This window comes from Amblyomma americanum, chromosome 11, assembly GCF_052857255.1.
Source record: "Amblyomma americanum isolate KBUSLIRL-KWMA chromosome 11, ASM5285725v1, whole genome shotgun sequence".
Lineage (NCBI taxonomy): Eukaryota > Metazoa > Arthropoda > Arachnida > Ixodida > Ixodidae > Amblyomma > Amblyomma americanum.
In genome coordinates, this window is record NC_135507.1 from 91,147,778 (window position 1) to 91,219,678 (window position 71,901).

The window sequence follows — 71,901 nt, forward strand, 5'->3', positions numbered from 1 at the left end:
TTTAAAGAGTATTTTTTAAGAAAATCAGTCCCGAATTTGGCGAAGATGGATGCTTTTCTTTGAGTGAGACTAACTTAAGCGTAAAGGCCCTCGAGATAAAAATACTTGAGATAACTCAGTAAACACAAACACTTATTAGCTTGCAATCAACAAACGTTTGTTCAAATAAATTTCGTCTGACGCGAGTAAACAAATTTTTAAAGTTCACAACTAGTGGTCAACACTACTGAAATGCGCTTTTCACTGCATTACAGTTGCGATGCACCGACCCATGAAAAACTGATGGACGCTTTATAATTCCTCTTTTGCATGGGTATTTCGCTATTGCTTCCTCTATGACGACCGCTATTAGCGCCATTTTTCATATATTAATTTGGCGTTCTCTTTTTGACTTCCCTGCATTTCTCTTTTGAGCAGGGCTGCCAAGTGAAGACTAATACGCATATGATCACTGATGAGGCTGTATTTGCACTCCTCGTCTACTTCCATTAATGCGAGCTCGCTGCGACATCTGCGACATTAAGCAGTCAATGGTCGTTTGCCTTTTACGCGATCCCCACGTGATTTGTACCGCACACTTAGTTTTTCTATTTTCATTAACTGGGTTGTGTTGCTCACAAATGTCTAGCATCAACTTCCCGTTACAATCTTTGTATCCATCCAGATCCTCGACGTGGCCATTGATTTCACCAGCAGAATAATATCGGCACCTTCTCCAAACTGCTTTATATCGTCATTGAGACACTGCTCCTGCTCCTACTATTCCTAACCACGTCCTTTTACAGGCAATTGTAGCTGACACCCAGACATGCTTTTTGTAAGTGTACTGTGAGGCGGTCCTTCCCTGCCCGCACGGCGACACACTGTACACGCCTCCGAGGCGTCATTATCGGACACGGGGCAATCCTCCACTGCGTCCCCCCAGCGCACTTTGTGCAGACTGCGGAGCCGGCGTCCGCGCTCGCTTGGCAGTTCCGACTTGAATGGCCGTATGTACGGTACGGCAATTCACATCGGCCGTACGCTACAGCCGACGTAGCGTATTTTTCATGAACACACGATGAACACAATGTCATAAAAAGCAGTCATAGTGGCCCTGGTATGCTCTATTAGGGCGGTGATCGCATTGTGCCTTTGTTGGACACTGCCTGGGTGGTCTTGCCGGCGAGGTGTAAGCGCACGCGGCCACCTTGCTGGTGCGGTGCAGCTTGTTGTGTTGGCGACGGTGCAGCTCGCGCACTTGGCCGGTCCTTGTTCTCTGCATATGTGTAATTTCAGTGTGTTCCCCTGTGGTGAAGTCAAGACACCTCTGCTTTGGAACGTGCGTCACATTTCTGTTGCATTGTCACTTCACTGCAGGAGCATTTTTGGGTCCTACACGTTTTTCCATTACAGGTAGCATGCTTTGAAATGTGGTGCCATGTATACAACGCTATTTCACCATAAATGCATAAAAATAATGTTATGACTGCAAAAAAAGTTGTTCTATTGAAATACACAAGTTTGTTCAGTGTAGTTCATCAGCTATATTTGCCAACTGATAGTGGGATAGTTATGATCACATTTCCTGAAACAATGGCTAAACGCTATGTCTCACCATGTTTGTAACTGTTATCTGCACCAGGCGTAAAAGCTGTTGTCTACTGAAATGCACCACAAACCTTGCTCTGAGCAATAATCACGCTCGGCCATGACTTGCGACGCCTGTGGCGCTGGGCTTGGTGCCTGCGAGTGCATAAGATGAATACTCACAGTTGTGTTATACTAGAGCGGCAACACAAGCATTGATTTCTGGTTATGCTTTCGACGCTGTGTCATGCTATATTTAATTTAGAGCAAAAAAGATTCTGTTTATGCCAGCTTCATTCCTTTTTAGACATTTTTTTCTGTGGCAGGCTTTCAGAAGAAGGTTACGGATGTACCATGGTGATATGGGAACATAGACTGTGTCATTTTATGCACGGCCAGCTTTCATGCTTGCGTCATTCTGTAATGCGTTTGCAAAGTTGCCTTTCGATTTCATCTCCTGCCTGTTAGCAGCCACCACTTTCTGTGGAAAGGTGCTGACATTTTTTATTGCATGCTGAGAAAATGTTTTTCATATTTACTCACCGGTGAAACTGCAGCTGCTGGTGGCATGACGAATACGGCCGGGGAGGTGCACCCGACGGAGCAGTCTTCTCCAACGATTCCCAGAATTCTGGCGTCAGTTGTGCTGAGGCTTCCTGGTTCGGCAGCCTCCCGCCTGTAGTTCTGCATGAAGAATATATGGTTCTCATACCTAAAGGAGAAGTGAGGTGGGAAAGTTATAAGCATTTTAATAATCCAGACTATTCCTTGAAAAAAGCTAGGACAAAATGCTTGCAGTCTAATATGCCAAATGTCCCTGCTGGATTAGACAGAGTAAGGTATTCCATATGTATAGTTTTCAACCGTGTCTCTCTTAACGGGCCTCGTGCTGAAAGCCATGTATTGTAGCACTGGTTGTTTAGAAGCCGCTAGAGGGTGTGACGAAGTTCGACGCGTCTGCACACGTGCACAGGGTAAACACAGGTGCACAGCAGTACACTGGCTTTTGCACAGGCGCTCCTAACTGGACGGACGGGCAAAATTCGCGGGCACCGACGAGCAGACACGTGTTAGTGAAAGTGTAACCGTGCCTTGCCGCTCTCCGAAAGCACAATAGCTCACCTGTATTCGTCACCGACTAGGGAGCCTGTTGTTTGCGCTCGCCTCACCCGCTGCTGCCAGAAGCGGTCCCAGACTTCCAGAGAGTTCGTTGCCGACCCCAGCCCGTTCAACTCGGCCGCGAGCTGTACCCACAGGCACTGGCGGGTTTCTGCCGGTATCGCGTTGCTGGCCCGGTGGCCCAGAACGGCATGCTGCTCCATGAAACAGAGCATGGCCTCAAGTTGTTCTGCGCTGCAGCGCGGTGTATAAACACCGCGCTGCTGACCGTCTGCAACGCTCGCACACGGAGGCTCCATGCTTGTCACCGGCGCTCCGTAGCAGACGACAGCATATATACCACGTGGGCGAGATCACGAGAATTTTTTTACACCGCCCGAAAATACAAGTTACTACAATAAAGAGCATGCTTTGTCATTTTCACACGTATTTCATCTTATGCACATTACAGGCTGCGTGACGTTTAACAAAGTTTATTTTCTTTCGTAGCATGGCCGTGCGAGGCCCCTACCTACTCTACCAAAACGAACCAACTGTTCAGCCCCCCACTACACTGCAGTAGCAACTCTGCAATAATTGAGTTGCGTTTATTTCATGGCTGACTGCGAAACGCCTCTCGTTGTTGGAAGAGCGTCATTTTTTAGCGCATCATGAAGCTTTCGAAATGATCGACACATTTTGTCGCCACAACCACTTATATACAACGGTGCGATGCTGGGCCATGAGGCGAACATCGCTTCGAGCTGCCGAGACATTACTAAAGGTGCTCTATTCGTTTTTCGATCATGGCACTTTGCAAGGCACAGTCGCCAAGGGCAAGCAAATGAGCGCCTGTCCCTGCATGTACGTGTTCTCACCGAGGCCGCCATGGTCTGTGTGCACGCACCATTTGATCCTGTTTGCTGCTGGTGCAGAGTGATAGTTGTTAAGATGGCCTCGCAGCAGAATGACTATAATGACGCTCTCAGAGCGTCGTTCTCTTTCGTACTTGGCGCCAACAGTAGCAGACGACATCGTTTGTGTTTATCGTTTTTTTAAATTTATTCTGCACATTTCGTAATCACTTGCTGTGCTTACGTGTCCTGGCACCGCCTTTATCTATACGTCAGTCGTGACTGAAGAAAAAGGAACGCCGACCAAAAGGTTGTTGTTTAAAACGAAGACGTTTCGGCTTCCATACGGAAGCCTTGATCACTGGGCGGAAATCCCAAAGCACAAAGCTTAAGTACGTCGCAGTAATCTCCCCAAGCATCTTGCGTACGTAGGCGGGAGATTGCCTGCGTTGTGGTTAAGGGTTTTGTCTGTAGTTTGGATTATCAGGGATTCCAGATATCGACGTGACAGCCACTTCTTTTCTCTTGCGATGACTGATGCTTCTTCCCAAGCTATATTGTGCGTCGCGGCTTCCACGTGTTCCGCAAGTGCATTAGATGCAATCTTTTTGTTCCTGACGTCGTTCTTGTGGTCCCTCAATCGCCTTTAGAAATTCCCGCTCTCGCCGATATAGCAGTAGTCGCAGTCTGCGCAGGGAATCTTATAGATGACGCCAGGAAACTTCTCTTTCTTTATCGTGTCTTTGGCGGCCACCAGCTCATGCCTCAGCTTGCACGCAGGAACGTGAGTGACGTGCACACCGTAAGTGCGCAGAACGCGAGCCAAAAACTCGCTCACGCCCGGCACATATGGGATAGCGGCTCGGGCTCGGCAAGGAGGAACAACTGGTTCTGATGGGCGTGACGACCGTTGAAGAACAGAATCCACGAAGTGCTTGGGGTAGCCGCATTCACTCAATTCTCGGCGCACTTGGCGTAGGTCAGCAGCCCGATCTTCTGGCCTTGGGCAGATGTTTTTGGCTCGTCGGACGAGGGAAGCCAGGACGGAGCGTTTGTGGCAAACCGGGTGGACAGAATTAAAAGGAAGATACCGGCCTGTGTGGGTTTCTTTTCTATAAACAACCTTTTGGTCGGCGTTCCTTTTTCTTCAGTCATGAATCTTATACCCGACCAGACGAGATTTCGTCAGACTTTAGATTTCATACGTCAATCGTACGTCATGAGTTGGACAAAATCGCGAATTGTCGAGAATAGGCCCCCGAGACAGCGTTGCAGAAACAAGTGGATTTCATTACATGATGACCGGTCGTTTGGGAGCGCTGACAATTAGCTGCGCTACCGTCGGTGTTTTTCTATTTCGAGGGCTTTCTGTGAGGGCAAATAAAAGCAGATTCATCAATGCTACTACGTTAAAACGCTTCATCCGGCTTTCTTTTATGCGATGGACAACTTAATGGATTCAGCAGATATTCCTAATGTTACCTAATTAGACGATACTAATAAATTATATTCGCTGAAAGAAAAAATACCGCATGTAGGACACGAAATTCTCAACACCACTCATTTATTTTAAATCCCCTAGCTTTTCGCCAGTGCCTTCTTCTCACAGCTACATACCCCGGGAACCAACGCATTTTCTTTTATTATATTATTATAATAGTATATTACTTTATTATAATATAGAAAAATTTATTTTTCTTTATTATAATTAAAGGGGGCGAGGGAGAAGGGCAGTCTCCAGCGTTGATACCCGCGCTCGGTATTTTTGTCGCTTATTAAGAGCTTCCACTGCTTCAAGATCGTCGTTTAGGTTATTAAGGTCACTGTTAAGAACTTCTGACGTTGTCCTCTGTTTGCATGCCCTTATATGTTGCCTTGTCTGCGCATCAGCAGCTTCACGTTATATATATATATATATATATATATATATATATATATATATATATATATATATATATATATATATATATATATATATATATGTATATATATATATATATATATATATATATATATATATTAAGGAAGCTAACAGTCACCGAAAACAATGTGCATAGGGGAATGTTTTCTATTTTTTTATTTCTAATGCCAATCAATTTGTTTTAAAGAAAATTACTTATAAACCAGCAGAAAAAACAACCATGCCGCCGGTGGGATCCGAACCCACGACCTCCGAATATCGCGTCCGGTGCTCTTACCAACTGAGCTACGGCGACGGCAGTCCAATCAGCTGCTCTCGTGGGTATTTATGTTTACTGGGTGTAAGCGAGCCTTGTGAGTGTTCACCAGCGCCACCCTCGACCATAGCTGTGGACGTAGCACGTCCTGTAATACCGCGAGCGTGACGTAGAACGTCATCTAACGGCGAGGGCGGAAACTGTGCGAGAGCCCTCTTATGCTACCTATGGCATCAAGACTGCCAGAACCGAGACCCTCGTTAAGCTATTAGCAGACAAGTTAAATGAAATGAGGGGCCCGTTTGACAAATTTATGAAGGGAGCTAACAGTCACCGACACCAAAGTGCATAGGGGAAGCGCGCACCTCTGCAACTTCTTCCCACCCTCACGCCCACTCCCCATATACTTCTTCTCCAGGAGACTGCACACCGGGCAACTCTCCCCAGCTACAAATCTACACACTCAGACACCACTAGCAAGCCCAGGGCGTCCACACTCATCCACCGCAGCCTCACCTATAAAACTCATCACATCACGTCTGAGACACCCTGCGTGATCACTGAACTTATACATAACACACATACACTTCCTTCAATCTTTATAGCAAATATGCCACCCCCGTCCCAGCCGATGGCCTCGTTAGAGTCACTTCTGCGAGAGCTACACCACCTAGCATGGAAACATCCTTTACTAATTGGTGGGGACTTCATACTGACTGGGGATACACAACCACGACACATCGAGGTTGCAGGCTGTGGCTGCTCCTGCAGAACCTCCAGCTCACTGTTCACAACACGTTTCAGATGCCCACGCGGATCGGCAACAGTGTCAGCATGGACACAAGTCCGGACCTGACGCTGAGCCGCTACATCCGCGGTGTTACCTGGAACGGAACTCAACACACATTGGGCAGTGATCACTACATTACACAAATCACTGCCCCGTACAAACCACCCCGTCACTCCTATACAACACATAAACTGGTTAACTGGGACGCACTTCGCGCTGCACGCACCGCCCACCCAGTCACTCCTATCACAGAGATCGACGCCTGGGTGCAATCACTCAAGCATGACGTTCACCACAACACGCAACACATTGAAACGACCACCGAAACCCCTGCCCTGGGCACACACCTAGCCCACCTCTGGGAGGCTTATCACAGCCTCCTGGAACGCTGGAAAGGCAATAAATATAACAAGACACTTAAAAAGCGGTTGGCCGCGCTGCAGACAAAAATCCAACAACACTCGGAGGAGCTCTGCCGATCCAACTGGGGACAGATATGTGACGGCATCGCCGGAAACCTGTCCAGCAAACGCTCATGGCAACTCCTTCGACACCTCATCGACACCACAAACACCAAATCTTAAACACAACACCACGTGACACGCCTCACACACCAACATATTGACGATCCCGAGGCCCTCATAAACACACTTCAGAGCACATACACCTCTCCGGGTACCCCCACACCTCACCCACCTACACAGGACCAGCCAATCCAACACTCGACACAGGCATCGCTGAGACGGAAATCAGAGCGGCCCTCCTGACTCTCCGAACCAACTCCGCACCTGGTGCAGACCAAATCACAAACTCCATGCTCCCTAATCTGGACGACCAATCGATCACCCAAATTACGCAATACTTCAACCAGTGCTGGAGGGAGGGTATCCTCCCGCAGTCCTGGCGCCACGCGAATGTAATATTCATACCCAAACCCAACAAAACACTTACACTTCAAAACCTTCGACCGATTTCACTAACCTCATGCCTCGGAAAGCTCTTCGAGCATGTTGTGTTAGCAAGACTCACAGCGCACATGGCGGACAACAATCTATACCCGCATAGCATGGTGGGATTCCGCTCCCATCTTTCCGCACAGGACGCCATGCTGCAACTCACGCATCACATTTTCGACCCGCTTCTGCCTGGTCACACCAAGGCAGTCTTAGCTTTGAATCTCTCCAAATTTTTGATCGCATCGAACATCAGGCGATCATGACTGCCCTATCTCCATTGAATGTGGGTGCGCGCACGTACGCCAACATTCAATCATTCCTCACTGACCGCACGGCTGAGATACATTTTGACCTCTCTCTTCCCCCTCCTACACGCTTCAGAGTATCGGAACCCCTCAAGGGTTCGTCCTCTCCCCCATCCTTTTTAACATCACCCTCATCCCCCTCGCCCGAAAATTGGCAACTATTCCCCACCTTAAGCACACATTATGCCGACGACATCACACTGTGGACCACCCACGGCAGTGACGACGACATAGAGAACACCTTAGAGGAAGCAGCCACCCTCACCCAAACTTATGCACAGAACATCGGACTGTCTTGTTCCCCAGAGAAGTCCGAACTGCTCCTCATCCGGCCTAAGAACCAGCGCTCCCCCCGCTCCCCCATTGCCATCGAACTGAATGAGGATCCGGTACCGGAGGTTGAGACCCTCCGCGTATTGGGCCTGCATATCAAGAACGATGGCAAAAACACCTCCACCCTCAAGCAACTCAAGCAGGTTGCAGGCGCGATATCGCATCTCATCAGCAGAGTTTCGGGCCATCACAGAGGCATGAAGGAGCGCGACCTCTGTCGCCTCATTCATGCCTTTGTCCTCAGCCGTGTGCTCTACACTACCCCATACCTAGAACTATCCAAACACGACATAAATACTTTGGATGCCTTGATCCGCAAGGCATTTAAAGTCGCACTTCATCTTCCCCTCAACACCCCCACAGACAGATTACTAGGCCTGCGCCTCAACAACACGATTGGGGAACTCGTGGAGACCCATCGACAGGCCCAATACATAAGGCTTACACAAACCTCCACAGGCCGGTATATCCTGGACTCCCTCGGAATCAAAATACCGGCCAACGACCCAACCCTCCTCCCCATTCCTCGATCCCTTCACCGAGAGCTGGTCATCAAGCCACTGCCAAAAAATATGCACCCCTCCCACAATGAGCAGCGCCGCAGAGCCCGTGCAAAGGCACTCCACCGAGTGTACTGCTCCGAGCCGGACGCCGTATGGGTGGACGCCGCGTGCACGGGTGACGAAGCAACCGCAGCCGTGGTGGACTGCTCTTCATCCGCCCTTCTCACACTACCTCTCCCCCCTGACACCACCCCAGAGGCTGCAGACGAAGCCGCCATCGCAATTGCCATCACCTGCACGGAAGCCCAGTACATTTTAACAGACTGTAAAACTGCAATTCTAAATTTTGCGCGAGGCCGAGTCCACGTCCCTGCTTTTGGCATACTGGGCTCGCCCGACTGGGCTCGCCCGATGCACCCCCACCCCGCCATGTAGAGCTTATATGGGTGCCTGCGCACTCCGGGAATCCCGGAAACGAGGCCGCCAACCTTTTAGCCCGAGGTTCTTTAAACCGGGTTCAGGTGGCCTCGGATCGGGGATTCGCGAGGGAGCGAATGCACTCGTTCAGCGAGATGACGCAGGCATACAGGGCCTCGCGCCAGCTCTACCCCCCCCCCCACCCCTCCCTTGATAACAAACACGCAACACTCTAGCGCAAACTACAGACACACACACTCCCCTCACCCCTGAGCCTAGCCCACTATCACCCCTCCTTCCCCACTCCTGCCTGCACCTTGTGCCCAGAACCATTCGCCTCTTCCCTCCACATCCTCTCCCCGTACTTGGCGGCCCTCCCCCGCGCGGCCTAGAGGACCTCAAGACCTGAGAGGACTGGGAGACCCTGCTGCGCTCGGAGGACCCGGCCGTGCAGACAATCGCCACCGGCCGGGCTGCCAGTGTTATGGACCTTAGGGACATAAACACTTGTGTGCAGTGGGGTCGTGCGTAGACCCAGGGGCGTGCCCCAACTTCCTCTCCAACAATAAAGTTTTTTTCTCTCTCTCTCTTGGACACCTGAACCGCGCCGTAAGGAAAGGGTAAAGGAGGGAGTGAAAGAAGAAAGGAAGAGAGAGGTGCCGTAGTGGAGGGCTCCGGAATAATTTCGACCACCTGGGGTTCTTTAACGTGCACTGACATCGCACAGCACACGGAAGCCTTAGCGTTTTTCCTCCATAAAAACGCAGCCGCCACGGTCGGGTTCGAACCCGGGAATTGCGGATCAGTAGTCGAGCGCCCTAACCACTGAGCCACCGCGGCGGGGCGAAGTGTTTTTGGAGTAGGTGGAGCGCTATTTTGTACGCTTTCTTTAGGATCGTGTCCGCTTGCTGCAGCTCACGTTTGATGCAAATATAGTAGGGGAGGCTATATACTATTCTGCTGACCACTAGACTTCTGACCAGCTTTAGAGTATCTCCCTCCCGCATGTCACGCCTTTTAATCGAGACTCTCGTGATCATGCGGGCCACTTTGACCATTTCAGTTTTCAGCAGGATAAAGTTGTGGGAACAGCGTTGGTTGGAGTGTGCCCACATTCCTAATATCCTGATGTGTGTTTTTGTGGTAGGGCTTGTCCCTCAAGGCAAACGTTGAGCTTTAGTTCAGCGCTAGTGGTAATATACGATTGTGCTTGCCTTTCGAGACTCTTAAGAGCTAGGACTTCACCGTTGATCAGGCGAGGCCTCTTGCCGTGACGTAGTTTTCTACGCAGGTGGCCGCTTTCTGCAGTTTTTATTCCTTTTCACTGAGCGAGCCTTTGTTCACCCACGCAGTGATATGGTCGGCGTACATGGCGTGCTGTACGCCGTCAATTTTTTTCAGCTGTTTGGCTAGCCCGATCATGGTGATATTAAAAAGATGGGCAGATTACCGATCCTTACAGAGTTCCTTTGTTTGTTGCGTGGAACTTTTTGGATCGAATTTAACGTAGCCCCGGGGATCCTCCTTCCACAGTTGGGGTCGTCCATTCCTGAGCGTCTGGGGTACAAGCAGCGCTGGCGGCGTGGAAAAGGCCGCAACTCATTTCAAGTTGTTTTCTTTTTGGTGCGCCGTCACTCAGTGTGCCTGACGTGATCGTGACGTCACTTCAGCAAACCGCCAAGGGCGCATGAACGAAACGTCATAGTGGATGGGCCGTATACTCCTTTCACGTTTCGCGTGGCATCGCTCCGCGCAACGCCGTTACAACATTAATCCCCCTTTAATTTACGCCTAACACTTTTGATTAACTGCGCATTTTCTCTCGATTCATCTCAGTATTCATTTCGGGTGTTGAAATTTGGCGCCACACTTTGGCTCCACCCACAATTCCGGAAATGTGGTCGCACACTTCCGGCGTTTTCAAATTTGGCGCCACATATGCTCTGGACTCGCCTACTTTTTGGACAATTTTGGCTCTAATTATATACCTATTCATTCGATTTCGAAAACTTTTGCTTGCTCAGCATCCTCACATTATCCCCTTTTGATCACGACCACTGCTTTGACGCTACCTCTTCTGAGTTCCCGACAAATGCTGCGCACTTGTTATTGACGTTGTCTAGATAGCCTAAATCTTTCGCCTTATTATTCATAACACGGAAGCGGTCTGCCGGCTACGCTCACGGCGCAGGGGCATGACGAAGGGCCACTCAAGAGCATCATTAGAAAAGCATTTATCAAAGTGGCCTTCGGCCTTCCGGCATACGATAACTCAGATCGACTGCTGCAGTTCGGAGTTCTTAACACGCTCGCTGAGCTAATCGAAGCCCATCAGACGGCACAAATGACCCGCTTGTCGCGCACTGTTCTGGGAAGCGTAATTGTCGACAAACTCCACATCCACCGCGCAGAAGAGGTGTGTGCAACCTCACATTTAGCAGTCGACATAACTAGTAGACTAGACATTTTCAGAAGCGCTAAAACACCGAGGACGCAGAAGGAACAGACAGGCACGAGCGCTACTTCCAACTGTTTATTTCGTAAAACTGCAAGTGCTTTAAACAGTTCTCGAACGCTTTTATGACACGGCAGTAAACTACACGTGCGAGAATACACAGTATAGCTACCGAGACTAAAAGAACCAAGGAGATAAGTGCACGATTATGTTGATACCCTGAGGAAGGCATGTTCTTTTTTTGACAATGAAATGGACGGTGAGCTTACACAAGTGCTACCCAGTGATGCTATGTACTGTGCTTCTATAATCTCTCGGGTTAGTTGATCACGACTACGTCCGATGATGTGGCACTGATTTAACAATGGAGCACAATTGCGGCACTTACTGCAGTGAATGGCTAGGTTGCTTCCGAAGGAATTTTTAACATTGTTGTAGTGCTGGCGTAGCCGGTCATTGAGACAACAGCCCGTTTGCCCAACATACTTTTTGCCACAAGATAGAGGGATGCAGTACACAACACAGTCTACACAGTCCACGTACGCTGTTTGGTGTTTGATACGACATAATTGTTTGACAGAGGAGTAGGGTTTCGTCAGCTTGCAAAGCTTGTTTAGCTTGTTAGGCGCCGTGAAAACAACTCTAACATCTGCTTTCTGCGCTACCTTTTTTAGGTTGTGTGAAACAGTGTGCACGTAAGGGAGCACAGCAACCTTTTTTCTCTCACTAGACTTATTTGCGATTTCGTCGCGACCGTTCAGGTTCCTAAGGACGCGTTCTGCTACCGAGATCTGAAGTGGAACCGGGTAACCAGCGGCGGATAACCGGTTCACTTGTGCATGAAAACTACGGGGCATGCAGTGGTGGCAAGATTTCGTCAATGCATTCCTGAAACAAAGTGCAATCACTCCTCGCTTAACCAGCTTAGAGTGGGCGGAGCGGAAAGCTAAGAGGGGTTTATTGCCGCGAGGTTCGTAGCTCCAGCAAACGTGGTTGTCGGTGAGTGAGAAGTTTATATCGAGGAAGCGGATTTCCCCGCCAGATGGTAGTTCATGGGTTAGTTTTAGTGGGCTGAGATTATTCTGGAAGGCTACTAAAGTCTGGCTAGCTTCGTGTTGAAGGGATTTCAGGTCACAGTCAATAAAAACTAAAAAATCATCCACAAATCTGAACACCTTAAAAACCTTTGACCCCTCCAGGTACCGCTGGAGGGCTCTGTCATGGTAGCTGTCATGGTAGACACATGCGACTACACTTGTGGACCTGCCTCCCATTGCTGCCGCACCGAGTCTGTGTCTTTTAGGGGGACAAATGCCACACTATTAACTCCTATAGTGGCGCCGTATCGCGGCTAAACTTTAAAACCTGGCAGTTGGCAACCTTTGAGCCATCTCGGGGCTAGATGTTTTCTCGTCTTCATTTCTCGATCTGCCTGGTGCCGTGGGAGTCCCAACAGCGTCTCACAGGTATAAGTAAACGAGACCTGTGTACGTCAACCTTTTCTCGGTGACAGTATATTATGGGAATGCGTATAGCAAACCCCCTGCGACAACTCCTGCCAGCTCCCTCGGCGGTGTAATGGGACAAGCTCTTGGCCAGTTCAAAAAAAAAACAACGCCGCTGGCCCTCATCACATGAGCTTAAGAGGTCGCTCTCGACTGGTAGCCACCCTGGACTCTCCCCAGCCCAGCTTAATCCCTTCAATTTTGTGGCAATAAAGCTGTATCGACCACAACACCTAATCCCCGCGAGGTATATAGGCGGCAAGCGCTGGCCTTTACTCCGGAAGAGCTAATCACGTGATTGGTCACATGACGCAGCTTGCGAGAGCGAGCGGTGGGAACGGCGGTGAGCGCAGCGGCGGAACGAGCTGTAGCAGTGCGACAGGTCACGTGCTATGACGTCTCACCACACGTGCGGAGAGGCAGAGGTGAATTCCATGCGTCATTTGACCTTCAGGTTTGCATTCGAGAAGTAGAGCTTTTCGCTCCAAAAAATTATCTGTGGTTCAATCCGGCTGAACCCAGTAAGACGAGGGAATGATCTGTAAAGGCAATCACACGATGGTAAGCACACGCCACATGTTTTTATACAGCGAATGGCGCGTCACGCGATTTCCTGCAGTTGCGAAAGTGCCGTCAGCTCTGCAATGCAGCGTCACGTGACTTGATAGTTCCGATGTGTAGTAGTAGTAGTAGTAGTAGAAAACATTTATTCCAAAAAGGTAGGATAGAGAGGCGAAAATACAGATTTTCGGTGGAGTCCTTATTTCAGGACCCCAATGTCCACCGCTGTTGCTCTTCCTTGGGATATCAGCTTTCGCTGCGTCGCCAAGTCAGAGCTGAGCAGGGAGACTCCCACTGTTCCTCGGAGTGATGTTTTTCTAGTTCGGGGGGCTTGGGACCGGAGCAGCCCCATGTTACATGATATGTTGTTGGAATTCCGCCACACCAGGGGCAGATGCTGTCATATCTGTCGGGGAAGATGATGTGGTACTTGTGTGATGTGGTACTTGTGTAGCTGCAGGCGAGGCATAATGTCGCGTGGCATAACGTCCGAGAGAACATTTTAAGGGGAAAGCCTTTCTTGGCTCCTTCCTGGCGTGGACGGAAGTTGTACACGAAAGGTGTAGACTGCAGTCGTCCGCACGAACTGTCAATCATAAGTTTGGAGGTAAATAAAACAAAAATGTAAAAGTTGATTAAGCAAGAGTTCTTAAGCAACGTGCATGTAATGAATTAAACCAGAAATTGAAAAATAAAAACAAAAGTAAAAGTAAGTTAAAATGAAAATATGAAGGAAAAATAGAAATAAGCTGTAAATAAATATAAAAGCATTGAAACAAAAACGATTACAGAACTCACACAATGTGAAAAATTAAGGAAGAATGAGGACAGGGAAAGGCTTCCGCATTTGCACTCTTAGGCAGATTTATTTTTTCTTGCGGGAGAGTAACTGACGCCCGAACCAACCAGCGACTACGTCCTTGTTCCCATCTCACGGGAAAATACGCATTGCTTCATTTTGTCCAAGAAAGCTATGGCGTGCTTTCTTTCGCATGCCAGGATGAAACAAGCTGTTCATGTTATTTAGCCATCTGAGACACGATAGCCATCCGCGCAGATATTAGACACCTTTGCCATACCGCGTGCCGTGCTACCGTTATCGGAGTATTGTGAGTCCGCGCGTCGTCAGTGCGCATGCGCAGATCGCATGGAGGGCACCAGATGGCGCCCTTCATACCCCGCAGAATAGGTATGAGGTGGTAAGAGGGATCTGGAAAGGGGTGATGGTCCCTAGCCTGACCTTCGGTAATGCGGTCCTGTGTATGAGGCCAGATGTTCAAGCAAGGCTGGAAATTAGGCAACGGGGAGTAGGGAGGTTAGCTTTGGGAGCACATGGCAATACACCAAATCAGGGGGTACAGGGTGATATGGGATTGGCGTCTTTCGAGAGCAGAGAGGCTAGCAGTAAGATAGCATTTGAGGAACGATTGAGAAGGATGGAGGAAAAGTGGTGGGCTAGGAAAGTTTTCAGATACCTGTATATAAAGAATGTTGACACGAAATGGAGAAAGCGAACTAGAAAATTGACAAGCAAATATCTGGACAGCAGTAAGGGGGCAAATCAGCAATTATCGGTTAAGAAAAAGGGTAAAGGAACAGAGAGAGCTTTGTGGAAAACAGGGATGCTGACGAAATCGGCACTAGAAACATACCGGACCTTTAAACAGGAAATTGTCAAAGAAAATATCTATGATAATTGTAGGGGAAGTTCTTTGTTGTTTGAGGCCAGGACTGGAGTTTTGCGGACTAAGAAGTATAGAGTCAGGTACCAGGAGATAGACACTTTGTGCATTGCGTGCGGAGAGGAGGAGGAAACGGCTGAACACTTGATACTTTTCTGTAAAGGGCTTCACCCTACAGTGGAAGGCAGCGGGGCTGACTTACCCAAGGCATTGGGGTTTAGGGATAGTGAAGGGAAAGTGGATTTTAAGAGGTTAGAAGTAACCAAGCGAAGGTTATCTGATTGGTGGCTAAAAGCAAGACAGGAGTAAAATTTCACAAGACATGGCTAGGTGGCTTGAGCCACCGCCCGATGTAAAGGGTTCAGCCGTATCCATCCATCCAGAAGTTGACAGCCGTGCGGTGCGGACGCTTGTTTCGGTGCTCTTCGGATTACGAGTGGTGACCGGGACCTGGCGGACGGACGACTGCGAGAGCGCCGTGACTACGACAAATCGATGAGTTCTTTAATATTTTGAGAGCTTAGATCTAGGCTAGTTAGGTGAAGTGCTCGCGAAAGAGCAGGTCAGGGACCTAACGGCCGGGCCTTTTCCGGCCGACAGCTATAGATTTGCAGGGCTCATTTGTGAGTTAACTGGTTTAGACAGTTAGACAGGTAGTTAGTATTCGTTTCTAGGTATTTGCTTTTGCGGTAGGCAGAATTTTATTTGAGCACGTGGTTGCAAGTGGTTTTTTTCTTTTCTTGCATTTTGTGGTCGTAATAATACAGTGCTGCTAAGATGGTCAAGCAAATGAAGGTTATATGCAAGGAGTGTGAGGCGTCAGTGAATTTGAAAGAGACGCGGTTCGAATCTGTAGAGGAGGCCGGAGGCGCGGATTTTATGTGCAAATGTTGCGTATTAAGTGCACGCCTGAACACGACTGACGAAGCGAACATCAGCCTAGCGCTACGTATGGATGCCCTAGATAAAGAGCTGCAGGTAGAGAGGGCAGATAAGCGCAAACTCCAAGAGCAGCTTAGTGAATTGTTGGACTGAAAAATGGCTGACACCGCCAAGCGAAGCCACATTTGCGGACATTCCAGCGCCAGCCACGTGGATGGGGCCTGCGCTGGCATGGAAAGCTATAAGGAATTAGGAAAGGCGGGTTCAGACAGGAACAGCTACGTACAGGTGGCAGCTAGGAAGTCTGGAGGAGATGGAGAGAAGGGGAACAAGCTAACTTCCAGGAATGAGGTCACTGTCGCAGATAACAGGTGGCATAATAATCTGGAAGTTATGATGGAGGAAGGGAATACCGAAGTGCTTATCGGTGGTGACTCAAACATGAGTATGTGCAAAAGAACTATTATGGAGCGTGTAAACGGTTATAAGCGGGTATCAGTCGGGGCATTCCCAGGCAGGAAAATGGACACAGTACTGAGAGAGACAAAAAGCTAACTTTTTTATTTTTATTTTATTTATTTAACAATACTGTTAACCCTCAAGCGAGGGTCCTTACAGGGAGGGTATGAAAACTTCGTAGAAAATAGAATTATTCACAATCACAAAATACATCAGCAGAAGACAGTACATTCGTTCAAGCATCAAATAGCACTTTCAAGCAGATGGTCATCCAGAGATCGCTCAAATTCATGCAGATCATTCTCTTCTACAACACTCATTGGCAAGTCATTCCACATTTCAATTACATGGGGGAAGAAGGAATTTCTGAAAGCTTCACTATGGGCGTAGTACGGCTGAATTATCCGACTATGATTTGTTCTAGAACTCCGTTTGCCTGGCGCTTGTATGTATGTTTCCTTTTGAATGTTTACCTGTCCTTGGAGCATCTGGAATAGTAGCTTTAGGCGATTTTTTCTCTACGTATTTCTAATGAGTCCAGGTTACAGGAAGAAAGCATATCTTTAACTGAGTCTGTCCTTCGATATCGGCAGCAAATAAAGCGTACTGCGTACCTCTGAATTCTTTCTAATTGTTTCTTTAAATAATTCTGTTTAGGACTCCATACTACTGACGCATACTCAAGGATTGGCCTCACAAAAGCTTTATATGGAATTAGTCTTACATCTCGTGTAGCATTCTCCAATTGTTTTCTCAAAAAACATAACCTCTGGTGTGCTTTAGAGCACACCTCTTCTATATGTGTGCCCCAATTTAAATTTTGTGTTATTGTCATTCCTAGATACTTAAACTGAGTTACGTTTACCAAACACTTGTCACCAATGAAATATGGGAACGAAAGAACAGATTTCTTCGTTGTAATGTGCATGTACGTTGATTTCGAATAATTTATTTCCATGTTCCATTTTTTGCACCATTCGCTTAATGCCTGTAAAGAGTTAATTCTAAGCTGGTCTTCCGTGTTTCTAACTGTGGAATAAATTAAACAGTCATCTGCGAATAGCTACAGTCGTACATTTGGTGCCATGACATTCGCGAGCATAAGAGTCGGATCCCAGCGGTTGTACGTACTCACGCGTTCATACATGTTGATCCAGTCGTCCACGTCAACGTTGTCGGTGCCAGAAGATGTCCCAGGGCCACGATGGGAAGAAAGAACGAGCGATGGCATTGCCGATTGTGATGTTTGCTGGGAGGCGTCTTGGGTCATGGTGAGCGAAGTCAGCTGGCGGCCGCTGCGGAGCTCCGTCTTCGGTAGGTGTATAGGAAAGCCGCACCTCGACCAAATATGTTGCGGGAAAGAATATATTTACAGTTATTTAGATAAACGAATGAACAGCTACGGGCGGCACTCAGAACACAGCCAGATATGAGTTCTCGTCTTCTTCCTCGTCCACTCGTTCACACACTCAATGTCGTCGTCGTCGTCTACCCGCTGCAATATAGATGGCAATGGCAGAAATTACAACCTACATAAAAAACGATAATCACCACAAATTTTCTGAGAAGCGAAGCCACCTGAACAATATTGTCTTAGTTAAAATATGGGCGCACAACAAGCCAGCTCGGCAGTACTCAGCGCACCTACGCACACATCGTCGTCCTCAACTTCCATCATGGGAGCAGCGCCTATGCCACCGACGTTGTTCGCACAATGTATGTGGCATTATCCCTCTAGGCACATCCGGCGGTAGGAACACTTGCGATGCAGTTGTGCCGGCTCTCTACAATGATAGCAGAGTGGGCGACGGCTTGTCACGAACTCCTCTGTGCTGTGGTACCTGGTCGCGCCCTAACGGCAGGCCTGAATTTCAGAACCCTCTCGCCAAGGCGCACCTTAGGCGGAGTGTGTCCCATCCTTCCCCTGGTAGGAGAGACCAGGAGGCAGTCTTCTCTTCGTTGATGGCAACCCTAGCTGCTCCCGAGGGTTACCAAATGCGCCAATTCCTTAATCCTTCCAAATCCTTCCGCCAAATTCTCTAAGGCCCTCCTGAATGGCCCAGGCACAAAGATCACGTCGTCCGCATAGGCCTGAAGCGACACACCCGCTGGCATCGGGTGCTCGAGCAGACCACGCAGCACTATCTTCCACAGGAGCGTGGTCATCGGAGACCCCTGTGGGCCAGCCTTGCAGCGGTACACCACCTCGCGGTCGAATAGAAATGACTGCGCTGCTATAGAGAGATTTCTCAGGCACCCCCATCGGTCGAGAGAAGACAGGACCAGAGGGTGCCACGCACTGTCGAACGCTCCCCTGAAATCTATCGAAATAAGTAGCGCGTGGAGGCCGTCTGCCCTGTACGCTCTAATTTTGGTTGCGAGAAGGTGAAGACCGTGGACTGCTCCGCCTTGTTTTGTAAAGCGGAATTGATTGCAATGGAGCGACCGTAGAGTAGACGCTCCAGCACTTTGCCCAGCGTAGAATTGATGACTATTGGGCGGTATGAGAGTGATGTGCCACAGGGGGTCTACCGGGCTTCGGCCTTTCCTCCAGACGGGAGGAATGACCCTGTTTCAGGACCACAGAAAAGTTGAAGATGATGAAATGGGGATGCATATCCCAGAGGGCCCGGATGACCCGCGGTGTGTGAACCTTCTAGACACGATGCCGCGCTTTGGTGTATTCGGGACACCGCCGGTTCGATTTCGCCAGGGGTGAAGGGCTGCCTACGTGAGTCATTCTTCTCATCTTGTCCTGATTGATCATCACTTCACTTAGCAGCATGCATCTCACATATGCAGCTTCATCCTTCTGTTCCCGTCGACGTCCTCACGGCCTCAACCAGTATCAAGATTGCCTTCGTGTCCAGTGTGGCAGGGAACGAAAAAAATCTTGTTGGCTTAGATATCGCCAATCGGTCGTGCCAACACTGCGGATATTGTCGAGAACCTGTCTGTCGTTTCCACTCCAACCACCCCAGATATTGTTTGAGGGTCTAGTCTAAGATGTCTCATCGGGATCCACTCTAAGTATGATACATTCTCAACGGCTTTTCCTTTTCTTTCTGTTTGCCATTTGAGCAGGTTCACACTCAGTGGTTCACGCCAACTCCACGGAGTTTTGTCATTTGGTGCTTTTGCTACTATAGTGGTAGCGATTGATATTCATCTGTTCCTTTGGTTTTGTGGCATTCTTTCATGTTTGGATTTGTCAAGTTTTATGTGATGGTAATTCGTCAGAACTGGTTTGACAAATGCTCCAGAGCCCACAGTACTGGCCATCGACTGCTGCTCAACTGGCATCATCAGAAATATGGGAAGATGGCGCCAGATGGAGTCTTGGCTGCTGTGGACCTGACGTTTTTTCGCAACTAATGACGAGGAAAGCGAACTTCCCTGCCACAAGGGCCGCCGCGTTCGGGATTGACACTTGGGAAAACAAGACCGCCGTTCTGCCAGTGAAAATGAAATACAGTGGAACACGAGGCTTGATTCCATATACACTGAGCGTCGTGACGACTGCGTATTGGACGCAGCGGGTGGGGTACACGGTAGCCTTGAAGCAAATGGGTGTGGAGGATCCATTTACAATGGAAGCATGTTGCGTGCCTAGAGTGGGGCAAGCGTTGGTTGGAGGCCTTGTAAACATGCTATTCGTTGTGATTGACATCGAGATCTACTCATCAGAAGTTGTCAACCTGGATGTCGCTGGGGCAGCAACAGTTCAGGTGATGGGGAGGGGTGAAGGGCGGGTCTTGGGGCCCTCCCAACTGAGATGTACTTTGTCAAAAACTAAACTTACACCAACATAAAGAAAGTTTGCACCCCTGTGGTGTAAGTGTATATCCTCACATGGTGCATAATGCGCTATCATATGTGCACAGGTAGTAATGCGTTTCATTCGTTGACATTCCCAGCGTTGTAGCAGAAACGCGCCACTGAAGCTATAGACCGTCGGCGTTCATTGTGTTCATATCCGTTGGCGTTGACAACGTTCTAAAGGGCGACAATTTTGAGGAAAGGAAGACGCATAACTGGCTCCTTCGGGTAGTGGATGCCTCAATCGCGCTTTCAGGTACGTGGCGGTGGCGAGAGAGAAATGTGTACTGCATGCATTAGCACTGACAACGTTGTGGCAGACACGAGGTACTGCAGCAATGGGAACTGCTACCTGCCAGGGTGGCAGGGTGGGCGCACTGCCTATCCAATGTGCGGAACACAGTCAGCGTCACAGACTCCAATCCGACTCCATGCCCGATACATCACAGCTTTCGCAAACCAGGGGCCGCAACGCGTAACTTTCAAATAGCAAAGGTCAAAAAACAAAAACGTGTCAGCCTCGTTCCTATTGGTCGGTCGTGGCCGGCGGCCATATTGCTTTTTTGATTCATGAGTGCCTGCAGATTACGTCATGGATGTGGCAGAAATGACGACGTTGCACACCTAATTATGCAGGCGCATATTGACAGTGTTTTGTGACAGGCTCGAGGTCGTCAATTTGACCGTTCCGTTTCTGACATAAAATGGCGGCGGTGTAGGCGGCCACACGACTGAGGCGGCTGTGCCTGCGCGAGCAACGGTGAAGGAGGGCGCGTGTAGACGCGTTTGACTTGCCGGATGAGCTGTTTATGTGCGTTTTCTACTGGAGAAGCAGACTGTTGAGTTGCTGTGCGACGAACTCGACGATGAACTTGGAGGTTTGCATGCGAGCGCGCTGTTGGTGCGGCGGCAGCTTCTGTGTGCGTTGCGTTTCTTTGCTACCGGCGGCTTTCAAGCTGCCGTTGGTAACGAGGCGCACGTCGGCATCACAGAGCCAAAGTGAGAAAATGCGTGTGGTGGGTGGCGCAGGCAAATTGCAAAGTTGACGCGTGGAAGGGCTGGGTTCAGTCCTCGCGAGCCCTGAGCAGAATGTGGCGGCAAAGGAGGGCCACCTTCGTAGCGGCAGTATAACCGGCGTCGTCGGGTGTGTGGATGCCTCACGCGTTGCCATCAAGGTGCCGCGAGGTAGTGCTGTCCACAGGGCAGCCTTCTGGAGCCGGAAGGAATGCTTCGCCCTAAGCACACAGATCGTGAGTAGACTTCTGCCTCTGCTTGCTCACATGTATGTGTTCGGTTGCAAGTTCGGGCCTCGAGAGTAGATGTTCGCAAGAGAATTTTTTCTGTCTGTTTGCAGATCTGCCGAAGAATAAATTTTACAGGAGTGCAAACTGCTGGGCTAGTTGGTTCATAATGCATAGAAAAGGAACCAGCGAAAATAGACGGAAGACAAGAACAAAGGAGGCACACACCACAACGCTGGACTTACAACTGATTTATTGCGATTAAGAATCGCTCATTTTAAAAGAATTTCCTGCCTGCGCACTCACCCTACAGACAACACACTTCGCGCACCACATGATGACATGCCTACTATAACGATAAAAACTTGTACTCCTTTTCAGTGATAATCACAGACGGCTCACTGACGCATTTCTGCTTATTCTTTCTGATCATGAATGCCTCCAATAGCTCACGCTCACGTTTAGATTTCCCCTCCCGATAATGCTGGCAATGTGAAACCTAGGAGAACATTTGCAGTCCTTTACATGTAAGGCTAGATTGCTGCCTGTGCCCAAAGTTGTGCGATGTTGCCTCAGGCGGTCATTCAAGCATGCTCCAGTTTGGCCTATGTAGATTTTCCCGCATGACAATGGGATTGAATACACCACGCCCACTGCGCATGTGGTGAACATAGTCTGGTGTTTCGTGTTGCAAACACCAGTTCTGCGCATGTCTGCAAAGGTTTGGGCGCACAAACCGGACAGTTTGCAAGGAGCAGAAAATGTCATAGTGACACCAAACTTCTGAGCCACTTTTTTCAGACCATGTGAAGTCTTGTGGAAGTAAGGCATGACTTCCAACTTCCTTGTTGGCACTTCTACTGGCCTGGCATCCTTTGAAGATAACTTCAGTTTTTTCCCCGAGGATTCCGCCACCGCCAGCAAAACCGAGGGAGGAAACCGAGAACATTGTAGCCGTTCAACCTGCTCCGCCAGACTTTGCTGCATCACATGAGGGCAACTCTTCTTTAAGGCATTCAAAAAACATAAGTTTGCAATGCTGCGCTTCACTAACTTAGAATGGGCCGAATCATACGGCAACAGTGCCTTCTTAGACCTGGGCGCATATTTCCAGCACACGTGTTGATTGGGTAAAAAGTCAATTCTAAATCCAGGAACCTAATGGTCTTGTCAGAAGGAATCTCATGCGTAAGAACCAAGTTCTTAGAACAAGTGCTAAAAATATTTAAAATCTGGTCTGCCACAAGGGTAAACTGGTCATTTTCGGTTAAGTTCAAAATTAATAAAAAATCGTCAACATATCTAAAAACCCTTACAACACGTGTGTCGTTTAGAGATCTTTGTAGCATCAAGTCAAATTTTGCTAAAAAAACATACTCATCTTCATGCTGTGCTATCGTAGAATTCAAGTACACGTTTAAAAGTTCGAGGAAGGATTCGAAATTGATGCCACACTTATTCTGGAAGGAAATTGTCCCAGATCTTTCAATGAATTCGCGCACAGCAATAAAAAGTTCGTCATGGGGCACCGAATAAAACAAGTCCACAATGTCCACCGAGAAGGCTGCATTAGCGTCGGGGAAACCGCGATTGAGGCACTCCACCAGGCTCCACCAGGCTGGTTTACGGCCAGCGGAGCTGAGCGGGCCAGCGTATACACCAGTGGATACGTCGCGCAAGAAAAGAGTTTTAGCACGGCGGAACCCTCAGCGGCTCTAGCGGAGCGTTCTGCTGCCCCATCTAGTGGTCAAAAGTGGAGTAAGCGTGATAGCGGAGCGCTCCGTTGCCCCGTCTAGTGGGCAAAATTGGAGTTAGCGTGATAAGAATATGAATCACACTTGCAACATTGCTTTATAATAGTGTTGATGTTAGAAAAAGTGTTGAGCACTGAAACAGTGCAGTCAAGCCGCAGCCACCAAAGAAGCTGCTTTTTTTGTTTCTCCGGGTTGTTGCTGCTTACAGCTACAGCTGCTTGCACGATGCTGAAGAGCATACTGCAGGACCCGCTGCTTCTTTCTCGACTAAAATGGTCCGAGATTGAAGATCTGCTGTGCCTAGAGGTGTTTGGTGAAACACGGCGTGACCCGCTGTCAGTTCGTGGACTTATCAACATTGATGCTATGGACAGTGGCGTCTTCAGGATGTATTTTAGTTTCGAAAAGGACGATTTACGCAAACTGCAGTCAGCTTTGCGCATTCCCGAAATGGTGGTAACTCTGCAGAAAGTGTCAGTTCCTGGGGACGAGGCTCTGTGTATAACCCTTCGACGGCTGGCTTATCCGAACCGCCTGTGCGACCTCGAGGACCTTTTCGGGCGGCACAGCTCAGCGCTATCGTCCCTGACAAACGAAGTTCTCCGGCACGTCGACGAGTGCTTCTTCCACTTGCTGGACGACTTCAATAATCACAAGTGGCTGAACCTGAACACGCTTGAGAAATTCTCGCAGGTAAGTCGCAAATACAAAATATTTCGTGTGTCGACATTTCTAACACATTTGCTCATTCTTCAGGCCATTCATGCTAAACGTGCCCCTCTGACTAATTGCTGGGCGTTCATCGACGGCACCGCACGGGCGATATGCCGGCCATCAAGAGATCAAAAACTTTATTTTAGTGGCCACAAGCGCTTCCATGCTTTGAAGTACCAATCGATAATGTGCCCTAACGGGATCATTTGCCAGTTGGATGGGTCCTATCCCGGCAGCAAACACGATGCTGGTGAGTAAATAACGAGCAGCCCCGTTACATCTTAATGTACATTTTTACTCTTTCAGGTAACTTCGGGATCAGCAAGGTCTACTCAAAGCTAGAAAAGCTTGTTCAGCCAGAGTTATTGCATTTATGGAGACCCTGCTTATCCACTGCGACCACTTCTGCTGAAGAAGCCCTATGGCGGTGTGTCCCTGACTCCGGAGCAATGCGAATTCAACAAGGCAATGAGTGGTGTGAGGCAGGCTGTGGTGTGGGGGTTTGGCAAAATTGTGGGACTGTTCGCCTTTTTCGACTTTAAAAAAACCAAAAGCTGCGCCTCCAGAACTTGCCACGCATATTTAAAGCGAGTGCACTTTTCGCGAACTGTCATACCTGCTTGTATGGTGCCCAGGTATCGCACTACTTTGGCGTTGATCCACCAGAACTTGAGACTTACCTCACCTCTCTGTAGTAACACACAGTTGCAGAAATGGTGGCTTTATTCATGACATTCATTTTAAGTATGATTTCCATTCAAAAATTCAAGCATTTCATTGCGTTGTGCATTGAACATTTTCTGTATGCTGTCAAGCAGTTTCTCATTGTCTCTTTCATGCCGGGAAACTTCCAACTGGTGCTTGCGCTCTTCGAGCTCCAATTTCCGCTCCTCTAGAGCGATGCGCCGTGTTTCATTGTCCGCTTTTTGTTTTTCAATAGCAATCTTTTCTTTTTTATTTTGAATCTCCCTCTGGCGTAGTTCGTACTCATTAGCCTCGCGCATTGTGAGCAGCTGAAGTCCTAAGTTCTGTAGTCCTCGGATTCCTGCAAAGACAGGCAGACAGGGTTAGTTCGATCTTTATTTCAAGGAAGTGCATCCACTGGAGCAAAACAGCTGCCATAGTGTTTTTCGACCAGCCATAATGAGTTGGCATGCTACAAGTGCAGCTGAGCTCAGCTTGTTTGTATGCAATGTGTATTACAATATGAACATGCATAAAATGGAAAAAAATTGTGTAGCAAGAACAGTAAAAATATTACAATTCCTGTGTTTCTGCTTGTGTGACATTTTCATTATGATTTCAGTCAACAGAGTTTCACTTCTAGTGTATCCTGTGTGCTAACTGCAGAAACCGTAATAACGACGTCATTTCTATATACGTCATTCTGCCATGCACAGTCGGGAACGAAAGTCGCCAGAATGTGTGAACGACAAACGCCAATTTCTCCCTTACTAGCCGCTACATCAAGACCACACTTGTGCAAGGCAAAGACAAACTCGCATTTTGTACTCTGGTAGCGGAATGATACGATTGCTAACATAGACGGCAGCTATGTTCATAAATTTCTATCCGAGCCGTCCAGAGATTTTTGTCACCGACTGTACACGCAGTGGAAAAATATTCCTTCATGTCTTGCCTGTAGTGACAGGCAGAAGCTGTCGCCCAGCTGAAGACTGGTGCGGCCCTCTGGCTGATCCACTTGTCTGCTGGTGGGATTGCCCTGCGGGGTCATGGTGCTGCTGCTGAAGGCCACCTGTTCAGGGCGAACCTTCTCGTCCATCTGCCTCTGGCTGCTCGGCCTCTCCATAAGCAGCAGTATCAGCAGGAGGTGGCGTATCCGGAGGATTTTGCCCAATCGTGCTTAAAAGGAGCGGAGCAGCAGGAGATTCTGGCTCTAATGTGCAAGAAAAAGGAGAGGCAAAATGATAGCAGTCATCCTGACAGCATTTTTTCCTGCGACTCGATCCCATTAAAATAAGCACACTCGTACACTCTAGCTCGCCTATTAATTCTTCCAAGCCTCAGCAGCCGAGTAATAAGTGAGCCCACTTAATAATTACAGAACCATAATTACAATTTCTTAACCCCACATGAATACAAGTTAAACACTGAGGCTAGCCGTCTTGGAAGTAGGGCTTACAAAGACTGCCCACACACCTCAATGCGTTTTTTCGGCTGTATGAACATGCATGCGACACAGACGAAGCCCTTGAAGTCCAGTGTTTCATTTGTACAAAGACATATTCCTGATTAAGACCCACAACTTTCGCGTTTTCCATGCGCTTTTAAATTTCAGCCGGCGAAAATCATAAGCCGAAACGTGCGAAACTGGACGTGCGCGTGACAAGACTTACCAGCTATCTCTCCAAGCATGCAACACTGAGAAGGCGGCGCGACAGAAGCGCTGCAGTCACCTTCCGCTGCCTGCACCAGGGTTGTGCTACCTGCCCGTGTGTCCATTACGGACCTCTTCACGGAGGTAGTGCGGTCAGTAGTTGCTTGTCGCTTCCTGCTAAGTACGCTGCCGCCACTTCGGGGAATTATCCGGGGCTCATAGTTTATAGCCCGGGCGTAATCCGACAGGTCCTGCAGAATCTGTTCCTTCTCGGAGTACTGCTCCTCAGTCCCCGACCTGAATGCACAACATGCACGTCACAAAAACAAGTGCACCAGAGCGCATGACCGTTTTTCCTGTAAAAAACAACAAAACTCACTTCTTCAGGTTTCTTGCGTCTTGTTGCCTCCAATATCCTATGAGGAGATCGATCCGGTCTTTCACACCGCGTAGTGTAAGCTCGCGGCTTATCGCTTGCTTTACATTTGCGATTACAGTCATCCACTTGATGTCATCACCAAATGGCCTCGTCGCTGCAACTTCGCGTAGCAGACAGAGGTCTTCCTGCGCGGTGTAGCACTTACGCGACTTCTTCGCTTGCATACGGGCCTGCGCCGCGGTCGGCGCAGTCGGCGATGCGTCTGTGTAGCAGGCTGCCATGTTGAATTACCCATACACGCCCGCGCGCGCTGGGAGACGCTCACGCGACGCGTACGCTCCGCTGGGAAAGGCCGCCCAGCGGACGTAAGCGCCGCTGCGTAAACCCGCTCGCTTCCTCAGCGTTGTGCGCATGCGCAGTGGCGTCCCCGCTGGCCCGCTCCGCTCCGCTGGCCGTAAACCCGCCCAACTAAAGCTCTTTCTTAGAGGTCTTCCTGCGCGGTGTAGCACTTACGTGACTTCTTCGCTTGAAAACGGGCCTGCGCCGCGGTCGGCGCAGTCGGCGATGCGTCTGTATAGCAGGCCGCCATGTTGAATTACCCATACACGCCCGCGCGCGCTGGGAGACGCTCACGCGACGCGTACGCTCCGCTGGGAAAGGCCACCCAGCGGACGTAAGCGCCGCTGAGTAAACCCGCTCGCTTCCTCAGCGTTGTGCGCATGCGCGTGGCGTCCCCGCTGGCCCGCTCCGCTCCGCTGGCCGTAAACCCGCCCAACTAAAACTCTCTGAGAGAAATGCGCATAACTGGCTCCCTGGGGCAGTGGACGCCTCAATCGCGCTTTGAAGTGGCGATGGGTAGAGAGATGTGGGCTGCATGCATCAGCGCTCACAACGTTGTGGCAGACACGCGCCACTGGAGCAATAGTACGCAGCGTTCATTCGGCGACGAACCTCCCGGTTTCCCGGGTTCGAACCCGACCGTGGTGGCTGCGTTTTTATGGAGGCAAGACGCTCAGACGCCCGTGTGCTGTGCGATGTCAGAGCACTCTAAAGATACTCAGGTGGCCGAAATTATTCCGGAGCCCTCCACTACAGCACCTCTTTCTTCTTTCACTCCCTCCTTTATGCCTTCCCTTACGGCACGGTTCAGGTGTCCGCTGATATATGAGACAGATGCTGCACCATTTCCTTTCCCCAAAAACCAACGATTAATATGGCCAATCTCTCGCGATCAACCATTAATTTAACCAAGACCTGGCAGGGTGGGCGTGTTGCCTATCCAGTGTGCGGAACTCACTAAACCTTAGAGGGCAAGCCGCGTCTACTTACCTGATACACCCCAGCTTTCGCTCTCTAACTATGCTCAACCACAACTAATTTTTTTTCTCTGTGATTTTACGTGCTCAAAACCACTTTTCCCCTTATCGTTACGTGTTCAACGATATATGAGACAGATACTGCGCCATTTCCTTCCCCCTAATACTAATTATATTATTACTCACGCCCGGGTTCGCGGGTTCGAACCGGACCTCGGTGGCTGCGTTTTTATAGAGGACAAACGCTCAGGCGCCCGTGTGCTGTGCGATGTCAGTGCACGTTAAAGATCACCAGGTGGTCGAAATTATTCCGGAGACCTCCACTACGGCACCTTTCTTCCTTTCTTCTTTCACTACCCTCTATCCGTTCCTTAACAGCGCGGTTCAGGCGTCCAACGACGATTCTTCGGCGGGCGCTCGAAGCGGGCGGACGTGTTTTTTAGCTCTCCGCTCCTTCGGACGCTGGGACCAAGGCTTCGCGGCGCTGCGGGGTCTCCCCATCGAGGCAACAGACACCGTGCACGAGCGACGGCCTGCGTTTGGCGGTGACAATGAGCAACCCAAGGCAGGCCGCTCGCGCTCACGATCACGGAGAAGAACGCCATCCATAGCAAGGTCGTCCAGCACCATTCGCCGAATGCAGGTCGAGATCGCTGATCTGCGGGACACGGTGAGGTGCCTGACGGCGGCGCTCATCACCACCTCGGAGAACCTCGGAGTCCGTCATCGGGACATTGGGCGTGTCGCCGGCGGACCCATGCGTTCGAGCCTTGAGGGACGCCATGGCGCTTGCTCACCAGACGCAGGACTCCATGGCGACTCCCTCTCCGCCATTTCTGGCCACCCCTGCGCTTTCTGCCGCCATTGCTACTCCTGGGGAACCGGCTGTGACGCCCTCTCCCCCTGATGCTGCTGCTGCGGGCTCATCGCAGACACCTGTAGCCGAGGAGAACATGTGTACACCGATGGAAAAGTCTGCGACGACCAACGGGGTCCGCGGAGGAGAGGGACACGGAAACCATCTGGGACATTGCGGTGGCCAAGTGGGAAGCTCAATGCCTCCCCCCCCCCATCGTCACTGTTCCCTCTCTCTTCACACACGAAGGAGCAGGGCCTGCCCAGCACGAACTCCATGGAGCCTACCTCCAGCCTGCTGCTGACGCTGCTGTTGTTGCTCCTGGGGCGACGGCGTCCAGAAAAAACCGGGTGCGACCTCGCCAAATCCCGCCGCACGAGGCCAGGCTGCGGCTGGGGCCTCGTCTGCTGGCAGCGAGCGTGCCCAACTCCACGGCGCGTTGCAACACTACGCCACAGGCAGCGGGAACGCTGATGATGCTGGGGCCAGCCTGGTTTCATTGGGCACCATCACTACCAAGGCGCACCGGCGTCGGAGAGATGCCCTGGAGCGAGTCGCGGCTGCCGTGGCGGTCCCGTCCAGCCTGGTGGGGACGGTGCTGTTTCGGCCGGCAAACCGGGGCACCGCCTTCACCAGAGAACAGGGCTGGGAGTTGGCCGAGGAGATCGGATCCCGTCCGGGCGGCCTCGCCGTCCGGGTAAACATGCGGCGGAATGTGGTGGCTGTGGACGCGGGGAGCAGCGATGCTCTCCTGCTAGCCACAGCCGTCATCCGCGGCGTGCCGGTCTGCGCGAAGCAGCTTCCTCCTCGGAACCAAAGCTCCGGCTTGGTCTTCAGTGTGGACGGGCGCAGGACGCCGGAGGAGCTGCTATTGGAGGCGGAGTCAACGGTGCCGATGGTATCGGCGTCTCTGTCGGGCTGCACACTCGCTCTCCGTTTTGCAGCGCCGACACCACCGGCGTTCATCACCATATTCAAGCGCAGGCTCGCGGTCCGCCCTGCCGTCGCCGGCCGCTCCAGTGTGCCAAGTGCGCCAGCCTGGGGCACGCCACTGAGGTGTGTCGTGCTCCTGCCCGATGCACGCGCTGCGGCGGGCCGCACGAGCCTGGTACCTGCGCGAGCAAGCCCCGCTGCAATAACTGCGGGGGGCGGCACGTAGCCATTGACCCAGCGTGCCCGCACTGGCAGCGAGAGCGTCACGCGGCCACTTTAATGGCCACATCCATGGCACAGATGTCCAGGCGGGTAGTCCGAGCCGTCGTCCAGGCTGAAACAGCGGCCCCAGCCCAACAACATCAGAAGGCGTCGCGTGCGTTTTCTTATATGCAGGCCGTCAGGGGAGCACCCCCAGCATCATCAACCGAAGCAACAGCCGCTCCGGCAGCGGCAGCAGTGATCCGGTTGCCCGGCGTCCCGTGCAGAGCGGCCCGAGCCTGCGGCCGCTTCTCATGGCCAGCCCCCTGACGAACGGGACGCGGAGATCGCGCGCCTAAAGCTGTCGTTCGGCGACTTAGCGCATTTTTCCCGGAGGGCAGCGATGGACATCGGGCATGCTTAGAAGCAGGGGGTACTCCCGCACAGATAAGCCAGCATGATGGCTAGCCGCCGGACTCCCTCCCGCATACCATCCATCCTGCAGTGGAACGTGCGCTCACTTGCGGCGTGGCACGCCGAAATGCGAGTTCGCCTCGCACAGGATTCGCCGGAAGTTATCGCGCTGCAGGAGACGTACGTACGTTCGCATGACGGGGAGCCACAGATGCCGCTACCTGGCTACATTGGCTACCACTCAGCCACCACGTGCGAGGAATCCACCCGTGCCGCAGTGCCTTGTTGTGACACATCTCATCGCCCCGGGAAATCAAGATGCGCGATATACGTGCGGCAGGACGTCTAGCACACATCTGGCGACGTCTGACGCCCAAGAGTACGTGGTGGTGACAGTGCGCGTCGGTGGTGTTGACAAGTCGGTGGCCAGTGTTTATGTGCGTCCAGCTGTCGCGTGGAACGCACTGTGTTTTCGTGCTGCGTCTTCGTGCTGTGCCCCGCGCCAAATCATCTGCGGTTATTTTAACGCCGACCATAGTGCGTGGAGCAGTGCGCGCCACTCCGCGCGTGGAGACGACCTGCACGACGCAGCAACGGAGCTGGGACTCACCCCCTTGAACACCGCCGAGCCCACCTTTCGGCGACGCGGAACAACCGGCTCCTGCATCGACGTTGCCTTCGCATCCAGAGGCATCGAGGCGACATGGCGCCGGTCACCATGTGTCTGGGGCTCGGTTCTTTCCTCCATCCTAATCGAACCGACTGCGTTGGAGGCTCGCCCCAAACGTGCCCACACCATTAAAAACTGGAGTGCGTTTAGGCGGGCGGTCGACGAGGCGGCGGCCACTGGAGCAGATTTCTTTTCATGTACCTACATATGCTTAGCAAGATGTATCCTACACAGTATAGGAACATGCCCGTGGTGCGGGGCAATCCGCACGCTTTACGATATAACCTGGGAGTGTAAGCGAAACTACACGTTCCACGAACACAAAGCCCCGAGTGCGGAGCAGTGGGAGAGCCTGCTCACGAGCTGCTATCTCGCCGCCCTAAGGGCAATGGGCAGCACGAAAGCGAAGCAGCGCGACTCAGTGGAGCCCTAGACTAGGGGCCCAACCCTGCTTTGAAAGACCGAACGCTAAACCCTTAATGGACCAAATAAAGTTTTTCTTTCTCTCTTTTCAAGTCTATTCCGAAGCGCTCTCGCAGCCACCCAACGAGCACAGGTAAGGGCAGGGCAGGCCACACCTGATATGAAGCTGCTAAATCTGCGCGAGAAGAGAGATCGCGCAGAGCGACGGACGCGAGGGACTGAGAGAGCCGCCGACTGGACTGTTGACAACCGCTTGAACGCGGCAGCACGCCGCCACGCCAAGCTGTACCGCCGGCAGTGGGCTTCACTATGCCAAAGGATGGAGGAAGATGTCAGCTCGCGGAGGCTGTTTGACACCCTGCGGCGTATCACCGAACAACAGGCAAACCGTCAACCGCTGGTCGCCCTCGCAATCTCCAGCGGGTTCAGCTTTGAAGAGTTAGCAGAGCGGTTCGCCGATCGGTTCGCGCCGCCCAGCCCCGAAAACGCAGCTAACATAGCTGCTCCTGGGAGCCCCAGAAGCGACGCCAGTCCCTCGCCCGTCGCCTCGGAAGGTCCATGTGATGCGCCGTTCACCGCCACGGAACTGAACAATGCGCTGCAGCGCTGCCGTCGCCGTTCGGCGCCCGGATCGGACGGGGTGACATACCAGATGCTGCGAAACCTCAATGCGCAGCAATGACAGATCCTCCTGCAGCAGATCAACCTGGTGTGGGTACGCGGGGACCTACCGGAAGATTTGTGAACCGCGGTCGTTTGTCGCATCTGAAAGGCAGGGCGCCCACCTACTTATAGCTGAGCGGATACCGGCCAGTGGCATTAACATCGGCGGCAGGTAAGCTCATGGAGCATATGGCGTTGCAGGGTCTGAACGAGCGGGCTGCGGAGGCTGATTTGTTTGACGAGCGGCAGACGGGTTTCCATGGGATGCGGTGCACGGCTGATTCTATATCGGACGATGTTACAGCGCTGGAGCATGCCAGGGCGGCAGGCCAGGTTGCGCTCCTGCTACTACTGGACGTCTCGGGCGCTTTTGACAACGTTCACCGCGCACCAATTCTCGCGGTGCTTGAGGGGGCCGGTGTGAGCGGGCGCCTTTTGCGATACGTTCATGGCTTCCTGAGCGGGAGCACCATGCGCGTAAGAGTTGGGGGTAAGCTCTCCAAGTCTCGCCCGGTGGACATGGGCGTGCCGCAGGGCTCTCTCCTATCACCTTTTCTGTTTATTGTGGCCATGTTAGTGGCGCCTGCCTCCCTTCCCACGAGCGGCCGACAACGTGTGTACATGTCCATATATGCAGACGACATAGCGCTGTGGTGCCGAGGAACACCGGGCGAGGCGTTCCGCGTGCGGGGGTGCCTTCTGGGAGCCCTGACCGCAATCGATGCCAGCTTGCGCGGCCTTGGTCTGTCGCTGAGCGCGGACAAATCGGTGGCCATGGATTGGGTTTCGCGGTCGCGTGCGCACTTTGCCCCACTGTCACTTGACGGGACTCCGATTCCTTGGTGTAAATCGGTGCGGTAATTTGGCCTGGCCATCGACTGGCGCCTTTCCTTCCGCGCCGCGGCGACCAAGGCCTGTCTGCAGATGAAGAGGATCACCGCCGCCGTGCACAAGCTCACCGCTCGAGGCCTGGGCATCTCCCAGCAAGCCGCGCTGCGGCTATACAATGCCGCAGCTTTCGGGGTGGTGCTCTATGCGCTGCCGCTCGTCACGGTTCGCAAGCCGTGCTGGAAGAAACTCGAGCTCCAGCACCGCAAGTCTCTGGGCGTGTGCCAAGGTCTGCCCAAAAACTCGCAGTGCGCCGCAACGTTGGCCGGGGCAGGCGCGTGGCCACTTGAGGTCCAAGCAGCGCGCAGGGCACTGAATCACATCGACCAGCTTCACCGCGCGCCGGACGGCGGCTCGCTGCTGCAGCGTATGCGCTCGCACCCGCGACGCTGCTCGAGTATGAGCAATTGACACAAGGCCCACCCCCTACGGCTCCTACGCGCCCTTGCCTGCTGCTTGCAAAAATTTTGTGATCTACATTACCAAGGGCAAATTGGACGATATCCCTCAGCTGTTTTCAACCGATTTGTATCTGTGCTTTTTGGAATTAATATAGTATGTCCTGAATAGAAAGTGGGGGGGGGAGCAAAAAACCAACATTGTCAGAAGCCCGGTAAACCTCGATCAAGACAGGCGCTAGGCAAGTGGAAAATGTTTTATAGAACTCGCCAGTAATGCCATCTGGCACAGGAGATTTTTGCGCCGTCAGATCATGAATGGAAGATTTAATTTCGTCGAAAGTAACGGGCCCCTCCACTACATCACACTACTCGTCAAGTCGGGGCAAGGCTTCGAATAAGTGACTGTAATATGTCACATTTGTGGACGCACGACCACAAAACAGCTTCCGATAATAGTCAAAGATCGCCTGAATAATACCAGGACCATCGCTGTATGTGCAACGACCATACTGAATTTCCAATATTTTTTAGCAAGAGCAGTCTGCCTTTCTTCACTCAGGGCGCGACGAGATGGTTGCTCATCAAGAAACCTACGGGTCCTAGGTCTTATCAAGGCCAATTTGTATCTTTCGGTATCAAAGTGCTGAAGCTTTGTTTTACGGCAGTGATATCGTCTACATAGTCGCCTGGTCTGATCTTTTCTAACTCATGTAGCTCAACCGAAGTAGGCCGAACTCTAAAAGGTGATGTCACTCCAAGAACGCGATTCTTGCTGACGCTTCAATAGCAATGTTTTTGTTTCTTGTTTAAATAAGTTTCGTTTTTGCAAAACTGAGAAATCGCCGCGTGGCCACGTGTCCTTCAAGCAAGTAGATACAGCACGTTTGAAGATTTGATCTGAGAGCAGCCAGCTATTCAGCTTCCACAGCTCCCATCGAGGTTGGAGTATGCGCCGACTGTACCTCCCTGTCTGAAGAGGCACCATGCTGTGATCACTGAAGAATATGGGGCACACCCAGTAACCAAAAGCGCGGGGTAACATGTCGGCTTAAATGTAAATACTGTCAAGGCGAGCACTAGAGGAGCACAGAAAATGAGTAAAATGAATGTTATGCCCATAACTTGCCAAAATTCCACAAGGTTGTGCTCGCTTGCCAAATCAGTAAGTAAAGCAGCACTAGTGTCATGTCGCTTACTTAACACTGCTCAGTCTTCATCCATTCAAACACGATTGAAATCACCCACCAGAATAAATTTACGATCCATGGACAAATGGTCGACTAGTGACAGGAAAAATAGCCTTCTATCACTCTGCTTTACAGAACCATAAACACTAATTGGCCACTGCACACCCGAAATTGCGAGGTCATAGTAGATAAGTCGCTCGTCATCATCTGTGCTATACGACACGGCAGTAATCTCCAGTGCGTTGGCCAGAAATAGCATGCACCCATCCTGATAAGCCTCTCGAGTGACTAACGATAACATTGAATTCTGACAAAAAAGGCTCGACAGCAGCTTGGTTTTCTGGATGGCTGCCACAGTCACACCCCATTTGTTTAAAAGATGCCATAACTCATGTTGCCTTCGACGATCACGCAAACCCCTAATGTTAAGGGTAGCGACCTGAAACGCTGTGACGCTCGCCATTTTTGGCGCTTGTCTTATTGAAGGCCATCCCCTGTACTGGGGTGGCCGGCCTGCAAATCGGCGTCCTGTAGGGCAGACATCGCCCTTCGTTCTGAGGTCACCCTTCCCAATGCCACCACATCAGGTGACTTCTGCTCATCGCCATCGACGCATACCTCATCATCTGAAGGGCGCTTCAAAGGCGCGCTGTTGTTCACCGCCTCTTCTGAGACCGCCAAGGCTTTCGCCCATGAAGCCGTGTGGATCACATCGCTCGCAACCACGCTGACAGCCGACGGGGCACCGAACACACTACAGGCTCACACTTCAAGCGACACACTGCTGTACTCCGGTGACGAAGGGGCGTCGCCGGCACAGAAGGCATATCGCACATTCACTGGCTGAATCGCCTCCACTGACTCTACAGGAGGGGTATTCTGCTCTCGTGATCGTTGGGTGACAGGTGGCTCCTGCGCTGCAAGCACAGGACTCAAAGTAGCAGACCCGGCAGACCCTGGTCTGGTGGGTTTGGTTCTGGAGACGGAGATTCCTGCTTGTCCGTAGTTTCAGGCGGACCCTCGCCGTTATTCGGTGCAGAAGCCTTTGGTCCATCTTCTGTATGGAGCTCATGACTCGGTTCACCCGACGCTTCCACAACATCCGACACATCCATAATGTGCTCTGACACCAGTTCATCCTCATGAGCCCAGTTGCCTTGGCGTAACCTGTCAGCATAACTGATAACACAGTTGTCTACTGTGTGCCCAAAGTGTCTGCACTGGGTGCATCGAAGCGTACGGCACTGACGCCGTACATGACCCACACGGTTACAACGAAGACACAGCGGAGGCCTGCCTTGGATCACAACTAAAGCTTGTGCCCCAAAAAAGTTGAGCCTGTGAGGAATTGTACTTGCTGACACTCCGTCCTTAAGCGTGAGCGAGATTTCACGGTTAGCTGGTTCCTTGTGCTCCATTCCGGGGCACCGTCACTTCTCAAGTTCGATAGTTTGTACACTTCCAAAAGGCTCCAAAGCTTCCACAATCTTCTGGTGCTCCATATAGCGCGGGAGACAAAGAAGCTTAAGCTTCACGTTTTTGTGTCCGGGTCAAATAGGATACATTTTAGACCTTTTAAGTGGAACCCTGCTTTGTCAATAAGCTTGTTTTGAGGAACTGCTCTCGCAGGTAACAATCCAAACATGGCTTATTTGGTACTGGCCAATACACAGAATCTCACGGAAGTTCACAATCTGCGCGAGCGCGTCTCGGAAGTCGGGAGCACGGCATGGGTGACCCTTGAGGTCAGCATGCACAAAGACGGTGTTGAGGATACAATTACCGGTAGGCGTTCGAAGGAGGAGAAATTTTACGGGTTCGTGGCAACTTCAGGTGTCGGGAGACCTTGACAAATTACGGCCGATGCGCTCTTTCCAGCTAGAAGCATTTCAACACACAGCCGTTCAGAACGGCTTCCTATACCTCTTTCTGCACAACGCCAGTTTAGCAATTGGATGCGGGCAAGAAGGCCATAAAAGAGTACGCTTTTGCGCGGCGCATTGACACCATACTTCACGCTTGATAAGCGCGGTGCTAGTTTCAATGTCCAGTACTTTAGAACCGATAACGTACGCGTTATATCTTAGCGGATTTTGCAAATTTATCGCACAATCTTTGATATAGCACATTTTGCAAAGCTTTTTCGGGTTCGCAGACAACAGTTCAGTAATAAAAATGAAGTAAATTTTATTCCAGAGGCTTTTAAGCTGTTTAAAGTGCTTCAACTACATCTCAATGTATGTCTCGTTTTTTCGTGTCTGCTCTTTACGCACTTAAATTTTATGGGCTGTGCTACGTGTAGTCGTGTGAGCGAACTGGTCCACTCTTAAGGGGAAAAACTTCTGCAGTTGCATTGAAGAACTTCAGTCAGTGCGCATCTATGTTTTTGAGACTCAGGTTTCTTTATTGGCTGCTGAAATGTTGCACACGGACTTCGCGCACTGCTATGAAAAGGTGTTTTTTTTTATAAACGAGATTTATTGCCTCAGGGCATCAATGGGCAAAGGTGCGATGAAGGATGCAGTAATGAATAAATAATGAAAAAAGGTTAGCTAATTTTATGAAGTTCAGTAGTGAGCGATGGTGTGGTTCCTGCGTCTAGGCAGTATAGAAAGCAGGTTTGCTCGGTGAAAGACCCGATACCTTCAGGTGCCGGCTCCTTGTACGCTTGAGAACTGGACAGTCGCACAGTAAGTGGTGAATGTCAGCTTCAGTGGCCTCGCAGTTACATACCGGACACCCAGGCCGAGGAAAGAAATCTCGGTACTGAGGCCACGTTCAAATGACGGCAGGCGTATAGGCAACCCCGACCCGGATCCTCCGTAGCGCAACCGCCTCTTTATGTGTAAGACCGCGGAGACGTTTACTGCACACCGAGGGATGAGAGTACGTGCGCGGCGCCGGAGGTGTTCTTTTCCTGATAAAAGGAGGGTAAAGTTGTCCAAACTAAGGAGGCGAGGCAATGATGAGCCTGGAATCATGAGGCGGGTCACTAATCTGTCTGGCTTTGAGAGCTCAGCAGATCGTGTGGTATCCACTCAAGGGTACCCACTCCCGTGGTACCCACTCCTGGTACCCACCCGTGGTACTTGCTCAAATCGGCACTGTTATGATGGAGACAGCAGTGGAACAGTCTTCGGCGAACAAGCAAATTGAAAGCATCATCTGCGATACCTTAGAGCTCGTGGTCCGCCTTGTCTGTCTTACGCATGGCATAGTCGATCTTGTTGCACCTTTGTCGCAGTTTTCCGTCGAAGACGGCTCGCGACGCAAGCTGTTTTTTGGCGTCGAGCTGCCGATCATCAGGCCTACCGAACAGCGTTCTACACTTCTCTTTGAAGGTGTCCCAGCCTGTTAGGTCATCCTCGTGGGTTTCGCACCACACTCGTGCCGTGCGAGTGAGGTAAAATATGACATTGGCGAGCATTAATGTAGGTTCCCACGTGTTACAGATTCTCACGCGTTCGTAGTGGCTATGCCAGTCTTCCAAATCCGTGCCGGAAAAGGTTCCGGGGTCGCGCGAAGGAGCCATTACCGCAAAATGAGCGGCAGGGGCCTCCTTGAGTCGCCGGGTTGAGCCATGATGGTAGACGGCCTGACGACCACTCCGAAGCTGCGAGGTGTGTTGAGCGGAAAGTCCGCACCTCCACCAAAGATGTTACGTGGTCCAAGGCAAGAGCGACGCCAGAACGCGCCGGGCACAGTGCACGTACAGGTCGAGAGCACAGGGTCCGCACAGAGCGCTGAGCACCCAAGCCAGGAACACGCGCGCCACCGAGACACTTCGTTCACCACCACTTCACTCACAATATCTGTTGAAATACAATTAATTTTGTATCTGGTACGCGAACACAGGCCGCGGAAGAACCAAACTTTCAGGAGAAATAACGGTTTCATGACAAGTCTTTTTTTTACCAAAAATGCATTAACATGCTTCATGTACGCTATGTCGCTCTGAAAATTGGATATTAAGATCTCTACCAGGCGACTATGTTGACTTTTCTACAGAAGCAGAAGTTGTGATATGGTGTTCCGACAAGAACAATGTCCTTCACTCTGAGCGTTATTTTCCTTGCGTTCACAGCTTCTACTGAGAGGGCAGGCTTCTTGACATGACAAGCAGAAAGCCCTGCTTGACAAAATTCCTTACCGATGACATAAGGAGCACAACGGGTTCAGGCTACATTATTAGCAGCATGCCCTGTTTTGGAGAGCTATCATCGTTCCAAAGAGCATGTGAAGTGTTTGTTTGAAGAATTCGCTTACAGAAAAAAGCAAGTTCTTGAAATTAGACATTTTTTTTTCTTTTGGAATAGCAATCTTAGCTTGCAGTCGCATATTCCAGTGGTGGCGGCCGGGGCCGTGGGTATTTTTTTCTGTTCGGCTGTGTCCAGCAGCTTGTGCAGTTTAGGAAACGTTGCTAGTTATGCATAGCACTTCGAAAATATTTCATGGTGGTGAGCAACTAATTCCTCAAAGTCGCTAGCGGCCTCTGTCGTCAGAACTGGTGACTGCATCAACTGAGCTATCTGCGCTAACGGGACGATACTTCGTACATGAAGCGAATTTTCAGGCAAGTGGTAGACCAGAATCAGAGGACGGTGTAGGATTAACACCACTGATGCACTTGCAGAGTAAAGTTTCCGCAGTTCTCTCTATCCCGAAGCAACCATAAGGTGAGTGAAGTTCTATCGAAGCATAGTGCAACGGGAGTGTGTTGGATTCCAAATCAGCATTTTTCTTCGCAGTCTTTCACGCAAGTTCTCGTTACTCTTCTTTACTCATTCTCCGCTTCATGTAAACCAGGTTATTTATTTCTTAGATCATGCTCAGACATTCTTGGCCGGTCAGTGCTGCTTACCGATCGATGAAAATTGAAATTTCATAATGCTTCATTCAATTCGCTGCGAGAAAACTAGGCCGTTTCTCTCGCTGCAGTTTTAAAAAAAGTGCTATTTATTTCGGTACAGTTTCGTTGAATAGAATGTGCATTGGATCATGCAAAGTATCTTTTGTCAAATGTAAAAATGGAAGACAGCTCAACACCAACTCTCCATTTATTTCCAACTCATTCGACAGCTTAGCGCGGCCTCCGGTGGATGTGCATCCTTTCAACTTCTGAGCCTGTGCAGTAATTTTCATTTCCGCCCTCAGAATGCACTCTCCATGTTGACTGACCAGTGCATAGTCTGCTGTGCATTCTCAGGAACTAAACACGGCAGGGCCAAACGATTCTTAAAATCCTGCTAGTGAATGGACAGCCAGTACACCTCGTGTCAAGGTCATTAGAGCGCCAAAAAATCTTTCTGAGCCTTGGTGTGTTCCAGAGATCATTCCTTCAGTACTTAGAACTTTCAGCACTGTTCTGACGTCATGAAAAAACTCCAAACGTGCAGTGTGATGCTTTAAAAGGAATGTGGAGCCAACTACTAGCAGGAATATGTTACGTTGCTTAGAGCGTGCGTGAGGTAGATTTAGAAGATATATATAGAACATGCTCAGCTTTCCTTGCCTTCCTCTCTTCATGTCAATGTGGCTTGCTAATTCAAAGCCATATTAGTACAGGTTAAGTCGAATGATGTCATGTATTTCTTCTCAGAAATTTAGTATAAACGAAATCTGCTACCGTCACAGACTTCAATCATGGAGTCATGTTTGCTTTGACGACGGTTCCTCACGTGGGTGACAATCTGGGTGTTTGACATGATTTACTAGCAGATCTTTATGCTTCAGAATGTACGCCTTTTTTTTCCTGGCCGCTGCACTTCAGTTGGATGCACGCATATGCCAATGTTCTCGTAGCAGCGCTTCCGTAGCCTATCTGTTAATGATAAGTTGTGTGAAGGGGAAATTCAGCCACTGTAAACACATTTCCTTCTTGCACAACGTCATCAATCCAACTTTTTGGACACTTGTGCAGACGCTGCACTCGTTGGGCGAGACATGGTATGGTTGCTGGCGCAAGCTGGCGTGCGTACCTGCGCCAATTTCGTGACCGACGGCCAACGCACGTCCTAAGGAAGGTTGGGAAAGGTCAAAAGACGTACTGAAGCGTTGCATAAGCGTCAGTATTTGGCGACGTTGAGCGGGCGGAAGGTCGGCAGCGATAGCGCGATCAAAGACGTCGACGGGAAGAGGATAGAGCTTGGTCGCACAACACGACAGAGCAGCAACCTCGGGACAGGCACGGTGATCAGAGAACACTTAGGCAAGAGCAGGGCTGGTTCTTCAATACGGCCGAGGCATTCATCTCGAAGGACAGGTGAAGGGCGAGCAAATGTGTTTGCAACATAATGTCACAGTCGCCATCGGAAATCGTGAGGACGGCGAAAGGAAGCATTAGACGATGATGAACGGTGGCGGCTGCACTGGATGTAAAGAGAACAGTGCTGCTGAGGGCAGAATCAGGTACGAGCGGAACGAGTGCAGAAGAGAAGGGAGGTGTGTCCGTGTCGGCAGCAACAAGAAGCTTAGCGGAGCACACACGCTGGTCGCACAACGAAACGGAAAGCGCAAGTTCAGCACGGCCACAATCAAACACAGCACAGTGGGGAGAGAGGAAGTCGTGGCCGAGGATAACATCGTGGGAGCACTCACGCAGCACAACAAACCCGATGGTCTAGGCTGCATCGTTGATACAAACGCGTACCGTGCAGGTAGCGATGGGGTGGATGCACTGCGAGCTGGCCGTATGGTGCGAAAAGTCAGAATGGCGTCGTCACCTTGCGAACTGTGCGGCGAAGGGACTCACTAATCACCTATACGGCAGCGACCGTGTCAACAAGCTCGAGAACAGGAACGCCTTCGAGAAACACCAGAACCACGTTAGCGGGAGAAATCGGAGGACTTAACGAGTTCGCAAAGGACGCAGTTCTTGCCTCCGAATTGCGGCGTTCAGTTTTCCTCTGGTGGGGGGTCCGGTCGCCGGAGCATTGGGGAAGTTGAACATAGACGAGGGGAAGGCGAGCGATGAGTCAAATACTGTGGGCGAGACAGAGACGAGCCAGGAGAACCAATTGGCAAGAGAGGCTCTTGATTATATGTATCGGTGCGCACATCATCCCCAGAACGAGGAAAACGCTGACGGCAAAGACGTGCGGCGTGGCCCGGAAGCCCACAAGCGCAGCAGATGGGCCGATTGTCGGCGGTGCGCCAAGAATTCGTAGGGTGTCGTCAGGAGCGAGGAAACGAGGCAGGCGGAGGTGGCACAGACGGTGGTCTGTGAAGCATAATAGACAGGACTGCTTTGGCATGCTGTAGGTCCGAGCAATCGTGGTGTCCGGGTGACGGCTTCAGCATAGGTGAGCGGTGCTGCCACAGGAGGAAGCGGGGGCTCGATGGCAGAACTGAAGCGATCTGCTCATGAACATGGCGGATAGTAGCCGTGTGGGAGGGCGCTAGAAAAAGCTAGCGGGCGACTTCTTCGTGGATGAAGTCTTTGACGTGCTGCATGAACAGGGATGACTCAGTAGGTGAGGGACCAAGGACCAAGTTAGCAAGACCCTTGGGAGACACTCCAGATGGTCGCGTAGAAGCGCGTTGCTTTCGTAACTCGTCAAAGCTTTGGCACAGCTGGATGACTGTACTGGTGGAGGTGGGGTTCTTCGTCAGGAGGATTTAGAAAGCGGCATCGGCGATTCCTTCAAGGCTGTGCTTAAGTTTTTCTCGGAAATCAAAGGGTTGACGCGCTAGCATAAATCAGCGATGTTGTAGTTAATGAGCTCAGGTCCGTTCAGGAGCTCTGAGTAATAAACAGGCCGCATTCAGCATCACGACAATGCTTGCTTGAGTGATGAGGATAGCATTCGGCATATCTCGTCCGTTTGCACACTAACGCACAAACATACTTTGTGGGGCACTTACAATCGAGAGACGACAAGATGAAAACCAGCGTCCTATATGGGTTTTGGTGAGCTCTGCCCCGTCGTCCTCCCGCGGTTTGCTGCAGGTGGTCGGCGGTCGGCAGTCCTTGCCGGCGCCGAAGCACACGACACGGCAGGTACAGCCCGGTCACCGTGGAGGTATCAGCCAGCAACCGGTTCGCGGTGATGTCCTCGATACCCAGAGGCCGGTACCAGCATGCAGGAGCGTATCGGTAGGCCGCCTGTCTGCCGGAAGACTAGAATCAGCAGACGCGTGCTCGTCGGTAGGCCGCCTGGACAGCGGGAGGCTGGAGTCAGTGGGCAGGGTAACGTTTTGCTGCGGGGGCTGCCAGACACCGGTCTTGGATGCCCGGCCGGTGCAGGCTAGGTAGCCTTGGGGAAACGACGAGCTCCAAAGGACGTTCCGCCACTCAGCCACCCACTGCCACGAGGTAGCCTTGGGGAAACGACGAGCTCCAAAGGACGTTCCGCCACTCAGCCACCCACTGCCACGACTGTTTCGAAGCCGTGCTCGAACGTTCGTTCGTGCACGCGCACCGGCTCGTCCCGCACGCGGCCTTACTTTTTCCTTTGTCCGCCCGAAACCTATAGTGGCACAATTCGCATCATCACAAACGTCTTCAATATAGCTCGTGAAGATTTTGACCGGGAGCTGAGCTCTCGCACGGAGACGTTGACGGAGGAGTTTCTGCACGGCAGGACGGCCGAAAACATCTCTGAAGCTTGTCTTAAATGAGGACAAGGTGGGAAGGTGGGCTTCATGGTTGCGAAGCCATACGTTGGCAACGTCCGAAAGGTAGGAGAGGACGTTACTCAATTTAACGGAATCGTCCCACAGACTGTAACTGCTGGCGCGCTCGCAGGAGCCAAGCCAGTCGTCGACGTCCTGATCGTCGGTTCCACTAAATTGAGAAGGGTCACGCTGGCGCTGCACCCCGGAGCAGAGGATCGCGATAGCGATGGGCGGTGATGGTTCGCTCGTACCTTCTGGCATGGTGGCCGGGGCGAGTACCGTTCCGCTTCGAAGCTCCAGGATGAGGACGGGGACGGCAACCGAGACACCTCCAAGTTTAAATGTGTTATTCCCAATGCAGGTCGGTGGTCGTAGATCGAAGAACGTCACGACGAGCACACTCCCAAGAGGCACTCAGGATCCCCAACCGCACTACTGCATTTCGTCGTCGTCTTCATATATATATATATATATATATATATATATATATATATATATATATATATATATATATATATATATATATATATATATATATATATATATATATATATATATATATATATTGTGAAGGAAGGCCAGGCCAACACGGCAAGACGTCTGTAGAAGGCTAGACCGAGGCGGCAAGACGGCCGTGCCAGGTGTTTATTCCAAAGGCGAACCCGGGCGCGTGCCACAGGCGCAGCCACGAGATGATGTGGCATGTACAAGAGAAAGAAGATGATCCCTGGAAGGCTCACACAATCAAGAAGATGATCCCTGGAAGACTCACGCAATCTGCCCGGGGGTTCAGAAGCGGCCATCCTGGCTTCTCCTAAGCAACCGATGGTCCGCGGCGTACAAACGGTTTCAAACGGGAAACGTGGACAATTTCAGTACCACGGTGGCGTCGATCGGTTGGGGGACAACAGGTGTAACACTGTAGTTCACGGGGGAAGTGCGATTGATGACCCTGTAGGGACCAATTAAGGTAGCGCTGGAGAAATTTGTCAGTAAGGCCAGGGATGCGCAGTGGTGTGAAAAGGACTACTTCGTCACCTGGTCGGAAAGAGACCACACGATGAGTAGAATCGTAGCGACTTTTTCGGTCCTTCTGGCAGGTTGCAGTGTTGAGGCGAGCAAGGTGACGGCATCTGGCCACACGGGATACGAACTGGGCAGGTACTGATGTGGACGTATATTCAGGCATAGAGAAGAAAGAACTGTTTAGAATTGTGGTGGGAGGACGGCCGTAAACGAGGAAGAACGGAGAGTAACCGGTAGTCTGCTGTATTACTGTATTATAGGAGAAAGTGACAAACGGTATAACAGTGTCCCAATTTCAATGATCCGGTGTGCCGTACATGGAGATCATATCGGATGGAGTCCGGTAAAACGCTCAGTTAGACCGTTGGTCTGAGGATGGTACACTCTAAAAAAAAGAGTGCGATTTTAGTCTTCTTGGGGGGTAAACTACTTGTCGCTGAGCTAACACCTTTAGGAGGGTAATGTTACGCTATTTGCTCCAGACTAAAGTATTAGTCCACGACAAACAATATAAACGTTACACTCTCTCTAGCGTAAAGTTACACTTTGAAAGGCAGTGCAAGTTATCGCTGCCGAAGACTATAGTTGCACCTTTTCAGGAAGACTATGTTTTAGACTACGACAGTATAAACGTTACGCTCTCTCCAGCGTAAAGTTACACTTTGAAAGGCAGTGCAAGTTTACGCTGCCGAAGACTATAGTTGCACCTTTTCAGGAAGACTATGTTTCAGTCTACGACAGTGTAAACGTTACACCCTCTCTAGTGTAAAGTTACGTCTTCAAAGGCAGTGTAAGTTTATGCTGCCCAAGATTATAGTTACATCTTTTCAGGAAGACTATATTTTAGTCCAAAGGGGTTAACTCCTACTCCCACAGCAGCGTAAATTTATGCCATCAATACCAGTGCAATGTTAGGCTGTCTAGGAGTATTGATACATTTTTGAGAACGAGTATGTTTTATTCCAGACAGCATAACTTACTTCCACAGCAGCATAAAGCTTTGCTGCTATGGGTTATATTTCTCTCCAGAATGCAATGGCTGGCCTTCTAATCATGCAGAGTAGTGGTGCAATGTGTACACAAGAAGCAGGCATGTATAATGTGTAGTAGTTGCGTGTTTTGATTTAGGCACAGTGCAATAACTGAACAAGATTTTTCACAACTGAAAAGAAAACATACCACATATGGGCTTTATTTTAAATAAGGTTACAGCCAAACAGCTCACAAGTCCACCTATTTCTTATCCTGGAGGACCAGACAGCAGGAGAGACCTGGGCAGCAGATAATACACACGCACTTAATACACTTAGACAACACATAAAGAGGCATAGAAGGACGAGAGATCTTGTAGTACAGTAACTTAAATGTACTGAAGTTTTTCAGTTACAAAATTCATGAAACAATCTGTGCTCAAGTGTTTACATGAAAACAAGAAAGAAATAAACCAGCGCAAAAAAAATTTAGTTCTCGCAGTTCCTTGTTTCCAGAAAAAGTAAGGCAGATAGGTCCATGTGCCACAGCATTGTGCCAAATTAAGGTTCCATCACTAAATGATATCAACCGCTACAAGTACGTGAAAACCATTTCATGCTCTGAGGCTATTAGATGTGCGAACCAAAACCTTAACTAGGGCTATATAATGTAGCAATGGCACTGTCTCGAGAAGAGCATTTTCCGATGCCTCTATGTACCATAACCTCCTTGCAATAGCTACACAGAATTTAATTTAATCATTTAAGATGACAGCTAAATGGGAGCTTCTACATTGCAAATATAATATGGTGCATGAGCATGTGTGCCATGAAAACACAAAAGTGATATGAGTTCCATCAGAGCATGCTACAGTCAGAAACAACTCAAGAACAAAGCAGCAGATGCCTCTCAAAAAAGGCCCTTCAACCAATAGCACTGACCACTTCTGATGTCATGGTTTTATGATTTAAGCCCTGGTTTATCCCGCTTCATCTGTCACCCCATGGCGATGTCACACTAGCAGGTCTAAGGAGATTAACCAGAACACTGTGAGAATCGATCGAAGCCATTGGTTAGAGGGCATTCTTTAACGAGCATTTGCCTCCTCGTTCTTGGGTTATATCCAACTAGAGGCTGCAAAAAAAAGGAGGTAGTGACGAGCCAGGTCACGATAAATCAGCATCAAATGGCAATCAGCGGCCTTCTTTTGGTGTGTTTGCCACTCTAAAGAACATGTGCATATGGCTGGGCCGCCATCAGCAGTGAAATGACTGCACAAGAGGTTTTATCCCGTCTTAGTGCTACCACGTAGCTAGTTTACTTTGATGTTGCAGTGCTGTGTTACTCCAGTTTTGTACACCACACAAAAAATCAGCATTGTGATGAATTTTTTGTAGAGCACTTTCTTGCTTAGTGAGCCCTCACTTGGAACTCCACCTCAACGAGGGTTCAGGCCTTCAGTTGATAATGCCTGAACTGACCTACTGTTCAATGTTAGTACAAAGCACGTGAGACTAAGCTATATGCAGCCGTGCGGGAGCTTTAGCAAATGTGATAGGGTGGGTGCACTCAATGAGGGCAGGCTATACAAAGCTACTGCTCTCACTTTTTATTTTTTGTAACTTTGACTTCAATATTTGTTATTCTCTGGCACTTGCAGTCAGTCGCACTTGTCACTGTAACAACCAAGGTACTATGTGTCTCCTTACAGTAATGACTTTAGAGTAACAGTGCGAAAGCTTTGGTTAACCAGAAACACAGGGCTTTTTGGGGAAAAAAATTTATGACTGGTATTATGACTGAGCAGAAATAAAATTCAAACGCAAATAACAACGTCAAGAGATAGAAGCACTGCGGGAACATTGGTCACAATCAGGAAAGCTAAGTGTGAATGAAGTCACAGTTCACCCAAAACATCATCCCTTGACTCTGTCAATGATGGGTCATTTCAAGCCAAACATCCCAGAGTTAATCTCAACCATATCCGATTTGTTCAAAAAAATTAATGTAAAATTTTTGCATTGTGTGAAATTTAAGCCAGATGGCAAAAAAATTTAATCATGAGGTGAGCGCTGTTTGAACAATTTTTTAGAAAACGTGTGAAACCGGCATCTCTCTATGATCGACCGAAAATCCAGATTTTTACAAGATACACGACAAATGTTTTAATGAGATTTGCAAAGATTCTGGCTTTTGATATGATTCAGATCTTGTATTTTTGAACGGTATAATTATTTTTTTAATTTAAATGTAAAAATTCCACTATGACACTTATAAAAATATCAACTCCTTTTTGGAAATTAAGAAAAAGCCATCATGCTTCCTTAGATGTCTATTACCCATAAGAAATGTTACAGCTTATGCAACTGAATGAGTCGAAGTGAAATAAAATGCTGAATTTGCAGAAAAGTGCGTTTGAGACCATAAAAACTCGTTCATTTCACTCTGAAGTTGTCAAAATAAAAATACTACCAGCGATGGCAAGTTTACTAGAACAATTTATTGCATTTCATTTCTGAAGTTTTAATCGAGGTGATTTTTGTTTAAAGCGAGAATAAAATTTTTGAAGTAGAGCTCGTCTGCCGTGAGCTGCGTCGTCTCTTTGCGCTTCTTCAACACAAAGCAGAGCACAGCCCTCAGAACATTGTGTACACGAACTGATAATTGTGGGAAAAGATTTTCTTTGTGCTGCCGGAGTGGCACTTGCACCAGTGAGATTGTTATTCAGTTTGTTCACGCCACAGTAAGTCACTGTTGTCAGAGACATGACTGACATAACAGGCAACGCTGCGGGTGTAGTGTGTTCGCAAAACCATTTTACTCCACCACATATCATCTGTTCTTCTCAAAGCCTCACTGAGTGTTTGAATGAAAACAAAGCGGTATAAAATGAACTGGCATCACTAAAAACAGCGATAAAAGCAGTGAGGCGCTTAGTGTTCTGTACTTCTGGATATAATTTTCACTGAGTGAGGACTACTTTTTAGGCACAGTGGTGTATATGCGATTCGCCCTATGAGATGCATATCATATCAGCACATGTCATTTTTACTTCTCGAAGTCTCGAGCCGCAGGACAAAAATGTGGCAAGAGGTAAAACGAAGGGCAGGAGGCAGTAACTCATGGTAATTGAGATTTAATGCACAAAATATGCATGGTGTCACACTGTGCTTGTATGGTGAGCTACATTTTGGGCACAGACTTGACATTTGCAAAAAGGCGTGCTAGCTTTGGCAGCGTTGCTTGCTATGCAAGAAAAAGAGTATACAGAATTCAAGGAGGAGGCGACTGCATGCCGATGCCACGGTTGCAGTATGTTTGACCACTCGAGAGCAAGGCAGCTCCACTCGATCGGACCGTGCCAGCGCCAGCATGTCTCGCGTTACCAGAAGCCATGGTGAGGACTTCTGGTAACGCGAGACACACTGGCGCTGGCATGCTTTCCATGATCTTATTTGGACATAAAAAGGACTGGTGTTACGATAGTGCCAGGTGGTCGTTCCTTCCTTGTGGCTCAAGCGAGACAGCACACTGAAAGCCATAGTTTTGCTGCTCTTGGCTGCCTTATGCCATAGCTGGTTCGTTTGAACTTCAAAAGCGAAAAAAAACTCGCATATTGCATACTACCCGCCGAATGTCATGCGATACCTGCTTTCGCTCCAGCCCTAAACATGCACAAAGTGAGTGAGGGTAAACTGAAGTGGCTAGTGGATATAAATGTGTCATGACAGGTGCTGTGTTTCTCGATGAAGCGTTAAGAGATGACGCAACTTGCAGCACGAGAGCTCGACTTTAAAAATCTTTTTCTTGCTTTGAACAAAAACCACCTCAATTAAAATTTCCGAAATGACAGCCAATAAATTGTTCTACTAAACCCGCCATTGTATTTTGACTTCGATCACCTCAAGGTGCAATAAAAAAAGTGTTTACTTATGTTCCGAAACACTTTTCTCCCACTTCAGTATTTTAATTCACTTCGACGCATTCAGTTTCATCAGCTTTAACAACTTTTATTAGTAATTGAAATCTAGGTAGGCAAGAAGGCCATTCTGAGGAAGTTGATATTTTTTAAATGTCAAAATAGTAAATTTTTAAATTTTATTTAAACTTAAAACTACTTATACCGTACAAAAATACACAATCTGAATCATATCAATAACCAGAATATGTGCAAATGTCATTACAAAATTTCTGCAGTGTTTTCTAAAAATTTGGATTTTTCATCAGTATTGAGCAGTGTCTGGTTTCACGCCTTTCAGAAATGTTCAAACTGACATCAACTCAAAAACTTTTTTTGGCAAAATTATTTTAGCTTAGATAATGCACGCTGGGACCAGCTTGAATGAATTTTCATCAACAAACTGGAGATGGTAGAGCGCAATATGTGGGGCATTTGGAGTGCAGTGCGGATTCATAAATCTCACTCCTACCCAGTCATGCTAATTAGAATCTAATTAGTGTTCTTGGTACACTCTCTGGCTCTTTCTTGGTGCATAATTGTTTGTATGGCAGCCAGAACCAATTTAGGACTGAGGTAATTGAATTTTGATATTTCGTCAACATTCTGAAGTGAATAACACTGTAGCAAAGCCTCTGCTATCCTTGCCAAAAATTAACTGTAGACACGCGCAATTGCTAGCCCGGCTGGCCATGATAACACTTGTATTTTGTTGTTTGGTCATCGCTAGTTTACAAAAGCTTCACTTTTGGTGAGAGTTGTCTCATTGTGTTTAGAATTACATAGACTTGATACAGGTAAACTTCAGTCCATTGTAAGTGTCCCTATAATGCTTAAGTGAACATTTTCACAATTACAAAGGCATAAAAAGCTGCAGAATCCAATATTCATAAACCGTGAATGACAGAACACAAACAGGTTTTAGTCTCTATGTGCAGAAATTAGTTCAAACTGCTAGGAGTTCATATCCTCCATTAGACCACAGTATTATGGGCGTACATTACAGTACCGCAAAAATTAAAAGGAATAAGTAACTGGTACTGCTACTGTGAACTTTCCATCAGCTGTTACAAGCTGGTAATGCAAGACCATGCTCTAATGCTTATTCTCCTGACACAGCGACAACAGAAACAATAGTTTTTCAGTCACTCTGACCAAAAGGAAGCAGGAGTGCTGGGTTGTCTAGTCCAATGAGCGTTCCACAGAGGCATCTTCTACAATAAATGCGCAAGCACAAGTCTTCACATACAAACATCTCAACATTGCTCATTTCAAAGCAAACTGTTGAATGTGTTAATGACATCTTACATGTTTAGAAATCTGTAAGAAAATTCTAAATGATGCACTCACTGAAGAAATTCCAGCTTCTTCAGCGTTTCAAAGCGAAAAAAAGGGCAGGGCCTGGACCAGTGGTGGCAGTGGCACTGCTTGTAGGGCAAGCAGCAAAACCAACTGCTGGCAACCTGCATTAAATAAGAGCATGATGATGTAGGTAATCCTCTGAAAAATGCATACCATCTTTTTATCACGAAAAGTGCCTTATACCATAGCGGGTTCGTTTGAACTTCAGAAGCGAAAATAAACTCGCGTATCGCATACCACTCGCCGAATGCCATGCGATACCTGCCCTCGCTCCAGCCGTAAACATGCACTACAGTGAGTGAGGGTGAGGGTAAACGAAAGTGGTTATGTGGCCATAAATGAGTCATGAGAGGTGCTGTGTTACTCGAAGCGTTAAGAGATGCACAACGTGCAGCACGAGAACTCCATTTTTAAAAATCTTTTTCTCGCTTTGAAGAAAAACCACCTCAATTAAAACTTACGAAATGAAAGCCAATAAATTGCTCTACTAAACCCGCCATCGTCTGTATTTTGTCTTGGGCCACCTCAGAGTGAAATAAGAAAAGTTTTTACTTATGTTACGAAACATGTTTCTGCAACTTCAGTATTTTAATTCACTTCTACGCATTCAGTTTCATCAGCTGTAACATTTTTTATTGGTAATAGAAATCTATGTAGCCAAGCACTCCATTCTGAGAGGAAGTTGATATTTTTTTAAAATGTCGAAATAGTAAAATTTTTCATTTTATTTAAACTTAAAACTACTTATACCGTCCAAAAATACACGATCTGTATCATCAAAAACCAGAATATGTGCAAATGTCATTAATCCATTTGAGCAGTGTTTTCTAAGAATTTAGATTTTTGATCATTATTGAGGAGTGGCTGGTTTCACACCTTTCAGAAGTCTTGAAAATGACATCACCTCACAAATTTTTTGGGGCAAAATTATTTAGCTTAGATAATGCACGCTGGGACCAGCTTGAATGATTTTTCATCAACAAACTGGAGATGGTTGAGCGCAATATGTGGGGCATTTGGAGTGGAGTGACGAATTCATAAATCTCACTTCTACCCAGTCATGGTAATTATAATCTAATTAGTGTTCTTGGTACACTCTCTGGCTCTTTCTTGGCACATTAATGTTTGTATGCCAGACAGAACCAATTTAGAACTGAGGTAATTGAAGTTTAATATTTCCTAATGCTTGATTCAAACTCGTGATCCAAATACTCGATTCAAACTCCTGACATACACACCCAAAGACTGGATGCCACCATTCTCAAGTGAATAACAGTGTAGCAAAGCCTCTGCTATCCCTGCCAAAAATTAATTGTAGACACGCGCAGTTGCTAACCCGGCTGGCCATGGTAACACTTGTATTTTTTTTTGTTTGGTCATTGCTAGTTTACAAAAGCTTCACTTTTGGTGAGAGTGGTCTCATTGTGTTTAGAATTACATCGACTTGATACACGTAAACTTCAATCCATTGTAAGTGTCCCTATATTGCTTAAGTGAACATTTTCACAATCACAAAGGCATAAAAAGCAGAAGAAAGCAATATTCATAAACTGTGACTGACAGAACACAAACAGTTTTTAGTCTCTATGTGCAGAATATTAGTTCACACTGCTATGAGTTCATATCCTCCATCAGACAACGGTATTATGGGAGTACATTACAGGACCGAAAAAAATTACAGAGAATAAGTAACTGGTACTGCTACTGCAAGCTTTCCATTAGCTGTTTCAAGCTGGCAATACAAGCCTCGGCTCTAATGCATATTCTGCTGACATAGCAACAACAGTAACAATAGTTTTTCAGTCACTCTGACCAAAGGGAAAGAATGCTGGACTGTGTAGTCCAATGAGCATTTCACAAAGGCACCTTCTACAATAAATCGGCAAGAAGTCTTCACATACAAACATCCAAACATTGCTCATTTCAAAAGCAAAGTGTTGAATGTGTTAATGACATCTAATAAGTTCTGAACTCATTAAGAAAGTTCCAAATGATGCACTCACTGAAGAAATCACAGCTTTCCCAGCTTTTCAAAGCGCAAAAAAGGGCAGGGCCTGGACCAGTGGTGGCAGTAGCACTGCTTGTAGGGAAGTGCCACTGCCCTACATAGTGCCCTCATAGCCCGAGTCACTTTGGAACATCAAGCCCCATGAAGCATAGACCATAAGGTTCAAATAAAAGAAAAATGTTTCCGCTAGTAAAACTTACCGTACAAAACAAAGAACAAACTTTTAACTTCACAAAAAAACATGGCTGATTGCAAGTGTACATGATGCCATATAAACATGAGAGGCAGTACACACGCTTTCTCAGTTCCAGGTTATGGCAACGAGTACGGTCGATGCTTAATCACTGCACTGTAAGGGTCATATATTTATAACTTTAGATGCACATCTTGTCGCTTCTGACAGCTGGGTGATTCCATGAGATCAAACTGCCTAAACGTTTCGTTTTTAATTTTCTCAATTATTTCACTTATTATGCGCACATTATACAGTACGCCAACTGTGAATTTTGCGTTGTGAAAATGCTAATATTTGAGAGAAAAAAGTTATAAACGATATCAAGGCAGAGGCAGCATTTTCACGCAGAGCTCCATTTCGCTAATTTGCCATGACGTAATTATCTAGATATGAAAGCATATGTAAAATATTTGTGCTAAATGTGCAGGTGAGAAGGAATATGTGGGTTTATTTCCGCTATTTTGAGGAAGTTGTCGCTTGCTGGAAAAAATTTCGAAAACGACACAATTCTTAAACGACGTTATTTTCATTTTTTTCTCCACAAAATATAACACGTATATTTCAAATTTGCACAATTAATAACCATTGAGGTGCTAAAAAGGTACACCAGCTTTCATTGTTACATAAAATTGGGAAGTGCAAGAAGTATTGCCGTAAATCTGGCATTTTTGAATACAGTAGTGTTTTTCAAAAATCAAAGGAAAAACAACCCATCTCTAATTTTTCTTAAAACTCATGAAACAAGCCTCTAGAAGGAAAAAAAGTGTATGAAAGAACGTGTTGCATTATTTTGTTTTCAACAATGTTATCCAAGCTCAAAATTGTAGTTTTTTTAGCATCACCCAGAGTGGCTAAATGAGGGGGACGGAAGCAGCAAACGCTCTTCGCTGCTCTAAATTTTCCCCATATCCCAAGACACACTTTTTCCATCTCGAGAGAGGATACCTAATACTTTTTGTGGATTGACACCGATCTGTAACATAAACAGATTTCAGTAGCACTGCTATCGCTGAGTGCAGGTAAACAAAAGTTCTAAATGTAATTTTCTGACTGCACAGTGCCCCTATAAGGTTGTCTTTCAATAAAAAAAGCCAACTAAACAGTAGAAATGAACGCGGAAGTAAACAGCATCATTTCAAAGTAAATGTTTTTTTTAAAAAAACATCCCAATATGTGCTTGCCAGAGGTGCTTTACAAATCCACATTCTGTACCATAGCTTTTACCATATAGGCATTTTTGAGGCTCTCTGATAAGCAAAAGCTTAAAGAAAATTGTACATAAGTTGAACGAATGCCTACTGCAGCATAGCTATCACCAATCTAGGATATACCAGCATAGACAATCCAAATAAATTAACAGCGGCTAAAAAAGAAACCAAAATGTATTTTTAAATCAAACTCGAATTAGAAAAGAAAATTACCCACAGTATGCCTGCAGTCAAACGACAAAGCGAGGGCCTGGGGACACACACAGCTTCATAGGTGCACTGTGCAGCAATAGAATTACATACAAAACTTTTCTTTAGATGCATTCCTATGGGCTGCACTCCAAGTTCTTACCTGCACCCGGCCATAACGGCACTACCGAATCCTTCTTACATCACAGATCAGTGTCTGTCCTCAAAAAGTATTAGGTATGCTCTCTCTTGATGGAAGAGGTCTGTGTTGGGATCTGGAGAAAATTTAGAGTAGCGGAGGGCGTGTTTGCAGCTTCCGTCCCTTTATTTGGGCACTCCGGCTGACGCTAAAAAAATTACAAGTTTGAGCTAGGATAACATTGTTGGAAGCAAAAAAATGCAACATGTTCTTTCATACATTTTTTTTTCACCTCCTTCTCCAGACTTGTTTCCAGAGTTTTAAGAAAAATTGAGGATGCAGTTTTTTGTTGAAAACATTTTTTAAAAACACTACTATGTTCAGAAATGCAAAATTTAGGGCAATATTTCTTGCACTTCCCTATATTATATAACAATGAAAGCCAGTACACCGTTTTAGCGCCTCAATGTTTATCTATTGTACAAATTTGAAGGAAACGTGCTTAAATTTGTGCGGAAAAAAATTCCTGAAAATAGTCTCGTTTTGAGACGTCTCGTTTTCGAAATATTTTCCAGCAAACAACTTCCTCAAAAATGCGGAAATAAGCCTGACATATTCCTTCTCACGTGTAAATTTAGCACGAGAAATATATCCACCATAGCTTTCACTTCTCGATTCTTACGTCATAACAATATTGCGAAAATGAGCTGTGCTTGAAAACGCTGCCTCTGCCACTGCGTCGTTTATAATTTTTTTCTTCTGAAATATTAGCACTTTCACAAAACGAAATTCACTGTTGGCCTACTGAATCAAGAAAACTTGAAATATGAAATATTTAGGCAGATTGATCTTGCGTGGAATCACCCAGCTTCGTCTTGATAACTGCGGGCAAGACAGGATGAGAAATATTCATTTTTGCTCGCAGCACAACAAGAACGGGGCACGAGACGAAAGACAAACACAAACAATCGCTGACTATTCACTGGCTTTTTATTGAAGAACAAAAGGCGTACATATATACATTATCCGAGAGGGAATTGAGTTATCTGACCTCCCACGTGCCTTCCAGATAACTTTTGTTGTCTTGATATGTCTTTCATTGTCTGTATATATACGCATTTCATGGTTTGGTTTTTGGGGGTTTAAGGTCCCAAAGCGACTCAAGCTATGAGAGACGCCGTAGTGAAGGCCTCCGGGAATTTCGACCACCTGGGGACCTTTAACGTGCACTCACATCGCGCAGTACACGGGCCTCTAGAATTTCGCCTCCACCGAAATTCGACCACCGCGGCCGGGATCGAACCCGCGTCTTTTGGGCCAGCGGCCGAGCGCCATAACCACTCAGCCACCGCCAGCCACCGCGGCGTCTTTATACGCATTTCGTTCAATAAAAAAAACTGTTGATAGTCAGCGCTTGTTTGTGTTTGTCTTTAGTCCCGTGTCCCGTTCTTGTTGCGCTGAGCTAAAATGATGAATACTTACCAACTCGCCCAAATTTCCGCCTTGCTGAACAGGACGAGAAAGACGGAGGCGCTCGTGTTGTCCATCTTGAGCGCTGTTTTGAAGACGAACTCACGTCAACAAGCCAAACTTCCTACGCTTGTGCATGCACTGCTTGATGACTTACATGTATCGACGCAGACAAGTTGGAAGCAACTCTCCACTCTTCTCGCGTGCTCGATCCGCCCTCGCTGGTGGCCTCACGAATTCGCACACGCCAAGTCGTTGCAACCAAAATCCGTCTTCGTAGCAAGCATCCTGAACTGAACACGTTCGCCACAGAGGGACCAGTGGAAAAAGACACGCAGACAAACGTCCGTGCAAACGCCGAATTGTGCCCAACATCCTAACGTACCGCGGCTACCGCGGCCATGCCGCCGGCAAAGATTGCCTTCGGCTTCGGCTTCCAATGCCGCCAAAATCCAGTTTCTTCGGTCACGTGACGAGAAAAATTTTTATTTCCTTCCTTTTTTTTTCTACCAGTGCCCGCAGCTGTCCGCGCGCAGGTGGCGAAAGAAAAAGAGAGGAGAAGGAAACGCGGTTCGGGCCGGCATGCCGGGTTGTTTTCAAGGCCATGTCGGCACGTCGGTGCTCGCTGCCCGCAGTCTTTGCACAGGGGTAGAAAGGTACGGCGCCAAATATGCCTGCTTATTTTGTGTGTGTGATTTAGTAAATTCCGCCAGCAACTGAGCACCGGCCCTCGGCTGCCTTAGCGTCAGATGTCGACATTTTTTTGCCACGACGGCTAGCTTTTTTAAATTGTCCCTAATTCGAGTCGTCCATATCAACGGGGGTCGTATAAACCAATCACGACTTGTTTTCTTCACATGTTTGGGCTGAATTGTATTTTTCAGGTAAACGCAGCTTTACTCAAACCACGTGGTTGACTTAACCATGCCTACGTGTTTCGAAGAGACTCAAGCAGCGCCGGTCTTGATTTTTTTTTTGGGGGGGGGGGGGTGGGGTGGGGTGTTAAGGGTCAGTGTGCGTGTGCTGTGTGTGTGCCTGAAAAAGAAAAAAAACGCTTGCAAGCCCCCTTCAAACCGAAATACTGGCACCGAGGTTGCTCCGAAAGAAAAGGTCGCACTTCCGTTGCGCAACACCCACAGGGAAGAATAGGGAGTCCGCGTTTGTTTTGCGACACAGGCGGAGGCATAGTCCCGAGAGAATGTTCAGACCGAGGCGCACGCGGCTAAGCATGTGGATGCGCCTCAAGCAGAGCTGTCAAATGGGTCCTAGCACTAAACGCCAAAGGGAGAGAAAAAGTAGCCGAAATGTAGCCAAATGTGAAAATGACATGTATCACGAAAATAGCCCAAAATAATTTTTTTAATGAGCACAACAAAATAATCACGAACAGGAGGGCTCCCATTACTGGTTCCTAGAGCTTCTAGCACTCATTTTGTATTTCCGTTTTCTTCTGAAAATCGCAGTCTCCATAATTCTCTTCATCTCGGTGCTGAAAGCGGGCCAATTCGGTCCTAGCGCCTCGCCGCTGCGATGGGCTTACCTCTTCTATTATTTAATCACTCTTCCTCCGACTCCTACCTTTCTTTGCTTCAAACTTTGCCTCTGTGCAACGGTGCGGTGCTTATGTTGTTTTTGAATAATTGAGCGACACTGGTGGCTCGGTACTACTGCTAGGAAAGCGCCGGCTCGATGTCATATGAGGAATTGCAGTGAAACAAAATTTAAGCGACAATTTTATTCGTATTGCAAAACGCATGCATACTCCCCCCACCCTCCCCCCTCCCGCCCTCGAAACACATATGTACAGAACATACAGCCGGGGACAAAAGTCTAGAGACCACGTGTGTTTGAAACGAAGCCTATACTTCTATTATTAGCCAACGGCTGGAGACCGCGCTTATTTTTTGTGGAGATGAAAGAACAAAATTTTGACATTCACCTCCACAAGTGTGGTCTCCAGCCGCCGGCTAATAGCAGAACTATTGGCTTCGTTTGAGTAACATGTGGTCTCCAGACTTTTGTCCCCGACTGAACATCCACAAAAGGAACATGGACCAGAAAACGAGAAACACAGGTAAAACGCAATTACAACAACTGCAGTTGAATTGCAGAGCCATAGGGGCCCGAGGTTCTAAAGCAAATAACGCAACGTTTATATGCACTGATCACGTGGGCGAGTGAAACTGCGTGGAAGCTAGCTAGCTTCTAAGTCCTTTCTAACTAGCTCGAGTCTAACTTAAGTTAGTTTTTCAGTTTTTTTCGCATATTAGCCTGCCATATGCTTGGATAATCTAACACGGCTTAGGCTATCTGCCACCGTTCTGTTTTGTGACAAAAGTAGCAAATAGATTTATTTGGTGTAGTTGCGATCGTTTCAGTAAATGAAGTTCGGTTCGATATCCGAATTTTATGATATATATGTGATTCGACGAAACGATGTCCAAGGTATACTTCCGGAATTTACTGGCGCCACAAAGTCACGGTCGGAACTGGCTTTTAACGCTCCACCACGAGAAAACTACCAATCTGCGCTATTAACAGCTTCAGCTTTGCACCATTAACCTACGATGTTCACAGCGTGCTCCGGCCAATAAAGATATCAGCGCCAGGGAAATGGCCTAAATATTGCCATTTTCGGACATTATACTATATAGCTGCGTAATAAAAATACGGGTAGAAAATTGCTCATCATTTTTAAGTACCATGAAATATATCATTTAAAACAGTACTACGTGGCGGTCTGGCTCATCGTTGCTGAAAAAGGTTTCCGATTTATTTTTATGTGAAATTAGTTATAGCCCAGCATATTGCAGAGAGCTGGCCAGAGCCGTCCTTGTAGGTATTGGTGAGCGCTACCAAAATACGGAAAGGGACGAACACACAACACAAGCGCTTTCTAACAACTATTTACTCTCTGAAGAAGCATGACTATATACACATATTAACGCCAAAACATACACAGAAGAGGGAAGAGCACACGACGCTGACAAGAGCGATATAAAGGAAAATATATAATAATAAAATATCAACGCTTGCCTTTACAAGAGCCGAAGTTTACTATTCCTGAGGTAGCTTAATTCAGTTCTCCCTAGCTGCATCACCGAAGGGGAGCTGACGTATTGGTTATCTGGAGCAACATGCATAGCGAAAGCTTCGATAATTTCGCGTTCCCTTGTGTTTCTGGCCCGACCTATTACCTTGGTGTTTTTTAGCATCGGGGTGCATTTGCAGTGTGCGAAATGTGTTGCCAGATTTCCGAATTTTGCTACTTGCTCACATAATCTTTCGTGCTCTCTGATCCTCTTGTTCAGGCATCTACCTGTTTGCCCTATGAAGGTTTGTTGACAGCTAAGTGGAATGCTGTAAATAACGTTTTCTTCACACTCTACATTGGTGCTGTCGTGTTTGACGTTGCACCCAGGTTTCTTTTTGTGGTCTTCATTCTCGTTTTTCTTCTTGCATATTCCAATGAGCTTATTGGGAGCTGAAAAAACGACCTCAACTCCGTACTTGTTCGCTGTCTTCCTTATTCTGTGGGAGATGTGATGAATATATTGCATCACAACGGGGCGTCCCTCATACATGGATTTCCGCAGCGGTGGCCTCGTGGTAGAGCACCCGCCTCGGCTACGGGAGGTGGTGGGTTCGACTCACGCTGTCGGCCGGTTACCCACCGCTTTCCTCAAAATGGGTACAAGCCATTCCTCGGCCTGGTGCTCGGCTTCTCAGGGTGCATGGCTTGGAAAAGAAGCTTGCGCCTTCAAGTCCCAACACTGTGTGAGGCCGAGTTCAATGCACTCCTGCGTAAAAAAAGGGCCACAAATGGGCTTCTACCGCACGATGTGGATTTAACGTTGTTGACGACGGAACTTATCGCTGATCCATCAGAGCAACTGTGAAGAAGTTTTCGGTCTGCCACAAAAGTTCCCCCCAGCAATACACGGAATAGGCCGGGGCCAGACCACTTCCCAAGAAGCAAGTCCCATAAGTTGTAGCCAGCTCGACAACTGGTGGACCCCCACACCAGAGACTGCTCTTGTACGAATTTAGGTTTGGTGATCCTCGCGCCCGAAAGCCCTCCTATCGAGCGTGGCGGGCTGGTTTACTACTGCCACCTCGTTGGTAGTGTCTGGGTCCAACCCAGGAGCTTCGGATACGCGGGGTCGCTACTCCCCGTGGGGCGCTTCCGTGCTGCGCATCCCTGCCAGACACCGAAGCGCCCTCGACTTCGGGTAATCTCTTCGTGCCGCACTCCAAGCGAGAGCCCGATTCTACCAAATGCATTGATGCATTTCCAACTAGCCTCAGTTGCAGCTATTTTGACAGAGCCGTCATACACGAAGAGCTCCAGGACCATCTCCTCGTGCACACCGACGGCTCAGTGGCCCGCGACAGCTGCTCCCTTGCAGCGGCGGCTGCTATCCCTGCCGTGCGACTGCACATCCAGCAACACGCAACCTTCCTGGGCTCCTCCAGCACGGCACAGTTGATGGGGATCCGGATCGGGCTGGACCTGCTGCTCACCCTCGACCCTCCGCCGCCTAGGAGTGCTCTGCTGTGCGACTCCCGCGCCGCCCTCAGCCGCCCGCAACCTAACGGCCGCGGTACACCACTAGTGCGGGAAATTCGCTCGCGCATCGAGCGCCTCGCGCAGAGGTTGTGCCGTGCGTGCACAGTGGGTGCCCGGTCACTGCGGCATCGCCTGCAACGAAGAAGCTGACGACCTCGCGACCGCTGCACACCAACTACCTGCCAGCGATCTGCCCCTTGCGCTGGAGGACGTGCGTGCGGCCATCCACGACCATCTCCGAAAGCAGCACCCCGATCCACGCATCGCAGGAGGTGAGCGCGTCGACAGTATCACCGGCTGTCGCGCACTTACACGGTCACAACATGTAATGGTCCTTCGCGCTTACATTGGGTGCGTGTGGCCCGGGGAACGACGGGAGTGTCACGGAATCGCGACCTGTGATGTGTGTGACGGATGAGATGCAGTGGAAAAACTAGAACACCTGCGCCTTAACTGTGCCGTGTTCGCCGATGCTCGTCGCGATATGCTCGCGGCCTATAGGGTGCAGGGCAGACTACTAGACTCCATCAAGACGCTATTGTGGCCGCAGGGCAGTGCGCGCACTCGTAAGCGAACTTTCCTGAGCCTCTGTGCATTCCTCAAACATACGGGCTTGACGTCCCGTCTATTTTCCGTCAGGTAGTTACACTCAGTGACCGAACGCTCCGCTAGTTCTACCTTGAACGATTAATAACTGGACACCCCACTCCAGTTGTAGCCGACACAGTGTTGTGCGCGTGTGTGATTTAATTCCTCTAAAATGAACTAATCACGCGCACAACGTGGACACATTTCTTATTGTGTAAATAGTTTGTACATATAACTTCTCCCCCTATCCTCTCTTCCTGTCCCCTCACCTCTTTCATTTCATTTCTCCATTCTGCCTGCTATCCTTTATTTCCGCTGCCCCAGCTCAGTTGCTTCAGTACCGATGGAAGATGCGAGGGCTAGCAAAAATGTTTTCCTCCCTTTTTACTATTATTTTAATAAAACACCACTACCACCACGTGTCCAATGATATACGAGATAGATACTGCGCCATTGCCTTTCCCCAAAAACCAATTATTATTATTACTCATGCCCAGCAGGGCAGTGCGCGCACCCGTGAGCGAACCTTCTTGAGCCTCTGTGCGTTCCTCGAATAAACAGGCTTGACGTCCCGTCTGTTCTCCGTCAGGTAGTTACACGCAGTGACCGAACGCTCCGCGAGCTCTATTTTAAACGATTAACAACTGGACGCCCCCCTCCAGCTGTAGTCAACATTGTGTTGTGTGCTTGTGTTTTTATTGTTCCATCATGACCTAATCACGCGCACAACCTTGACACATTTGTTATTGTGTAAATAGTTTGTGTATCTTACCTCTCCCCCTCTCCTCTCTTCTTGTCCCTTCACCTCTTTGATTTCATTTCTCCATTCTGCTTGCTATCCTTTATTTCCGCTGCCCCGGCTTAGGTGCTTCAGTATCGATGGCATATGCCGGGTTAGTAAAAATCTTACTTTTATTATTTTATTAAAACCCATTTACTACCCTCACGTCCAGCTACGCGCGGCACCGCACATTCACCCTCTCTGGATTTCCCTCTCGCCATTTTGAGGTGCCGGTTCTCTCACTACAACAAAATTCTAGAAAAATTGGCAGTGGCTTAGTTCAGCTATGCCGATATATACGTAGCGAGAGGTATGTTTGCCTGACTGAGCTTGTTGTGGTCACTGTATGTTTAGAAATGAGCGACATTGGGTATACACAAATTTATTCATTTTGCTTGCTTTACAGAAAAGAAGACTGCCCGATGATCTATGAAGTAGCATGCAGTGGTCTCAATTTTGTCAATACAGTATTTCGATTTGGTAGAGCCTCTTTAATATACAAGCTCTATTGTAGTTCCCCATTGTGTAGTGTGGACGCGAGGGGCCAAAACTAAATTTAAGTCAAACTTCTCATTCATACACAGTCACATACAATTGTAAAATAGAGCCGTAGGCTGGTCTACAGGTGGCATCCACACCAATCATCTGCTTGACAGATGTTCCCGGTACCACGTAGACTCCTTAGATGATAATGCCGCTTTCCAGAAGCCGAACACAGCTGGCTTCACCATTATTCTCCGCAATCGAAGAGAGATATCTGACAGCGGTGATACCCTGTTTCACGTGCACAAAGACTAAAGTGTTATTTAGTTCAAGCCAACTTCCAGACGACATCGGGATCGGAAGAGTTAATCTTCTCTTGTCTGTAGCAACGGCTGGACTCTCCTTCTCTGCGTGCATGTAAAACGTTGTGATACAGATGCCCACATCTCCGCCTTTTATACGCAATCCTGAGCACGCGACGCGTAGGTAGGTAAACTCTTTTATTGCGCCCAAAAACAGGGGACCAGTCAAAGGACCGGTTGCGTTGACTTAGAGGAGGTCGGCGGGGATCCTTTGGGATGCCGCGGCCTCCACCGCGCGCTGGATAAGCCAGCGTTGGTCTGCTGGCTTGGAAGTACACAGGAGAGACTCCCACGTCTCTGGGGTGTTTGCGTTGTCTGTGTTGTAATGTGTACAAGTCCACACCATGTGTATGAGTGTGGCCGGAGTTGAGCAGTGTTTACACATGGGGGCTATCTGTTCCGGAAAGATCCTGCTGTATAAGAGGGGGTGTGGGAAGCTGCCAGTTTGCAGTTTGCGCCATTGGACGGCCTCGCGTCTTGTTAGATCGCGGTGTGCGGGAGGATATGTGCACCTTTGGAGTCGGTAGTGCTGGAGTATGTCCGTGTAAGTGGTGAGTAGAGAAGCGCGTGGGATATCAGTGTCCGCGGAAGCAGGGTGGCTGATCATACACTCGGCTCGGCAGCTGAGATCTCGAGCGAGAGTGTGTGCCTGGGCGTTTCCGCTGAGCGACTCGTGGGCTGGAGCCCAAAGAAGTAAGCGAGATGTGGAAGAGGGTGCTGTAGAACGTAGAATGTGTAACGCCTGGCAAGAGATACGACCAGCATCGTAATTGCGAATAGCCTGTTGAGAGTCGCTGATGACGACTTTGGTATTAGGGTCGGCAAGCGCGAGCGCAATGGCAACCTCCTCAGCTGCGGTGACTGTTTCTGCATTGCGAATGCTGCAGGCTGTGTACCAGCTGCGGTGAGGGGCGAGAGCTACCGCCACCATCGCTGGCCTCGATGGATGGTAAGAGGCGTCCGTATACGTGACGTCCGGACGTCCGCTGAAGCGTTTCTCGAACTGACGAGCCTGGTCGGCCCGTCTCTCGGCGTGGTGTTCCGGGTGCATCCGTTTGGGAATGGGAGGAATGCGGAGATTTAGGCGATATTCCGATGTAAGTTCAGCGTAACTTGGGGCCGATCTCGGCGGGGAGATCCCAACTTGCTGCAGTACCGCTCGGCCAGCGTGTGTGAGTGAGAGCCGCTCATACTGGGCGGTGAGGGTTGCTTCGATGTGTTCGCTCACGGTATTGGAGATTCCGAGAGCCATGAGCTTATGGGTAGCTGTGGACATGGGAAGACCTAGGGCCGTCTTGTATGCTTTTCGAAGTGACGCGTCTAGCCGTTCGCCTTCGGCACGAGTGAGACGTAAGTAGGGTCCAGAGTAGGTGATGCGGGAGCAGACGAAAGCTTGAACGAGGCGCAGGAGGTTGGACTCTCGCATGCCATGATGCTTGTTGGAGATTCGCTTAAGGAGGCGTCCGATCTGTACAACCGACTGGTCGATGCGTTGGATCGTGATGTTGTTGCTGCCGTTGGCCTGTAGATGCAAGCCCAGGATCCTGATGTTGTCTGTTCGAGGAATCGGGTTTCCTTGCACCTGGAGGTTGATGTCCGGAAGTATCTTTGAAGGGCGTCGTCTCGGGGAAGGAATGATGATATACTCGGACTTTGTCGCCGAGCACGTGAGGCCAACTGTACTTAGATGATCTCCGATCCGTTCGATCGCGGTCTGTAAAGTCTCTTCAATCTGGCCGTCACTGCCGCGCGTGATCCAAAGTGTGAGGTCGTCAGCATAAATGCTGTGATGCAGGTGGGGGATGTCGGCCAGTAGCTTCGGCAGGCCTATCAGTGCGACGTTAAAAAGCATCGGCGAAAGTACGGCGCCTTGCGGCGTGCCACGGTGTCCCGGAGAGATGATGGAAGGATTTCCCGTGCCGGCTTTAAGTTGCACTGTGCGGTCGGTGAGAAAGTTTCGGATGTACGCATACATGCGATGTCCGACACCGAGGGCTTGAAGTTGTTGAAGAATCGCTTCATGGAGGACGTTGTCGAATGCCTTGGCAACATCGAGGCCGACGATGACTTTCGTGTCTAGTGTACGTCTCATGACTACCTGATGATGGAGAAGAAGCATAATGTCCGGGGCTGCTAAATGAGGGCGGAAGCCGAACATAGTGTCCGGTAGAAGATGGTTGTCTTCAAGGTATCGTGAGAGTCTGGTCTGGATAACGTGTTCCAACAGCTTCCCAACGCAGGACGTGAGAGAGATGGGACGGAGGTTGGCCAAGGTTGGTGGTTTGCCTGGCTTGGGGATGAGGACTAGATTGGCGCATTTCCACTCTTGAGGGATGGCACCGCTGGCCCAACATTCTTGAAAATAGTCGGTAAGAGCATGAATGGATGCGTCGTCTAGATTCCTAAGCATTTTATTTGAAATGCGGTCAGGACCGGCCGCCGAAGTCGTCTTGAGGCGATTGAGTTCTGCTCGGACCTCCGCTAAAGTGATCGGAGCGTCTAGACAGAGATTTTCCGCGCCCTGATAGAAAGGGAGGTTGGTTGTTGGTTCAGGGCGGATGTAAGTATTTATAACCTCTTGTTTAAGCTCGTCAGACGTGCCAGGATACTGGTGGAAAATTCGCTCGAGCTGTTGGCGTGTTTGGAGCTTGCCTCCTGCTGGGTCGAGTAAATGTCGAAGGAGGTTCCACGTCTTACGAGCGTTTGGAGTGTTGTTCATCTGGTCACATATGTTGTGCCAGCTCTGTCGAGTGAGTTCTATTGCATATTTCTCGATATTCGTATGTGCGCGCGCCAGTCTACGTCGGATATTGCGGTCCCATTTCCGAGTGGCAAGTAGAGCTTCGAGCGACTTCTTGCGCTCCCACAGATGGGCGTAGTAGCGGTCGCAGTGTGGGATACTGTCCTCTAACTCGACGGGTTGAGTGGCGTCGGCCACTTGTTTGACAATTTCGGTTGTCCACGCCTTGATATCAGTTATAGCGGGAGGTTTGTCCTGCTGTTTCCTGTGCGTCCGGAAGGAGTCCCAGTCAATCACCTGAGCTGGCCGCGTACATTGCCTGGTGGGCTCGTGTATTACGATTTCGAGTACGAAGTGATCACTCCCAAAGTTTTCGTGAGTGTGACACCAAGTCGCTTCAACTCCGGAGGTCGTAAAGGCCAGATCCGGCGTTGTATCACGATGTAGGCCCGTACCGTGTCTAGTGGGGTAGGACACGTCCGTGATAAGAGTCAGCTGGTTCATATGCCAGTCATTCCAAAGGCGTCGACCTTTAGCGGAGTCATAGTGGTAGCCCCAAGCCCGGTGATGCGCATTAAAGTCACCGAGAATGAGGAGGGGTTGCCCCTGCGCCAGCTGCTGGGCTTTGAGGAAAAGCGGACCGAAAATATCCTTATGAGCTCGGGGAGGGCTGTAGACATTAATTATAAACAGACTAGTGCAACGTTTACGCGAGGGTCGGGGTAATATTTCTAAGAAGACGTATTCGGGGAAAGTTGGATCTAAATTGTGTTGGAGGACAGTGAGGTTACGTTTGACGAGAGTAGCTATTCGAGGTTTTACTCGTTCCGATAGGTATGTACTGTAACCGGCAAGTTTCGTGTTCTTGTCGCATTCCTGGAGAGCTATTAGTTCGGGGCGATCAGTCGCGGCGAGGAACTGCTGGAGGACCGGAGGCTTACGCGCGAACCCACGACAGTTCCACTGCCAGATGGTGGTGTTACCCGAGCTGCTCGCCATGATTAGGCGGGGATAGTTGTGGGGTTTGAACGAGTGTCGGCGCAGGGGCCGCGGGTACCACGGCAGCGAGGAGTTTGCCCTGTGCTTCTATAGCTTTGTTCAGCATGTCAAATTGTTGCGTGACTTGTGAGCCGATTGTGTGGAGTGAGTGTTCGATGTGTGCTTCTAAAGCCTTGATGCGAGTTTGACTGAGGTTGCAGCTTTCCTCAACTTTGGCAAAACGCGCCTACCAACCCTCCGTGGGTGAGTCGGTGCCGGAAGTTGCTTTGCGTTTTTGTGCGGATCGGTTGGGAGGAGCGATATCCATAGGTACTGATTCATATGATCCCTGCGGATGCGGGGGAGACGAAGGGAGTGTGGCCATTGGCTTTTCGAGAGCCTCTACTCTGAGTATAAGTTGTTGGATGACTGCTGTCAGTTCCATAATCGCTTTGTGTGTGTCTAGAGTAGTGGGAGTCCCTTCCTGCGTACTCACCGGTTCTTGACGTTCTCGTAGATCGGGTAGAGATGGTAGTAGTCCAGGTGGCTGCTGCAAAGGATGAGGAGAGTCCCCTGTCAGCTGGACGACTGCAGGTGGCCCGGGATTGGTCCGGGAGGTCCCCTGAGAACCCATCCGTGGAGCGGGAGACTTGAGCGGTGGAAAAGAGCTCGAGCGGTCTCGGAGCTGCCGCTGCTGGCTATCGGAGCGTTGCCGGTCCCATCGGCTGGTGCGCTGGAGTGTGATCCGCTTGGCGGTCTCTTGGGTGTTGAGTTTCTCTGCCTCAGCATTTCGAATTTTCTCCCACTTCCTGCGCTTGACTTCGTAAGGAATCCTGAAGATTTCCCTGCAGCGACTATCGCCCGTGAAATGTTCTTTGCCGCACAGGCGGCAGATTGGTTTGCACGTGTGGTCGGTGGTAGGATTGGATAGTCCGCAACCTCTACACTTAGTAGTTGTGCTTGCACAAACATCGGCTCGATGACCGAGCTCGCCACAGCGATAGCACACCTCGTACTTCCTCTTGAATAAGTTGCATCTGTGGCGACTATTGCAAAAGTAGACCCAGGTAGGCACTTGGCGCTGAGCGAATGTGATGAGTACTGCGGTGGTGTTCCCGAGCCGCCGAAAGTCCAGAATGGGTGGGTTACGGTTGTCTTGTAACTCTGCTTGGATTGTATTTCGATCCAGTCGGAGGTCGACGCCGCGAATCACACCACGGCTCGAGCTATCATCTGGAGCGCAGTAGACGGATATCTCATACGCCTTGTTGTCAACGGTGATCTCTTTGAGTTGCATCATCCGTTCAGCTCTTTCGACGACTGGGGTGCAGTACGCGAAAGTATTCTGGATCAGGTTAGCTTGTATTAGGTCTTCGTGACGAACAGCGTCCCTGGTGAAGCGAGCAGCAGTGCAAATTGCTTCCGGTAGTTGGTAGGTTGTAATCTTGGAGAGTAGCAGTCCGCCCCGTGGGCGCACAATTAGCTTGAGAGCGTTGCTGGGTAAGCGAGGCTGGATCGATGCTACAGATTTTTTGGCTAGTAAGCGTCCTCGTTGCCGAGGCGTGAGTTCAGCTTCCGTCTTCGCACGTAGCCCATTGTCGATTTGGGACGCTTGGTTCGGTCCCGCTTTGTCTCCAGGGAAATCTGGCACGGCAGGCCCTGATGTTGTTCGCGCTTCCCGGAGCTTGTTAACTTTAGTCAACCAATCACTGGCTGCTAATTCTTCTCGAGAAATTGGGATGCCTTCTACGGTGACCCTCATGGCGAACTACGGCGCACGGGCACGGTCCACGGCGCAGCCCAGCTGGCGAACGCTGCTGCGACGCAGGTGGCGAACGCCACTGCGACGCAGAGCTCCGTATTCTTCGGCGCGGCGCAGTAGGCCTAGCGAGGCATCTGGCTTGGTCACGGGGAAAAGTTGACCTAAAATGGTCAAAACTTGTTGTACGTACTACTTCTGGTTGGTGTCCCTTGATTCCGCTCGTCTTCAGGAAACCGGTGATATCAACGGAAGTATTGTAGGGTCTCACTGTCTAGGGTTAAAACACGAAATCAGCGGAGCTCACGTGGAGTTCGTCCGTTGTCACTCGCGCTTGCAGCGCTCCCCCCTCCCCCCCACGCGACGCGTGGTTCGGGTGATAGAGCGGTGTACGGAAGGCGGCGGCGAAGAACGCGGCGCAGCTGTGGGGTCTCTCTGGTTACCATGGTATCGGCGCATGCGCACAACTGCTTATTCATGTGACGTCATGCTCGGCTTTGACGGTGGAGCGGGCGCGCGGCGACGGCGAAATGTACGCCGCAATTTGCTCCTCTTCGGTTGCCATGGTAGCGGCGCATGCGCACAACTGTCCTCTCCCATGTACCGTGAAATGGTCGACTGGTAGCCTAGTGTAGCTGCCGCTACAAAAATTGGATGAAGCTTAAGCTTCGCCTTTAAGAGTGGAAAGCGACAGCTTGTTGCAGCACTGCTAGGGAGTCCACGCAACGCTATCGCCCGTTCGGCGCGACGCCTTGCCCGTTAGACAAGTCGCTGCTACCTACGTGAAACGGACGCGCGTAGTGGCAAACCACGTAGAAGCGCTTCCAGGTGCCTTGCCGAAATGCGCGGGATTCAAGTTGCCGTCGTAGTTTGTCGCCACATCGATCTCGAAAAACCCGATGCCACGAACGCCAGCATAGCTTCTGTGCCGAACGAATGGGCAGCAAGCCGCAAGCTTCATGGTGAACGCGCTTTGGATGTGAGCTGCGCTGTTCGCCGCTCACCGCGTGATTCCTGCGTGCCCGCACGGCCCCACTGCGCCCGAACGAGGCGAGCGGACGGCGCTGATTTTAGCCTTCAAATGAGCCAGAGGTCAAACCTGTTACGGTGCGGTTTGGGTGTCCACCGACATGCGAGACAGTTACTACGCCATTTCCTTCTTCAATTTTGTTGGGGCAGTGGCGTACATTGCGAGGAGTGCGAGGAGTAGAAGGAGGAATTTTTTGCTCACGGCCGACGCCGACGACACTGGCTTTTCTGCGACGCGAGCCCCTTGAAGCTGTCCCGTTAAAAAAAGAAAATGCGGCTATTCCCTCGTTGTCTCCTCGTCTCCCCGGCACTCGCTATACTGTAGGGCGGTCCATTGCAATGCCGCAGCTTCGACTAGACGTGCTTGGCCTGTGGCTGGCACGGCGGCGAATAAATGCACAACCAGTGCGCCGAGAAAGCATGTACAGTTCACTCGAAGTGATGCCGCTCGTACTCTGCGCAAGCGAAAATGCACGACGTTACGAGAACTCTGGACGTAATAAGCAGCTTGGCCTGCAAGATCCTATTTGTAACTAGCACCTTGCTTTCATCTTTAAATGCGTTAAAAAATGAATATGTTTCTTAGTGTAATTCCTGCTTTGGAGTACGCGGCGACTTTCTTTTCCAGCAGGACCAGAGAAAGCAAAAAAGCGCTGGAGCAACATCTGTGTACCAACTCTCGCTGCAAAATGCCTAGCTGGACGACGTACTCAAAGGAATGCAACCGCAATGTTAAGAACGATTTTTCATTTTTTGAGGAATGCATTCACCGAACGTTAAACACCTTTTCATTCAGCGGGGTGGGGTGTCATATGCCCCGACACATGCCATATTCGTGAAGACGTTGGTCGTCTGTCGTTTGTGTAACAGTTCATTACCGTTTCTCTTTCGCTTGCCCACTTGCAGGTGTACCAGAAAATGCTAAATTCCTCGCGCCAGCGGATTTTGCCCAAGTTGCCTCTGAATTAAAATCCATGGACTCTCAGAGGTGTGTTGTGTATTTTTGAAGAGTTCCGTCTCCCAGGTTACATGCACGCGAAATGACGTAAACTGCTAGCTTTTTTTCAACACAAAGGTGCCCCCAGTCTCTGGCGTTTAGCGCATTTCGCTAAACTGTGCAAACTGTCTTTGCATGGAATACTTTATTCCATACAGAATAAAAACTGTCGTTCAAAGTTGTTTTGACATCAACTGACGCGAGATGCTACCACCAACAGCATCACAATGCTGGATAAAAAAAGCAAAATACCAGCTCGGTATTTATAGATATGTAAATATGATAATAAAGCTAAATATACGTTCATTGTATGGAATGCTAAATTTAACTTCCTTGTGAATACAGGGCGTGAAACGGCGCATTAGGATTAAAAATCGGCCATTCAGTGCAAGGCAAATATGATAAATTTGATTACGCATTTTGCAATTAATGTGGCTATAGTTCTTAAGCATCATTTACAAATTATGGTAAAGAAATCTTTTGCTAGCATATCTTCTCGCTCGCTGTGCGCTGCAAAGTTAATAATTTTCGCCTTTAGCTGTTATGGTCACATTTATGCTGAAAATCACAACACGCATCTCTTTACACCTTCGACGTATTGCGAGGTCATCGTGCAAAACTGGAAGAGGAATTTGTCTCAAGGCCGTGAAAAACTTGTCCTCCAATACAGGTGCCATGAGTAGTTCGGTCCGACTCGTCAGGTCAATGGAGGACAGCGCGACGGATGTCTCAGCCATGCCACATCAGGTTGCCAAGCTGATGCCCAAGCACAACCAGATTACTCAGAACGGCAGCAGAATTGATAACGAATGGTGCTTCAATAAATGTGTAAGGTAGAATTGTTTGAATCATTTAGTTGTTGTCAAGTGATGCACACCATCAACACAGATTCCAGTATTACTTCAAACTTTCATCAGTTACAACAAAAGTTAAAAAACACAAACGCCACCTCTACTTGCATGCGATAATTCCCCACTAGTTTTATTGGGAATGCATATGGTTTGCCATGGCGGAAATGCCTGTAGGCAGCCACGCTATGCCAATAACTGAAAACGCACACTCGCGCATACTGGGCCGTACACTGGTAGTTACCGTAGGCCATTGTTGACAGTCAGAGTGGCTGAGCATCGGGCCATTTCTGCTGTGAACGATGGGCCGTGCTTGGAAAATATAATTTGCGCAAATGCGAATGAAGCACCAATTTTGGCACCAATCTTCGCCACTGTTATCCCATCCGTGCTCTATTATTGGCGTGCTGCTTGGGATGAGGCCGCTCCATCTCTCTCACAGCCGGCATCGTCGCTTGGGCGGACGCGGTTTTTGCGACGCGGTCTCTTTTAACTCTTCATCTCTTTTTCAACTCTCCTCTGTCTGCACGTACTTCGAAACCCTGAGAAACGCGATTCCTGACCTTACTGTTAATGGGACCACGACTTCCGCCTTTATCCACAATTCTATGCAGAAAATGTCAGAAAAAGTAGACTTGCCTGAACCACCTCGGTCGGCGCGCCCACAAGGCGAGCGATGCGTTGATGTTTCATGCTTCTCATAAAAAGCAAGGTTCTCGGGGAACAGCTCAGAACACGGACAATAAACTTGTCGTGTACATGTACACAAATATCGGAACGCCCGGCATCCACTGAACACAGCGAAAAAAACGCCACTACGCCGCCCGGGTGACCTGCGTC

At 49.2% G+C, this 71,901-nt stretch overlaps 2 protein-coding genes across 2 annotated transcripts; one reads left to right on the forward strand and one right to left on the reverse strand.

Annotated features, from left to right (window-relative positions):
- The first annotated feature begins 23,585 nt into the window (after nucleotides 1-23,585).
- Nucleotides 23,586-24,332, forward strand: LOC144109801 (uncharacterized). Its single transcript, XM_077642591.1, has 2 exons — nucleotides 23,586-24,053; nucleotides 24,117-24,332. The coding sequence occupies exons 1-2, from the start codon at nucleotides 23,586-23,588 to the stop codon at nucleotides 24,330-24,332; spliced, it is 684 nt and encodes a 227-aa protein (XP_077498717.1).
- A 367-nt stretch (nucleotides 24,333-24,699) lies between these two features.
- LOC144109802 (uncharacterized) lies at nucleotides 24,700-27,072 on the reverse strand. The gene is made up of 3 exons (XM_077642592.1): nucleotides 26,792-27,072; nucleotides 26,492-26,709; nucleotides 24,700-25,119 (listed from the first exon to the last, which is right to left on the reverse strand). The coding sequence occupies exons 1-3, from the start codon at nucleotides 27,070-27,072 to the stop codon at nucleotides 24,815-24,817; spliced, it is 804 nt and encodes a 267-aa protein (XP_077498718.1). The 3' UTR covers nucleotides 24,700-24,814.
- Nucleotides 27,073-71,901: the final 44,829 nt, after the last annotated feature.

Excerpts from the sequence above, each read along its gene's own strand:
- LOC144109801 (XM_077642591.1), top strand. The coding sequence starts at position 23,586 with ATGCTGAAGAGCATACTGCAGGACCCGCTGCTTCTTTCTCGACTAAAA. Across the intron at positions 24,054-24,116 it reads CGCTTGAGAAATTCTCGCAG|GCCATTCATGCTAAACGTGC; the intron begins GTAAGTCGCAAA and ends CTCATTCTTCAG.
- LOC144109802 (XM_077642592.1), bottom strand. The coding sequence starts at position 27,072 with ATGGCAGCCTGCTACACAGACGCATCGCCGACTGCGCCGACCGCGGCG. Across the intron at positions 26,710-26,791 it reads GACGCAAGAAACCTGAAGAA|GTCGGGGACTGAGGAGCAGT; the intron begins GTGAGTTTTGTT and ends TTGTGCATTCAG. Across the intron at positions 25,120-26,491 it reads CCTGGTGCAGGCAGCGGAAG|GAATCCGAGGACTACAGAAC; the intron begins GTGACTGCAGCG and ends CTGTCTTTGCAG.